Below are 72089 nucleotides of genomic sequence, written 5' to 3' on the forward strand. Positions count from 1 at the left end.
GTCGCCCTCTATGTCTCTCGTTTCCCTTTCCCCTGACTCTCAGTCCGATGAAGGGTCTCGACCCGAAATGACAGCTACTATTTTTCTCCGGAGATCCAGTCTGACCCGCTGAGTTATTCTAGCATGCTGTGTCTCTCTTCGGTTGGCCGAAAGGCCTGTTTCCGTGCTGTATCTCTACATCAACCATGTTCTCTTCATCATGAATATTATTGCATTTGTTCTGTTCGCCACTGGATAGCAGCAAAGCCACGTGGAGCGACCACAGACCAGCTGTAACTTTGAGAACTAACTTTGGCAATTGCAAAAACAAAGGGATTCTGAATTAATGTGCCTTTTGGGACCTGTTCCCGCACCTGCGGCCCAAACTAAATGCATGGCTTAAATTGGTGAGGCTTGAAAATGTGTAATAAAAGCATAAATTGTCCCAAATACTCAGCAGGGCAGGTGAACCAGACCTTGCATTTCAGATCTAATACTAATGATGAATGATGTTCAACTCGACTCATTAACTCTGTATCTCTCTACAGACGATAACTGACCTGCTGGATTTATATCTTTATTGCTAGAAAAGATTCTGAGGGACAGAATGAGTCTTCACTTGGAGGATCGAGGGTTAATTAAGGATAGTCAACATGGCTTTGTTAAGAGAAGGTCGTTTCTGACTAAATTGATTGAATTTTTTGAAAGGGTGACCAAGGAGGTAGATGGGGTAGTGCAGTGGATGTGGTATACATGGATTTCAGTAAGGCTTTTGACAAGGTCCCACACAGGAGACTAGTCAAGAAGGTAAGAGCCCATGGGATCCAGGGCACCTTGGCAAAATGGATTAAAAAACTGGCTTAGTGACAGAGGGTGATGGTAGAAGGGTGCTTCTGTGACTGGAGGCCGGTGTCCAGTGGGGTGCCGCAGGGATCGGTGTTGGGTCCCTTACTGTTTGTAATCTACATAAATGATCTGGATGTCAACGTACAGGGCATGATCAGCAAGTTTGCAGATGACACAAAGGTAGGGGGGATGGTGAATAGCGAGGAAGGGATCTGCAAGCTGCAGGAAGATATAGATGAGATGGTCAGATGGGCGGAGCAGTGGCAGATGGAATTCAATCCTGAAAAGTGCGAGGTGATGCACTTTGGCAGAAATAATTTGGAGAGGGAGTACACCATGAATGGAAGGACCCTAGGGAAGACAGGGGTACAGAGGGACCTTGGAGTACAGGTACACAAGTCCTTGAAGGCAGCAGGACAGGTGGACAGGGTGGTCAAAAAGGCATATGGGTTACTGGCCTTCATTAGCCGGGGCATCGAATATAAAAGTAGGGGGGTAATGATGGAATTGTACAGAACACTGGTGAGGCCACAGCTGGAGTATTGTGTACAGTTCTGGTCACCACATTATAGAAAGGATGTGATAGCTTTGGAGACGGTGCAGAGGAGATTCACCAGGATGCTGCCAGGGATGAAGGGCCTCGGCTATGAGGAGAGACTGAGCAGACTGGGGTTGTTTTCCCTGGAGCAGAGAAGGCTGAGAGGGGACATGATCGAGATGTACAAGATCATGAGGGGCATAGATAAGGTAGATGACGGGGAATTTCTTCCACTGGTGGAAGGTTCAACAACGAGGGGACATAGATACAGGGTAAGGGGAGGGAGGTTTCGGGGGGATGTGAGAAATAACTTTTTCACCCAGAGGGTGGTTGGAGTCTGGAACTCGCTGCCTGGGGTGGTGGTGGAGGCGGGAACACTCACAACGTTTAAGAGGCATTTGGATGGGCACTTGAAATGCTACAACATTCAGGGCTACGGTCCAAATGCGGGAAAATGGGATTAAAATTAGACTGTGTTTGGTAACGGGCGGCACGGACACGATGGGCCGAAGGGCCTCTTTCTGTGCTGTAGGACTCTATGACTCTATTTCGGATTTTCAACATCTGCGTGTTTTTTCCCCCAGTTCAATACGCGATTGGAATGTAAGTCTGACCATAAACTGCCAAGAAATAAATGGAAAACGATAGAGGCATTCAACAGGTCGGGCTGTACACAGTATCTGGAGAGGGAAGGGTTAATATTTCTCAGGTACTGTGGAGCAGCCGCTGCCTCACAGGGCCAGTGAGTCGGGTTTGATCCTGACTTCGGATGCTTTTTCGGAGTTTGCACGTTATTGGGATGGGTCGGGCATTACCTAAAGGTTGCAAAAGGGCCTGGTTAAGATGGAACATCTTGGGCAGCATGGAAGTATTGGGCTGAATGTTCTGTTCCAATGATGTATGGCTCCATGATTCTGTGTCTGTATCACTGTTGCTTCCTGCTCTCGTTCACCAATCGAATGTTTCATCTCCCTCTCTTTGAAAATAGTTCTCCCTTTCCTCTGCTGAGTTTCCAACTGACACTTCGATTTCTCGGCGTTTCTATCTCGATTTCTGTGCAAGGGCTAGTGACCAATTTCCATTCCAAGACCACGGACTACTTTCCTTTAGATTCTTGTGCATGTTACATTTTAGACAATAGACAACAGACAATAGGTGCAGGAGGAGGCCATTCGGCCGTTCGAGCCAGCACCACCATTCAATGTGATCATGGCTGATCATTCTCAATCCGTACCCCGTTCCTGCCTTCTCCCCATACCCCCTGACTCCGCTATTCTTAAGAGCTCTATCTAGCTCTCTCTTGATCGCATTCAGCGAATTAGCCTCCACTACCTTCTGAGGCAGAGAATTCCACAGATTTACAACTCTCTGAGAAGTTTGTCCTCATCTCCGTTCTAAATGGCCTACCCCTTATTCTTAAACTGTGGCCCCTGGACTCAAGGCTGGACTCAGGGCAGAACTGTGGCACCTGGACTCCCCCAACATTGGGAACATATATCATGCCTCTAATGTGTCCAATCCCGTAATAATCCTCAATAAGATCCCCTCTCATCCTTCTAAATTCCAGCGTATGCAAGCTTAGTCGCTCCAGTCTTTCAACATACGACAGTCCCGCCCTTCCGAAAATTAACTTAGTATACCCACGCTGCACGCCCTCAACAGCAAGAATATCCTTCCTCAAATTTGGAGACCAAAACTGCGCACAGTACTCCAGGTGCGCTCTCACTAGGGCCCTGTATGTTCTGCAAATTATAAAAATTCAATGAAGTGATATTAAATATATCTGTTGCGTGGATCTATTAATTGAATGAAATTAATGCTGCTACAAGTTTGTTTCATTTGAAAGGTAAAATACCTTTACATTTTTGCAACTCTGATCATCTGCCCCTGTTGCTTCCGTCCTTTTCACGAATCCTCCGGGTCAAACTTTGATTGACGTCCTCTGTCCTGACATAAGCAAGTAGAACATGCTATACTATGGATAGACACAAAATGCTGTACAGCGGGACAGGCAGTATCTCTGGAGAGAAGGAATGGGTGACATTTGGGGTCGAGACCTTCTATCATGGTCCTGACTATGAGTGGCGGATTTAAACAATTGAGAACGGCTGCACAAATGGTGCTGACAACCCTGGCTAATTGCACATTACAGATATGAAACTCAGATCGTATCATGAACAGGACCGTAAAACGTAGCTAATTTTAAGTTTAGAAATAACGTTAAATAAACGATTGTACTCGTTTTTCCTTCTTCAACCCTTATTGATGATAGGAGTGAGTTACATAGAATTTGCAGCATTGAAATGAAGCATATATTCAGGATCCCTATCTCGCACCGTCAATGATAATTATATGCCATCGTTGTAATATGTAGTTTGCATTTGGGTTGTTTCGTGAGTGAACAGATAACGGTCTCTTAGGGATATTGCAAACCATTGTTTGTAGATGGGAATGCTCTTTACAAGTCTGAAAGGTCATGGGGTGGGTGATGGAATGGCAACAGTGCTTGAGGGGAACAAGGATTATTTGCTAACGTTAGGATCAGGAAGAGAAGTGGCGCGTCCCGTCAGTTTAAGGAGGCAAACTGACGAGGAGTGATCAAGATGCAAGTTTAGCTTTCTGGCAAAAGGCGGCAATGTAGGTTTGACCTGGTGGAAAAGGGGGCAAGCAACAGAGGCACACGATCAGAGTTATAACAATATAAATGTATTGGACGTTGCACTTAGAGTATTATTAACTGTTCAATGCATAGATGAATGTCAGAGATACATTTAAAGTCACTTCAGTGATTTGGAAAATTTGCACAGCTAGTAACATGCACACGAACCTAATAGAAAGATTGCATCTATTTGAATTATATTCCTTTTAATATTATAAATAAAATAAACCCCAAATTGCTTGGACTGTGCAGCTTGGTTTTGAACTCTGTATTTGTATGTTCTACATATTGGCGACTGTAATTCCTAAATTCCCAGTGGTGGCTTCGCTTCAAAATTATCTGTCAGTTACTAGCAGCTCTTCAGCGACCGAGAGGTAGCTGTTGGTGGGGGTCCATGGGTGTCTTGCCCTGTGCCAGACAGTAGTTTGTATCTTCCGCAGTTGGACTTGTTTCCTTTCTTAAAAATGGCCGTGATGATAGTGACCCTCAGGACCTCTAGTCGGCGCTCCTCTTCCCAGGCGAAGGCGAAGGCAGACATTGATGGTGATATTCACCAGCGCCTTCAGTCCATCTGAGGAGAAGAGCGTTTGAAGATCTGGACTTAAAATGTGCACATATTTCGTGGGTTTGCTGGGCAGCGGTGATAGCTGCCCTCTGTATAAAACACATGTTAGGCTCCAACTGTGTAGACTAACGCTACACAGTAGTCAATGTCTTTGTTCACGACGTCGGTGTAGTCAACTACTTTGTTGAGTAGTGTGGGCTGAATCACTTGCAGCTCAACACCGACAAGACTAAGGAGTCGGTGGTGGACTTTAGGAGGAGAGGAACACCTCTGTCCCCTGTCTCCATCAATGGTGTGGATGTACAGTTTGCCAGGGAGTACAAATACCATGGGGGTGTACCTGGACAGTAAACTGAGCTGGTCCAGGAACGCTGAGCCCCTGTACAACAAGGGACAGAGCGGGCTGTATTTTTTTGAGAAGGCTCCGCTCCTTCAACGTCTGCATTAAGATGCTGCAGATGTTCTACCAATCCGGTGGTAGCCAGTGCCATCTTCTTCGCTGCCGTGTGCTCGGGTGGCAGGGCGAAGGCTGCGGACGCCAATTGGATCAACAAACACATCAGGAAGGCTGGTTCCATCCTTGGGGCTGTTATGGATTCATGGAAGGTGGTCTTGTAGGGGAGGATAATCCTCAAACTGCGGACAATCCTGGGACAATACAGCTCACCCCTTCCATGACACACTGGTCCACGTGAGGAGTACCTTCAGTCCTCACAGACTGGTTCCCCCTGATAAACAACCCCTCCAGACCCGATAGAATGGTGTAAATCTTCTTGCAGCCTCTCCAGTTTAATGACACCCTTTTGTCAAACGCTGCATTTAATATCCTGACGTATGAAAGCAAGCGCGATACACACACTTTCTTCACTATCATGCCTATCAACGTGGCAACTGTCACACGCTGTGTATCTGCACTCCGAGAAAGCTCTTCGATAAAGCGTAGAATTTAATGTGTATGCCCTGCCTTGATTTGTGTCAGCAAAGTGCATCACCTCACCTTTGTGTGAATAAATTCCACTTGCCATTCCGAAACCCATGAGCGCAGTTCATTAGGATCCCATTTACTCTCAGATGACGAAGTCACCAATTTTAGTTTCATCTGCAAACTACCTATGCAACCTACATACCCAATCGCTTATATAAATAACAACAGTGGACTCAGCCTCCAGTCTGAAAAATAACCCTCTACCAACATCCTCTGTTTGCGACCTTCAAGCATTTTGTTGTATTCCATCGGCTTGTTCACCTTGGATTCCATGAGATCTAACCTTCCAGAGCGGCCTGCCATGCGGTGTGTAGAAGCTGCATCTCAGAGAGCAGTGAATACTTGGAATGCTCTGCCCTAGGTAGTGGTAAAAGGCTGTGTTATTGGATATATGCAACTTGACTACATATAAATATTTGACAGATCGAAATTAAGATCATGGGGAACTCAGGCAAAAGATGAATTTGTGTCCGTTTATAGCAGTCATGTTCAAATCGAATGCTATAAAGGCTTATTCTTGCTCCAGTTTTCTTGTATACTCATGTTTCTCCGCACCGATAAAAGGATTGACTTGGCACAGAAGGAATGTAGCAAGGATTGACAACGCGTGTTCCTGGGACAATAAATTTGCTGCATGGGGTGAGATTGAGTAGGTTAGGGTTCCGTACTCGAGAGTTCATGTGTATTAGAGATCGCAGTGAAACACAAAGTTCTCAAAGGGCTCAGTGAACTCGATGAACAAGAACTACATGAAAGATATATATTTTCCATCAGACGTTGTGTATCCGGGTGAATCCGCAGGCAAGGTTTCAGTTGTACGCCCCCCCCCCCCCCCCCTGCTCAGAAGCCGAGCGGCCTCTCCCTCTGTCCCGTGACCGCGCTGTCCATTTCTCCCTCCGACCCCGAGAGGCTGTCTGATTCTCTGCTTGTCCCCCGAGTCTCCGTCACCCTGGATGTGGAAACGGCGCATCCGGAGCTCGGGGTGTCTGAGGATCGGAAAGGGGTGAGATGGACCGAGACCCGGAGTAGTCTCCCTGAAAGCGGGAAGAGCTTTACAGAACAGGCATGTGTGCTGGGATCGGAGGGCTTCACATCAGGGAGACACTACAGGGATGTGGAGGTTGCAGATCCTCGGTGCTGGGGACTGGGAGTCGCCGCAGGGTCTGTGGAGGGGAAGAGACTGTTCGACCTGACCCCGAAGACTGGAGTCTGGAGCATCTGGCGGCGGGATGATGAGTTTCATACAGTCACCTCCCCTCCATCCCATCTCCCCGCTCGACCCATCCCCAGGAGGGTGCGAGTGTATCTCTGTTACGAGACTGGGACCGTTTCATTTTACGACGCGGACATCGTCCCATCTCCACGCCTTCACTGGGAATAAATTCACGGAAAAACGGTATCCTTTCTTTGGGCCTCGGCATTTATGCCGGTGGCTGAGAATCTGCTCCAATTCCGGTCCGGGTGTGTAAAAGAGTCGGGTCTCGGAACCGGCGACAGGATGGCTCTGGGGCAGAAACCCTCTGGACAACAGGTCGACGCTGAATCACAAATTCCATGGAGATAGAACCAGGGGAGTGTAAATGTGGAAGAGTGAAATAAACAGTAACTGAAATCACCCCCTGTCGATCCGTTCATTTTAACGCGTTATCTTTGTCGGTCAACGGAACAGAAATACTTTTATGAAAATATAAAGATTGAAACAAACGCCCTTCCCGAAGGCTCCAGGTTCCCCCGGGTCCTTAACTCCCCCCGAGTCACAACGCGGCGTTGTGACACAAACGATATTGGTGCGGACTTCAACAGCACGCAAAGGCTAGTTTGGGGCAGATGTAGATGGGTGGGCGGAATTAAATCGGAAATTGCCAGATGTGAGAGAATGCAAATTAAATAATGGAAATGGTAGATACAAGGAATCTGTGAAAAGGGTTGAATAAATTTTTTTTGAAGTGCCGGAGGAAATCAGTGGGCCAGGCAGCATTTGTGGAAGGAAATGGACAGACCACGCCTCGGGGTCAGGACCCTTCTTTGGCCTGTAGAAGGAATTCCAAGAGAAACAGCTTCGCTATATCGGAGTGAATGAATTGGTATTGATGCCGTTTCGAAAGAGGGCGGTAAAGGTCTGTCTCGGGAGTTGTAAATAGGAGGGAGAAATGAAATCGGAAAGGGAGAAAAATAAAGCTGAATGTTGGTAGTGGGAGGTACACTGGGACTGTCGGTCTTGTTGGTGGCCATGTAGAACTAGAACAGGGCCTTGAATAGGCTATTCGCCCCACATAGAACGTGGAACAGTACAATGCCAAGATAATCTCCTGTTTCCTCCAGTTCCTTCCGTTTCCTCCCACATCACAAAGATGTACGGGTTTGTAGGTTAGTTGGCCTCTGTGAAGTAGGCCCTGGTGCATAGACAGTGGATGGGAAAGTTGGATAACATGGAACTAGTGTGAAATGTTGTTCGGTGGTCGGCGTCGACTCGGTGCGTTGAAAAGCATGTTTCCATGCTGTATCTCCACACTAAACCATGTTCTGTTAATCGGGGATAGACACGTAAAACTGGAGTAACTCAGTGGGACAAGCAGCATCTCTGGAGAGAAAGAATGGGTGACGTTTCAGGTCGAGACCCTTCTTCAGACTGGTTAGGGATATGGAAACGAGAGATATAGATGGTGATATGGAGAGGTAATGAACCATGAATGAAAGATATGCAAAAAAAATAACGATGATAAAGGAACCAGGCCATTATTAGTTGTTTGTAGGGTGAAAACAAGAAGCTAGTGCGACGTGGGTGGTGGAGAGATAGGGAGAGAGGAAATGCCGGGCTGACTTAAAGTGAGGGAAATTAAATTCTTACCACTGCGCTGGAAGCTGCCCGAGCGAAAGATGCGATGCTGTTCCCCCAATTTGCGTTTAGCCTCACTCTGAGAATGGAGGAGACCTGGGACAGAAAGCTGTGTGCAGGAATGGGAAGGAGAATTAAAGTGTTCGGCAACCGGGAGATCAGGTTGGTTCAGGTGGGCTGAGCGAAGGTGTTCCGGGAAACGATCGCCCAGTCTGCGTTTGGTGTCGCCGATGTATAAGTCCACACTCTTGAACAATGGATACAGTAGATGATGTTGGAGGAGGTGCAAGTGAACCTCTGCCTCACCTGAAAAGGCTGTCGAGATCCTTGGACAGAGTCGAGGGAGGAGGTATAGGGACAGGTGTTGCATCTTCTGTGGTTGCAGGGGAAGGTACCAGGGGAGGGGGTGCTTTGGGTGGGTATGGAAGAGTTAACCAGGGAGTTGCAGAAGGGACGGTTTCTGCGGAACAGGACTGTTTGCACGTCTTGGTTTTGCCACTAGATGGCAGCGAAGCCATGTGCTGCGACCACGGACCAGCTGTAACTTTGAGAAATAACTTTGACAATTGCATAAACAGCGGGAATCTGATTTAATAAGTGCCATTTGTAACCTGTTACCACACCTGCGGCCCAAACCAAACGCATGGCTGAAAATGTTGATGCTTTAAAATTTGGAAGAAAAGCAGAAATTGACAAAAGAAAATGCTCAGCAGGTCAGGCAGCATCTGCAAGGTCAACAGACCTTATATTTCAGATCCAACACTAACAGTTAATGTTGTTCAACCAGAATCAATAACTCTGTTTCTATCTCCATAGGCACTAAGCGACTTGCTGAGTATTTATTGGATCTTAGGACTTTATTTCGGATTTTCAGCATCTGCGGGTTTTTTCCCCAGTTCGATGGGCGAATGAAATGTGAGTCTGACCATAAACTGCCAACAAAAAAAACCCAACAGAAAACGTTGGCGGCATTCAGAAGGTCTGAGAGTATAGAATATCTAGACAGGGAAGGGTTAATATTACTGAGGTACTGTCGAGCAGCGGGTTGATCCGCTGCTTCACGGGGCCAGAGGACAATGTTCAATTCTGACGATACATAGGAGTCCATACCGAGAATAACGGATACAGTAGATGAGGTTGGAGAAGGTGGAAATGAACCTCTGCCTCACCTGAAAGGACTGGCGGGGACCCTGGATGTAGTCGGCGGAGGACGTATATGAACATGTTTTACATCTCCTGGACTCCGATATATCGTCGAGACCAGGCGCAGACTGGGCGATCGTTCCACTGGATACCTGCGTTCAGGCCGCCTTGACCAACACAATCTCCAAACATTTTAACTCCCCTTCCCATTCTCATACTGATCTTTCTATCCTGGGATTCCCCAACTGTTAGAGGGAGGCCACACCAGATTTGAGGAACAACACCTCACATTTCGTTTGGGCACCTTACAACCCAGCGATATGAATATTGATAACTCATTTCAAGTAAATCAGGCACCTCCCACCCGAGGCGTCCTGCAAGTTTCACTGTCCGTATCCTTAAGTTATCACCTCTTCCACAGTCAACAACGGACCGTTGTGAGCTCCAATTTTCCTTAGTCATCAGTGCCGGCTCCGACTGTTGTGCACCTTTTCATACCTCGAGGTGACCACTGGACATTGACCACAAATCCACTGAATCCAACAGCTACTCAGCATGTGCCTCCTCAAGCACCGCCTCTTGTGTGGATGCCATCCCCATCACTCGGTTCCCCTATCTTCAATTCAGGGCTCAAGATCAGGGCTTCTACCCCAGGACAACGGAGGCGTTCTCTTTCTTCAGGAAAAAGGTCGTCAACTCCACTGCATTTGGTGGTGCCTCGCCAGCATCTCCACTACTTCCTGCACATTAGATCTCAACGCCCGCACCTCCAGCCAGAAAAAGGGTAGACATCCCTGGTCCTCATGTTCCTCATTTTCACCCTACCAGCCCATCCCCAGGCGCTTTCCCTTACAACCCACCATGGGGGGTGCCACTCCTGTCACTAAACCTCAGCCCTCACCACCATTCGGGAACACAAACAGACCTTTCAGGTGAGCCACAGATTCAACTGCGCTTCCTCTATCCTCGTCAATGGCACTCGGATCTCTCGATGTGGCCCTCTCTACATCTGCAGTTCCTCGTTTCTACATCTTCAGGTTCAACGACGAGGGGACATAGATACAGGGTAAGGGGAGGGGGGTTTCGGGGGGATGTGAGAAAGAACTTTTTCACCCAGAGGGTGGTTGGAGTCTGGAACTCACTGCCTGGGGTGGTGGTGGAGGCGGGAACACTCACAACGTTTAAGAGGCATTTGGATGGGCACTTGAAATGCTACAACATTCAGGGCTACGGTCCAAATGCGGGAAAATGGGACTGTGTTTGGTAACGGGCGGCACGATGGGCCGAAGGGCCTCTTTCTGTGCTGTAGGACTCTATGACTAGCAGCAAATCATTTTCATTCCCCGAGAAGGCAAAGTGCGCAGAGGACACTCGCGGTACTACAGGGGATCAGTAGTTTGCATATTGAACTAGGAAGTGCCTGGAGTTAAACATGGCTACGAAAGACCAGGTCGACAGTTTAACCGAGGAGGTCGTTTGTCCCATCTGCCTGGATTTCTTCACCGATCCGGTGTCACTGGAGTGTGGGCATAACTTCTGCCGCTTCTGTATCACACAGAGTTGGGACACGGAGGGGAGAAACTGCTGCCCGGAATGTGGAGAGGAGTTTGTGAACCGCACCCTCGGGATAAGTCGGGCCTTGGCGAGACTGTCAGAGAAATTTTGGACACTGCGCCAGAATCAGGAGAACAGGGTTACATTCCACTGTGAAGAACATCAGGAAGAACTAAAGCTGTTTTGTGAAGCTGATAAGACGCTGATCTGTGTGATTTGTGCAGCTGGGCGGAAACACAAATCTCACAGCTTCGCGCTGATAGCAGAAGCTGCTGAATTCTACAAGGTAAAAGCAAATCGATTTTGATCACATCTTTGTTTAATTACTTCTTTATTGTCCAACAATTTAATTATCTAATTATCAAACACAATCCTAGGATCAAGTGAAATCTTCCTTCGAATCTCTTGCAAAAAAGAAATCAGAGATCCAGCAAATGGAGCAGCAACAGAAAGAGAAGATTTCTGAAGTTCTGGTGAGGCTTTCCAGTTTCGATTTTCAGTTTCGATTTCCTGATCTTGTGTAGATTTGATCCCTGTGAATGCGTGTAATTAAAGGGCAGCGCAGTGACACAAGTAATGCTGCTGAATCTGGTGAGCGGGTTCGATCCTGACCTCGGGTGCTGTCCGTGTGGTTCGCGCGTGAGAAACATAGAAACACTGGAGTTTAGAAGGATGGGAGGGGATCTAATAGAGACATATAAAACTATAAAAGCACTGGACAAGCTAGATGCAGGAAAAATGTTCCCAGAACCAAGGGCCACAGTCTTAGAATAAAGGGGAGCCAATTTAAAACTGAGGTGAGCAGGCACCACATTCATTGTGATCATGGCTGATCGTCTACAATCAATAACCCGTGCCCACCTTCTCCCCATATCTCATGATTCCACTACCCCCTGAGAGCTCTATCTAACTCTCTCTTAAATCCATCCAGTGATTTAGCCTCCACTGCCCTCTGTGGCAGAGAATTCCACAAATTCACAACTCACTGGGTGATAAAGTTCCTTCTCACCTCAGTTTTAAATGGCCTCCTCTTAATTCTAAGACTGTGGCCCTTGGTTCTGGACGTGCCCAAAATTGGGAACATTTTTCCTGCATCTAGCTTGTCCAGTCCTTTTATAATTTTATATGTCTCTATCAGATCCCCTCTCATCCTTCTAAACTCCAGTGAATACAAGCCTAGCCTTATCAATCTTTTCCCAGTTCTCCCAGTGACCACGTCAGGTTACTTCTACATCCCAAAGACACGCCGGTTCGATGGTCAATCGACGGATGTAAAGTATCCTTGTGAACGTGGGTGGTGGGCGAATGAATGGGAATTAATGGGGAGTAGAAAGCGAATAGCCAATAGGGAATTGGATTTGAGGAGTGGGATTGGTGGGATTATGGGATTACTCTCATGACGTTTCAGAAGCATTTAGACAAGATCATAAGATCATAAGAGTAGAATTAGGCTATTCGGCCCATCAAGTCTACTCCGCCATTCAATCATGGCTGATCTATCTCTCCTATCCCCATTCTCCTGTCTTCTCCCCATAACCTCTGATACCTTTACTAATCAAAAATATATCTATCTCTGTCTTAAAAATATCCACTAACTTGGCTTCTACAGCCTTCTGAGGCAAAGAATTCCACAGATTCACCACCCTCTGACTAAAGAAATTTCTCCTCATCTCATTCCTAATAGAACTATTATAATTCTGAGGCTATGACCTCTAGTCCGAGACTTTCGCAGTAGATCCTCTCCACATCCACTTTATCGAAGACCTTCACTATTCTGTATGTTTCAATGAAGTCCCCCTCATTCTTCTAAAATCCAGCGAGTCTTCTAAACTCCAGTGCAGCCAAACATTCATCATAGGTTAATGGTCAAACTCTTGAATTTCCAACCTAATCAAAGCTATCGATTAAATGTAAGTAACTGGGATTTGTGAGGATACGTACAGTGGCCAGTATGGATATGGTTCACGGAATGGCCAATTCCTGCACTCTGCAGCTGGATATTGATTGGCCAAATGATACTTTCTATACCGCGAGGAAACACAATGCAGAGAAATATTGATCTTCACCTTTCATTTCACAGAAACAGTCACACAATCTTCAGTCACAGATCACATCCCAGTTTGCTGAACTGGACCAGATTCTCACTGAGAAAAAGCAGAGCATACTGGCAGATATCTGGGAGGAAGAGAAGAGGATTCTAAGTACAATGGAGAAAAATCTTGAAGAGCTTCAAGAGAATGTAAATTCCATTCAGAAGGAACTCTTAAAGCTACAGGAGCAGATTGATCAAAAAGACAGTGTGGCAATTCTGAGGGTGAGTTCAGGGGTTACACTACAGATTGGTGAAGTGAAAATGCACAGTTACAAAATGATGGGGATATTTCTGAAGTAAATGCCACGTTTACCAGTAATTCAGAACTCGGTAAATGCCCCATCTGCTTCAGCACTGTGCTGCTGATATTCCCAAACTTAATATCCTCCCCATAATCTGTGCTGGACCTCAGCGCTGCCTGCAGTCTCCTTGAGTAAAATATTGCTGTGATCTTGGCACTGAGTTAGTGATTGCTTAATATTTCCCCTAAAATAAGGAAAATCTCCGCAAATCACAAGTTCATGAGGAAAGTTTGCCGTGTGTTCCACTTTAGTGGGAAAGAATTTTGTGGCATTAAACCGGCCCGTTGAAGACATCGTGATGATCATGCCATCAGAAACACTTAATCATTCCTCATGTTTATCCACATTAACATTCCTTAAAGTCACCAGCACTTAAGGGGACCTATTCCACCCTACGTTATCCCTGTGCTCTTCAAGGGACGTATTCTCTCCCTAGTTATTCTTTTGTAGAATCTCTATGGTAATATCCACTTCTGTCTGTGTCACAACAACAAAAAGAGTTGGGAAATGGAAAGGTTATGGGGCTTGTTGTAATTTGTGTGAAACTCCTATGTCGAATTGTGAATGTCCCATATCAGTCTACTCAGATTTGTGTTTGATTTCTTGCAGGAGCAAGCTGGTGGGAAGAGGAGGTAGGACATTCTCATGAGAGAATCACTGCATGCTTGTGTAGAACAGCTCAAAAAACAGTTGTGGCTCAATTTACAACCAGATGTTAAATCTTTGCAGGGATAGTGAGGAAATGAAAACACTCTCAGTGACAGACGATGCCTTAACGATTGACAAAATCGATCACCACTTTTTGATGAACACGTTGTGGAGAGAAACATCTGCCATTAAACGAGGTAAAACCTGTCCAGATTTTCCTTCTTCTTATTTATAACGCATTTAAGTAACACAGATGCAAACATTGCCGATAGAAATTGTACCCATCTCCAAAATCTCCATTGGCAACTATCACTCTACCACCCGCTGTCTGAAAACTTGGCCGTTCAATGCCCTTGTTGACTTTCCCTTCTCGACTTAAACCGTCACCCTTGAAGTTTAGAAAATTCCATATTCCATTCCACAGCCCTTTGGCCCAGTTCATTAAGATCTGTTTAATCTTAGACAACCTTCTCCACTCTCCACAATGTCACCAATGTTAGTGTCACTCACAAACTTGTTAACCGTACCACCTACAAACACATCCACATCATTTATATAAACAGCTACCAACAGTGCAGCTAGCATTGTGCATTGGTGTGCACCACTTGTCACAGGCCTCCAGTCTGAAAAACAACTCTCTACCTCCGCCCTGTTTTCTACCGTCAGGCCACATATCGGTTTCAGTTTAGTTTATTGTCATGTATACCAAGGTACGGTGAAAAGCTTTTGCTTTGTATCCATTGGCTGACTACCATGGATTTCTAGATCAGCCTACCATAGGAGTTGCTGCTCCCAATCTTACTAATCATACCTCTAATATTCACACCCAAGCCATGAAGATATAACATAAGCAGCAGTGAAAATCTGAAATCTTCTACCCTAGGAGGTCATGCAGGTCAGGTTATTGGCAATAGGCAAAGTGAACGCAGATGGATATTTGAAAGATCTAGAAATTGAGGCTTATGGAGAACTCACATCGAGCAGGAATTGGTGCCAGCTTAGATCAGTCATGATCAAATTGAATGGTGGAGCAGGCCTGGGGAGCAGGGCCTACTCCTCCTGCTATTTTCATGTGTTCTTAAGCTTTTTTCATACCTGCAGAATTATATTTTTTACACACAGGGAATGCAGCAAAGACTGACAATACTTGTCCCTGTGCAGGATGAGATTGAGTAGCCTTGGCCTGTGCACTCGAGAGTTCAGGTGTTTTAAAGGAGACCTTGGTGAAACACAAAGTTCAGTGGGCTGGATGCAAGGAGGATGTTTCCCCTGGTAGGCCAGCGGTCTCCCACTCAAAATCTGGGCTGGACCTTTCAGGATAGCGATAAGGAGACATTACCTCACGCAAAGACTGGGGGACCTTTGCAATTCCCTGTTCCGGTGGCTGTGGACAATCAGTCTGAAGAAGGGTCTCGACTCGAAATGTCACCCATTCCTTCTCTCCAGAGATGCTACCTGTCCCGCTGAGTTACTCCAGAAGTTTGTCTACCAGTCATTTTCTCCAGCTACACTAATCCATTTGCCCACATTACATCAGTATTCTCCTAAACCTCACCTATTTAAAAGCCGCTTAAATATAGTGATTATATCTGACTCCAGCACCACCTCTGCAGCGTGTTCCAGATACCAACCACTCTATGTGTGAAGAAAAAGTACCACTTAGACCAATTTTAAAACTCTTTCCTCTCACCATAAACCCGCGTTCTCTTGTTTTGATATCCTTGCATGAGAATGAGGTTTTGATATACTACCTGATTTAATATCCTGCTGCAGACTTTGATAACATACCTCTCTATCCACAAACTGCTCCACTTGGATCCCACCTACTTTCACTTTCTGGATCAGCCTTACAAGCAGAACATTGTCAACTTCCTCAGTGAAATTCACCTATTCGTTCACAATGAGATCAGTGTGTTCTTGATTGCACACACCCATGAATCCCCTCTCTTTCAGTGACCCTACAACCCCAAGTCTTCACCCATTCTGTCTAACATCCGATCATTCAACCTCTCCTTCCTTCCATGGTCCAAACCACCCTTCCCTCTCTCTCGCCCTCCAATCAAGAAAAGAGGGGCAGGTCATCTGGCCCCTAACGTCTGCAACTATTCACTATGATCATGATAACTGTGTAAAAGGATCGGGTCCCGGGACCTGCGTCAGCAGGAAACATGTTCCCAATGTTGGGGGAGTCCAGAACAAGGGGCCACTGTTTAGGAATAAGGGGTAGGCCATTTAGAACTGAGATGAGGAAAAACTTTTTCAGTCAGAGAGTTGTGAATCTGTGGAATTCTCTGCCTCAGAAGGCAGTGGAGGCCAATTCTCTGGATGCATTCAAGAGAGCTAGATAGAGCTCTTACGGATAGCGGAGTCAGGGGGTACGGGGAGAAGGCAGGAACGGGGTACTGATTGAGAATGATCAGCCATGATCACATTGAATGGCGGTTCTGGCTTGAAGGGCCGCATGGCCTACTCCTGCACCTATTGTCTATTGTCTATTGACTCCATCCCACATCTCTACCTTCCCTTTAACAATTTCAAATTACACCTCAATTTCTTCTTCCTCCGACCTGCCTTCATATATGAACAGCACGTTTCATTTATCTATTCCCGCCGCAATCTTGCAATCTTCCTCAGCGTCCGCAATTCCCCCCCCCCCCCCCCCACAACCCCCTCCCTCCTGATTCCGCACAAATCCCTGTCCCCAGACCGCATTATAAACTCAGGTAATGATGTCTGGTGTCCATCCGATATTTGTTGGGGGATGAAACCCCGGGCAATGTTTCAGCTGGTCGTCCGCCCGTGACTGAGGTCGAATGGCTTCTCCCGCGGGAACTCTCTGATTCTCTGCTTCTCTCTCTCTCTCCCCCCCCCCTTCCCTCCTCCCCCACAGTCTCCATCACCCTGGATGTGGAAACGGCGCATCCTCATCTCGAGGTGTCTGAGGATCGGAAGAGGGTGAGATGGACCGGGACCCTGATGAATCTCCCTGACACCGGGAAGAGGTTTACAGTTAGTCGGTGTGTGCTGGGATCGGAGGGATTCACATCAGGGAGACATTACTGGGAGGTGGAGGTGGCGGAGATTCGGTGCTGGAGTCTGGGAGTCGCCGCGGAGTCTGTGGAGAGGAAGAGAGTGGTGGCACTGACCCCAGAGGCTGGAGTCTGGATCATCAGGCGACGGGGTGACAAATTTGATCCATTCGCCTCCTATCGATCCCGTATCCCCGCCCGTCCCATCCCCGGGAGGGTGGGAGTTTATCTCAGTTACGAGTCCGGGACAGTTTCATTTTATGACGCGGACACCAAATCCCATCTCCACACCTTCACTGGGAATAAATTCACGGAGAAACTTTATCCTTTCTTCTGGACTTCGGCTGAGAACCAGTGGCTGAGAACCTGATGCGGTTCGGCTCCGGGTGTGTAAAAGGATCGGGTCCTGGGACCGGACTCAGGATCGGGGATCAGGGGCTGTGGGGCAGACAACAGGTAGACAACAGGTCGGCGCTGAACAGGTCCCATTTAATCCCCAAATTCCGCGTCGTAAAATCTCAGTGAGCGCGCAAATAAAACCAGGAGGAATGTAAATGTGCAAAGAGTGAAATAAACAGTGAAATTGGAGCTGTCGATCCGTTCATTTTAGCACCTCAGTTTTAAATGGCCTCCCCTTTATTCTAAGACTGTGGCACATGGTTCTGGACTCGCCCAACATTGGTAACATTTTTTCTGCATTCTGGCAGACAGTAGGGTGGGAAGGGAAAAGTATGAATGAGATGTGCCTTCCACGTGCTTATAATGATAACCTCAATGTTATGACCATCTGGAGTCCGATTGAGTTATACAGCCCCTCGGCCCAGCATGTCCATTCCGACCAAGATACCCCATTTACATTACGTCTAGTTGCCCGCTTTTGATCTGTACGTCTCTAAACTTCTTCCTATCGAAGAACCCGATTAAATGTATTTTAAGTGGTGTTATAACGTCTGCCTCAACTATATCATCTGGCAGCTCGTTCCCTGTATCCACTGTGTGAAGAGGTTGCCCCCAAAGAGTCATAATAAGTCAGTCTGAACAAGGGTCTCGACCCAAAACATCACCCATTCCTTCTCTCCAGAGATGGTGCCTGACCCGCTGAGTTACTCCAGCATTTTGTGTCTACCTGTTAAATCATTCCTTTCTCACCTAAAACCTCTGGTTGAATTTGGACTTGAAGTCAGCACTCTCCTCTGTAACTGGACCCTCGACTTCCTGATCGACAGACCACAATCAGTGAGAATAGGTGACACATCATCCTCTGCTTCAGTACTCTACACCGATGCCCCGCATGGATGCGTCCTCAGCCCCCCTCCCCCCCCCCACAATACTCATTATACACTCGCGACTCTGCAGCCAAACACCAATCCAACTCAATCTATAAGTTTGCAGAGGGCACCACCTAATGGGAAAGACATCGAACAATGACGAGATGGAGTACAGAAAGGAGACTGAGAACCTTGTAACTTGGTGCCAAGACAACAAGCTCTCCCTCAATGTCAGTGAGATAAAAAAGATTGTGATCGACGTCAGGTACCGAAACAGTACACACACCATGGTATACATTGATGACGAGGAAGTACAGATTCCTAAGAATAAATATCGCCGGCATTTTGTCCTGGGCAGCCACGTGGAAGCTATGGCCAAGTGTCCCGGCCAGCAGCGAGCTGGGAGAGTCCCGACAAGGTAGCGGGAGAAGGCTTTGATCGGCGTGCACCATAGACTCTTTTTGGCACAGCACCATCCAAAACCGCAAGACATTGCCGGAGCCGATTACCGATGGACATTCGACCATCACACAAACCAACCTCCCTTCCATCGATTCCTTCTACGCCAAGCTGCCTCGGCAAGGCCGCCAGCACAATGAAGGACGAGTCACACTCCGGTCACTCCCTCTTCTCCCCTCGCAAAATAAGTGACATATATAATAAAATCACCGACGGTTGGATTCGTTGCAACTGGAGAAAAAACCCAAATTCAGTTACTCAACGGGCCAGGCGGCATTTCTGTAGAACATGGATGGGTGTGGTTTCAGGTCGGGCCCTTCTCCAGACATTGTAAAGTGGGAGAAGGGTAGAGAAAGCTGGAAGAGAGGCGCGAGTAGACAAAGCCTGGCAGATAACAGGTTGATGCAGTGGAGTTTGGTAGGAAGATGGTTCAACATAACCATCACACAGAGATGAAAAGCCATGAGATGTGATGGAAAGGGATTGATGAGTTGCGAATTGTGAAGTTAGTGGAAGGATGCACCTGTGAGGGGAATGAAACAGGTGCGCGTCCAGGTGGGACATACGGGAGGGGGGCGGTACAGGTAGGACACACGGGAGGGGGCGGAAAAGAGGGGTGGGGAAGCGAAAAAGTCAGAGGGAGGGTTGTAGCTGCCTAAATCTGAAGAATTCAATGTTCATCCAATTGGGTTGTACGCTACCCAAGCCGTATATGAGTTGATATTTCTCCAGTTTGCGCGTGGCTTGTCTCTGACAATGGATGGGATCCGGGACTGCAAGATCAACATGGGAATGGGAAGATGAGGTACCCGGTGTCCGAGTGTGCCTCGGCGAAACGGGCGCCGAGTCTACGCTTGGCTAGTCTATGTTCTAACTTAAGCTGAGAGATGACACCAAATTCTGTCTGTCTGTCTACCTAAATATTACCAAAACTCTCATCTTGTTTGTCTGTATATATATTTGTTACTTTGTCACATTTATGTGGAATTCTCTGCCTCAGAAGGCAGTGGAGGTCGATTCACTGGATGCATTCAAAAGGGAGTCAGATAGGGCTCTGAGGGCTAGCGGAACAAGGGATATGGGGAGAAGGCAGGAACGGGGTAGATTGTGGATGATCTACCATGATCACATTGAATGGCGGTGCTGGCTCGAAGGGCCGAATGGTCTGCTCTTGCACTAATTTTCTATGTTTCTCTGTTATGGGGAGAAGGCAGGAGAATGGGGTGAGGGAGAGATGAATCAGCCATGATTGAATGGCGGAGAGTAGACTTGATGGGCCAAATGGCCGAATCCTACTCCTGTCACATGATCTTATGAACCATATGTGGCTGTAGAGGTAGATGTGATAATGGAGTTTACGAGGCAGTAGATGGGCACATGGATATGCAAGGAATGGTGAGATATGGATGATATGCAGGTAGATAAGCGATGGTCTTGTCATCATGTTCATTGTGTGCTGAAGGGCCTGTCCTTGTGCTGTGCTGCTCCATGTTTTGTGTGTCGTTGCTTCACTCTCTCTGAGACTGCGTCGCTACAAACCATTGGTTTCGGTGACTTGCACCTGGCCACCTCTGGCCCAGATGTCGGTGACGGCCGTCATGACCGCCAGGCACCTGCCAAAGTCTTCGGCCGGACACCGGGCGGCGAGGGAGGAGAGTTTGCGAGCTACCTTGAGGGCCTGGCGGTATCGCTCCTGCTGCACCTTGGCCCGCTCCCTCGGCGACGCGGGCGGGAGCTGACCGTCGAGGAAGTGCTCCTGCGTCCAGCGAGCGGCGCAGAGCGAGGGCTCAAAGAGGTCGGAGCCCAGCAGCCGCCGGAGAGCCAGGACGTGCCGGCAGGGGAGCCTCATGGAGGTGCGGAAGGCACACTGGCAGCTGGCCTGGTCCGTCACCAGGGCCCGGCGCCGGCACACGGGCCAGGCCCTCTCGGCCTCCACGCTGAGAAAGGAGACCGACTCCGCTTCCTGCAGCTCCGTCCGCACCCGGCGGAAGGCGAAGTCGGTGAGCAGCGCCCGGTAGGAAGACTCCGCGGAGTTGTCCTCTGGCCCTGCGGGGGACTCACTCTGCAACACCCGCTGGTCGCACTCGGCCCGCACCGTGTCCACGGCCTTCAGGAGGTCCCGGGTGAAGGAGGTCACGTTGGAGAAGTCCTCGACCGCGGCCGCCAGCCTCTGGCTCATCACCTGCACCCGCTGGAGGGTGCTGGTGAGGTAACTCTCGTTCTCGTGCTTGAAGCCCTCCACCCACTGGCGGCGGGACCCGTGCCACGTCTTGTGGAAGTAGTCGACGGCGCTCTCCACGTTGGAGTCCAGCAGCTGGCGGTACAGCAGGTCATAGTCCTCAGTGGACGTCGCGTAACACATACTGTGCAGGATCTGCAGCAGCTGGCTCCTGGCGGGAAGAGGAGACAAGGTGAGGAACCTCCCGGTGCAGCACGGTGGCGTAGCGGTAGAGTTGCTGCCTTACAGTGCCAGTCCCAGGATCCATCCTGTCTACAGGCATTGTCTGTGTGGAGTTTGTACGCTCTCCCTGTGACCATGTGGGTTTCCTCCGGGTTCTCCGGGTTCCCCCCAAGTTCCAAAGACGTGCAGGTTTGTACGTTAATTGGCCTCTGTAAATTGTCCCGTGTGTCGCCCAGAACTAGTATGAACCAAAGATACTAGAGGAACAAGATGGACCACTCCATTGAATTCGCCTATACTGAAGTGTAGTGTGTAAAGGAGCGGGACGTCCGCCATTTTAGTAAGCAAACCCCGCCGTTCGTTCTGCCTCTCGCAGTGTAATCAGTGTTTTGGGGGAACAGTATGTGTGATGATACCATTAAAATGCAGAAAATAACTCATCTATCAATTCATACATTTTTGTTATTTTTTCTTTTTAAATGTTTCTGCAATTTTCTTCCCACTAAAATGGTGCCATGATCTTCTACGCTTTTTAACGTCGAGTGGTCTATCTTGTTCCTCTAGTATCTTTGGTGTGAACGGGTGATTAATGGTCAGCGTGGACTCAGTGGGGCAAAGGGCCCGTTTCCAATCTGTATTTCCGAAACTAAACCAAACTCTCACCTCAACAGTCCCCACCGGCTACAAGAAAAACTCCACCGTTTCTTTCCCTACGAAAAATAAAGTGACCTCCTCAATGACTACTGAACAGTGGAGTCAAACAGCACGGAAATAGGCCTCTCGGCCCAACTCGTCCTTGCTGACCAACATGCCCCATCTAATGCTGACCAAGATGCCCCATTTAATGCTGACCAGATGCCCCATCTAATGCTGACCAACATGCCCCATCTAATGCTGACCAGATGCCCCATCTAATGCTGACCAAGATGCCCCATCTAACGCTGACCAAGATGCCCCATTTAATGCTGACCAGATGCCCCATCTAATGCTGACCAAGATGCCCCATCTAATGCTGACCAAGATGCCCCATCTAATGCTGACCAGATACCCCATCTACAGAAAGGGGAGAGGAGGGGGCAAAAGGGGAAGGAGCAGGCAAAGGGGGAGAAGAGGGTGGAAAGGAGGGAGAGTGGGGCAGGGGTAGACTGGATTGTGCAGACCATGTTGAGGAATGAGTCGCACCCTTATCTGACCCACGCCGTGACAGGAGGAGGAATATTTGGGATAACCCAACCGCCCCCTCCCCCGCCCGCTCCGGTCCCACGACGGAATCACGATGCCAGAGCTTATTGTTGCCCGATGGTGGAGGAGAGGAGGGGGAGGAGAGCAGAGGGAAGGAGAGGAGGGGAGGAGGGGAGGAGGAGAGGAGGGGGAAGATGAGAGGGGGAAGGAGGCGAGGAGGGGGAAGGAGGCGAGGAGGGGGAAGAGGGGAGGAGTGGGTGAAGGAGGGGTGGAGTGGGTGAGGAGGAAACAGGAGTAGGGGAAAGGAGAGAAGGGGCGGAGGTGAAGGAGAGAAGAGGGAGAAAGAAAGAAGGGAAGGAGGAGCGGGTAAGAAAGAAGGAAAGAAGAAAGAGAGAGAGGGCAGAGTGGAGGAGATGGGACATGGGTAGACTGGATTGTGCAGAGGGATGAGAGTCACAACTTTACCAAACCAACACAATCTGACAGGAGGAGGAATATTTGGGCCCCCCACCCACCCGCCCGCTCCGCTCCGGCCCCACGAGGGAATGGCGGTGCCAGTGCTTACTGTTGCCCGGCGGTCACGTGCAGCTTCTCGGCGGTCACGTGGTCCTGGAAGACGCTCAGGGTGTGGGCGAGGCAGGCCAGCGGCTTGCAGTGGGGCAGCACGTCGGTCACCAGCTCCCCGTCACCAGCATGCCTTGCCGCCGACCACCACCGCCCGCGTTCCCTCCGCCGCCGGGTTCTTCTGCCTGAAGATGCGCAGAAGCTGCCGGACGGTCTCGAGCTCCTCGCTCTGCAGGAACCACAGGCACGCCAGCTCGCTCTCCCCGTTGCCGTCGATGGCCAGCAGCAGGTAGGTGGGCAGCCACAGGCCCGCCCAGCTGTAGGTGGCACCCACCAGCAGCACCTCGGGGAACCTCTCGAAGGTCTGCTTCATGCGGCCGTCCTGGTAGTAGATGGCCTGCAACACGTTGGCCTTGTTCACCACCACCACCACCGTGCCGTCTGCAAGCAAACGCAGACAAGAGTTATAGAAACACAGAAAATAGGTGCAGGAGGAGGCCATTTGGCCCTTCGAGCCAGCACCACCATTCACTGTGATCATGGCTGATCATCCACAATCAGTAACCGGTGCCTGCCTTCTCCCCATATCCCTTGATACCACGAGCGCCTAGAGCTCTATCTAACTCTCTTTTAAATTCATCCAGTGAATTGGCCTCCACTGCCTTCTGTGGCGGAGAATTCCACAAATTCACAACTCTCTGGGTGAAAAAGTGTCTTTTCACCTCAGTTTTAAATGGGCTCCCCTTTATTCTTACACTGTGTCCCCTGGTGCTGGACTCCCCCAACATTGGGAACATTTTTCCTGCATCTAGCTTGTCCAGTCCTTTTATAATCTTATACGTCTCTTTAAGATCCCCTCTCATCCTTCTAAACTCCAGTGAATACATGCCCAGTCTTTCCAATCTTTCCTCATATGACAAGAACAGGCAGAACAAGGGACTGACCCGCTCTCACCCTGGCCACAAACTCTTTGAAGTAGAATCATAGAAAATAGGCGCAGGAGTAGGCCATTCGGCTCTTCGAGCCAGTTCCACCATTCAATATGATCATGGCTGATCATCTAGAATCAGTACCCTGTTCTGACTTTCTCCCCATATCCCTTGATTCCATCAGCCCTAAGACCTACAGCGCATTCAAAAGTATTCAGACCCCTTCACTTTTTCCACATTTTGTTAAATTACAGCCTTATTTTGAAATGGATTAAATTCTTTTTTTTAATCATCAATCTACATGCAATACCCCAGAATGAAGAAGCGAAAACAGGTGTTTAGAATTTTTTGCAAAGTAATTAAAAAGAAATAGCTGAAATATCACATTTACACAAGTATTCAGACCTTTGCTATGACGCTCAAAATTGAGCTTAGGTTCATTTTGTTTCCATTGATTATCCATGAGATGTTTCTACAACTTGATTGGAGTCCACCAGTGGTAAATTATCCCAATCCTCATCCATTTATTTGGAGTATTGTGAGCAGTTTTGGCCCCATGTCTAAGGAAGGATGTGCTGGTGGTGGAGACGGTCGAGAGGAGGTTTACGAGAATGAAACCAGGAATGTCTGGGTTAACATCTGATGAGTGTTTGACGGCACTGGGCCTGTACTCGCTGGAGTTTAGAAGGATCAGGAGGGGCCTCGTTGAAACTTACCAGATAGTGAAATGCCAGGGTAGAGTGCATCTGGAGAGGATCTTTCCACTCGTGGGAGAGTCTAGGAATCATGGCTGATCTATCTTTCCCTCTCAATCCCATTCTCCTGCCCTCCCCATACCCTATGCTGCCTTACTAGATAAGACTTTTCTTTGCCTTCCATCACAGTGAGGGTGTGCCTGGAGCAATCACTGTGATGGCTGTTTGTGTTAAAATTGTAATTGTGTGTCTTGTGTTCTTTATTGTCTACTGCCGGACCCTGATGTGAGAGGACGCTGGCGCTATTTGTTCGCCGCTTCTCCGTCAGGACAGTTCGTCTGTTTGTTTTTATGTCATGACTGTTTTTGTAAAGCGTCTTTGAGCACTTGGAAAAGCGCTATATAAAATAAATGTTTATTATTATTATTATTACTAATCAAGAACCTGTCAATCTCTGCTTTATAAATAGCCACAGACTTGGCCTCCACAGCCATCTGTGGCAATGATTTCCACAGATTCATCACCCTCTGACTAAAGAAATTCCTTCTCATCTCCTTTCTAAATGAACATCCTTTTATTGTGAGGCTGTGCCCTCTGGTCCATCACTCTCCCACTAGTGGAAACATCCTCGCCACATCCACTTTATCCAGGCCTTTCACTATTCGGTAAGTTTCAGTGAGGTCCCCCCTCATCCTTCTAAACTCCAGCGAGTACAGGCCCAGAGCCATCAAACGCTCATCATACGTTAACCCAATAAAGGGGTGATCCGCATTATTCCGGAATGAAGGAAGGATGCAGGATACCCCAGGACAAGAGAGGGAGAGGTGCAAACCTGGAGCAGCCGGTTAGGCCTGGGACAAGTGAGGAGACCTTCACCCACCTTGATTCTTGATCAGTCCGGGTGTCAGAGGTTATGGGGAGAAGGCAGGAGAATGGGGTTAGGGGAGAGAGAGATAGATCAGCCATGATTGAATGATGGAGTAGTCTTGATGGGCCGAATGTCCTAATTCTACTCTATTCCTTATGACCTTACCCTTGATGGCTGCCAGCGTGGGCACCATCATCTCCAAGTCGGTTTTGTTGGCCTTGAACTCGTCCCATTTCTCCTTGCGTGCGGGGCTATGGGCATCCTCATCAGCGAGCACCTTGCTGGCAACCTCCCCCAGCTGCACCTGGACACCCGCTCCATTACTCCGCAGCGAGACGATGGAAGTGGGGTCCACGCGCAGCTCTTTAACAAAGTGCCTTTGGTGCCGGAGCCTCTCCTCCTCTTCCTGTGGGGTACAAGCAAGGTCCTAGGGTCAGTTCATCCGGTTTAGAGGTCAATTGTCCTCTGTAAATTGCCCCGAGCGTGTCGGGATTGGATGAGAAAGTAGGACAACATAGAACCAGTGAACACAGGTGGTTGATGATCAGCGTGGACTAGGTAGGCCTATGTTTCCATGCTGTATCTGTAAACTAAGCTCAGATCCCATATTAGAACACAGAACAGCACAGGAATGGGCCCTCCAGCCTACATTATCTGTGCCAAACATGATGCCAAGTTGAACTGATCTCATCTCCCTGTACATGATCCATATCGCTCAATTCCCTGAACTTCCATGTGCCTTTCCCAAAGCCTCTTAAACACCCCTATCGTATCTGCATCCACCACCATCTCTAGCAGTGCATTCCCAGCCCCCACCCCTCTCTGAGTAAAAATCTTGCCTCGCACATTAAACCTCCCCCCTCTCACCATATCACTCTGTCGTCTAGTGTTGGACATTTCCACCCTGGGCACAAGCCTCTGATTGCCGACCTTAACTTTATATACTTCCGTCGAGTCTTCCCTCAACCTCTGACGCTCCAGAGAAAATAACCCAAGTTTATTCAACCTCCCCCTGTAGCTGAAACCCTCTAATCCAGGCAGCATTCTGGTCAACCTCCTCTGCACCCTCTCCAAAGCCTCCACACCTTTCCTGTAATGGAGCGACTAGAACTGCAAATAATACTCCAAATGCAGTCTAACTAAAGCCCTATAGAGCTGCATCATGACTTGCTGACTCTTATATTTAATGCCCCTAGCACAGAAGACAAGCATACCACACGTTTCACCCATACTGGTTAACATATGATGATCGTTTGTCAGCACTGGGCCTGTACTCGATAGAGTTTAGAAGAATGAGAGGGGACCTCATTGAAACGTACCGAATAGTGAAACGTTTGGATAAATGTGGAGAGGATGCTTCCTCCAGTGGAAGAGTGTCGGACAAGAGGCCATAGCCTCAGAATTAAAGGACATTCCTTTAGGAAGGAGAGGAGGAATTTCTTGAGTCAGAGGGTGGTGAATTGGTGGAATTCTTTGCCACAGAAGGCTGTGGAGGCCAAGTCAGTGGATATATTTATGGCAGAGATAGATGGATTCTTAATTATTGCTGGTGTCAGGGGTTATGGGGAGCAGGCAGATGAATGGGGTTAGGAGGGAGAGATAGATCAGCCATGACTGAATGGCGGAATAGACGATGGGCTGAATGGCCTAATTCTGCTCCTGTCACTTATGACGCCTTCTTCCCCACCCTATCTACTTGTGCTGCCTCCTTCAGTGAGCTATGAACTTGAACTCCAAGATCCCTCTGCACATCAATGCTGTTAATGGTCATGTCATTAACTGTATACTCTCCTTGCATTTAACCTGTCAAAGTGCATCACCTTACACTTGCTCGGGTTAAACTCCATCTGCCATTTCTCCGCCCCTTTCTGCAGCTGGTCTACGTTCTGATATCTACAGACAGCATTTCCCGTTGTCTGCAACTCCTAATTTTGGTGTCATTAGCAAACTTACTCATCAACCCATCTACATTTACGTCTCGGTCACATATATATATATAATTCAAAATTCTCTAACTCTGGCCCCAGCCCATTCCTGAATTTTTATCCCTGTCCAATTGACTTTGCCTTCAGCAGCTATTTGGAACTTTCTCCCTCTATGTGTCTCTGCACCTCCACAACTACCATGGGGAAAAACAATCGGACCATATTCCCCATCTAGTTTAGTCTAGTTTCTTGTCACGTGTACCAAAAAGCTTTTTTGTTGCATGCTTCCAGTCCATAGAACGACTATCCATGATTACAATCAAGCCGTCCACAGTCGAAATGTGTTGGAAGGAACTGCAGATGCTGGTTTAAACCGAAGATAGATACAAAAAGCTGCTGTAACTCAGCGGGTCAGGAAGCATCAATCTGAAGATGGGTCTCGACCTGAAATTTCACCTATTCCTTTTCTGGTCTGAAGAAGGGTCTTGCCCCGAAACGTCATGTATTCCTTTTCTCCAGAGATGCTGTCTGACCTGCTGAGTTCCTCCGGATTTTTGTGTCTAAGCCGTCCACAGACACAGGATAAAGGGAATAATGATTAGCATCAGATAAAGTCCAGTAAAGTCCAATTAAAGATAGTCTGAGGGTCTCCATTCTATGCCTCTCATGAACAGATATACTTCTCTCAGATCACCCTCAGACACTCTTGCCTCCTTAAACCCCATTATAAGACATTCCTTGAAACCCAGCATCTCCACCCAAGTTATAGGTCATCTCCAGAATCACTGCTAAGGCAGTTCACATCAATTACTTTGATAATGTCCCTGAAAGCTGGAGATATTTTTAGTGTGTTAGAACTACGTGAATAAAACTTGTTACTGTGAGGGAAATGACTAGTGATATTGAGTGTATCAGTCTGACTCTGTTAAACAATGGCAAAGTTGTCAGAGTTCAGAGGCTGGATTGATATCCCAGTGGGGGAGTGTGATATCATCCCATAGAATCACACCGGCTCTTCCACCTACATTGTTGGCAATGACCATCAAGCACCCATCTTGTTCTGTTCTATGTGTCGGGGCAGCACGGTGGTGCAGCGGAAGAGTTGCTGTGTTACAGCGCCAGAGACTCGGGTTTGATCCTGACTACGGGTGCTGTCTGTACGGAGATTGTACGTTCTCTCCGTGGGTTTTCTTCGGGAGCTGCGGTTTCCTCCCACACTCTAAAGATGCACAGGTTTATAGACTAATTGGCTTGCTAAAATTGAAAGTTGTCCCTGATGTGTGTAGGATAGCGTTAATGTGCATGGATTGCTGGTCAGCCTGGACTCGGTGGGCTGAAGGGCCTGTTTACACGCTATATGTCTAAACTAAACAGCAGATTCTAGTTTACGCCAATTCTAGACACAAAAAGCTGGAGTAACTCAGCGGTTCAGACAACATCTCTGGAGAAAAGAAAAAGGTGACATTTTGGGTCGAGACCCTTCTTCAGACCAGCCAGGAAGGATCCGAAACGTCACCTATTCCTTTTCTCCAGAGATGATGCTTGACCCGCTGAGTTACTCCAGCTTGTTGTGTCTATCTTTGTTGCTATGTAGTATGTTTTCTTGAACCAATGCTGCACAAATCCCATTTTATTGCAGCCTACAGCTTTAAGTCCCAACGATATGTGTTGGTGCCACAGGTAACATTCTCTCACGGGCAAAGACACGGGTAGAGAGACAGAGTTCTGATAAACTCTTTATAAATAATTACATGGACATATTCTGGATGGCATGGTGGTGCAGCTGTAGAGTTGCTGCCTTACAGCGCTTGCAGCGCCGGAGACCCGGGTTCAATCCTGACTACGAGTGCTGTCTGTATGGAGTTTTTACGTTCTCCCCGTGACCTGCGTGGGTTTTCTCCAAGCTCTTCAGTTTCCTCCCACACTCTAAATATGTACGGGTATGGAGGTTCATTGGGTTGGTGTATGTGTAAATTGTCCCTAGTGTGTGTAGGATAGTGTTAATGTGGGGGATCGCTGGTGGGCGCAGACTCGGTGGGCCGAAGGGCCTGTTTCTGTGCTGTATTGTTGAACTAAGATATTCAACAGCCCAGGATCCAAGGCTGGAACCGAGCGTCCAGAACTAGTCTAATGCTCTCTGAAAATGTGAAGAGGTGGGACAACACACAGACACCCCCCCCCCACACACGCACACACACTGACCCGACAATCTGAAGCAGTGGCAGATCCAACAACTCTACCTGGCTGGTGTGTGTGTTCTGCTTTTACCTGCGGCACTGTGTGGTTATGCGATTCATTCATCTCTTTCACCACAAACTTGTTTCCATCCGCAGAAAGACGGACTTTAATGATACAGGGACATTTCATCTTGTTGGTTCTGAAAAAGACAGTGGGAGGCAGTGTGTAAGCCAACTGGGTCAATCGATAAGACACAAAATGCTGGAGTAACTCAGCGGGTCGTGCATCATCTCTGGAGAAAAGGAATAGGTGACGCTTTGGACTGAGACCCTTCAGTTTTGTTTAGTTCAGTTTATTGTCACGTGTTCCGAGGTACAGTGAAAAGCTTTGTTGCATGCTAACCAGACAGTGGGAAGGCAATCGAGCCATTTACAGTGTATAGATACACGATAAGGGAATAACATTTAGTGCAAGGTAAAGTCCAAACAAAGATAGTCCGAGGGTCACCAATGAGGAAGATCGCAGTTCAGGACTGCTCTCTCGTTGTGGTAGGATGATTCAGACCAGCAATGTATGGCTATCTTTTACAATCATCACAGAATCCAACAGAAATATTCCATTGACATTGGCCATGAAGCAGTGCGAGTGGGAAGACAAGATGGTGTGATGAATGACTGCCCTTTGACTGATAATAAACTCTTTCACAAACTGGGGGACTTGAAGCAACAGCTGTAACAAAATGTGATTCATGCAGGATTGGTGTAAGATAACATAGTGCATAACAAAGGAGATGGACACAAAATGCTGGAGTAACTCAGTGGGTCAGGCAGCATCTCTGGAGAAAAGGAGTAGGTGACAATAGGTGCAGGAGGAGGCCATTCGGCCCCTCGAGCCAGCACCGCCATTCAATGTGATCATGGCTGATCATTCTCAATCAGTACCCCGTTCCTGCTTTCTCCCCATACCCCCTGACTCCGCTATCCTTAAGAGCTCTATCTAGCTCTCTCTTGAATGTATTCAGAGAATTGGCCTCCACTGCCCTCTGAGGCAGAGAATTCCACAGATTCACAACTCTCTGACTGAAAAAGTTTTTCCTCATCTCTGTTCTAAATGGCCTACCCCTTATTCTTCTGGTTGGGACCCTTTATCAGACTGAGAGCCAGAGGAGAGGGAACTAGGGGGATGAAGGGTTACAAAGAACAAATGAATGAAAGAACAAATCAAAGCCAGCAACAATGATAAAGGAAAGGTGGAGCCCACAATGGTCTATTGTTGGCTGTGGAGAAGGTGATAACAAGTTGATACAAACAGTGAAACTAAGCAAGGCAACAGTGAAATTAATAGAACGACGAGAATGGGAGAAACTTCTAGTTTACCTCCCCCCTGACTCTCAGCCTTAAGACGGGTGTCAAACCGAAACGTCACCTATTATTTTTCTCCAGAGAAGCTGCCCTCCCCGCTGAGTTACTTCACCATTTTGTGTCTATCTTCAGTGTAAACCAGCATCTGTAGTTCCTTCCTACACATAGTACATAACAAGCTGGGTGCTTGATGGTCATTGCAGGCGGAAGACCCTTTGTGATTTAATGGGATAATATCACACTCCCCCACTGGGATATCAATCCAGTCTCTGAACCATAAAACACAAACTATCAAATTGTCAATTGTCCCAAGTGTGCAGGCAGTGGATGGCAAAGTGGGATAACATGGATAATACCGTGTCCTTTGTGTTAACACACCAAATTGTATGTGACAAGTGGAATAGATAGGGTGAATGCATAAATCTTTTATCCAGGATAGGGGAATCAAGATCCAGAGGACAGTTTAACATGAGAGGGGAAAGATTTAAAAAGAATGTAATTCTGCACAGTGTGGTGGTAAATGGAACTAGCTTTTAGATGAGGTAGTTGAGGCAGGTACTCTATCATTTAAAAGACATTTGGAAAGGTACATGGATAGGAAAGGTTCTGAGGGCAGGTGGGACTGGTGTCCATGGGCCATCTCGATGAGCATGGGCAAGTTGGACCGAAGGGCCTATTTCTGTGTGGGATGACTCTACCACTCTAGACAATCCCAGCGGGTAGGAATGGGAAAATGTGTGGTGGGGGAGAGAGAAGGAGAGAGAGGTAGAGAGAGAAGTAGAAAGGTACAGGAGGAGAGAGGTAGAGAGGTGGAGACGGAGAGAGAGAGAGGGAGAAATGGAGAGAGGTGGAGAGAGGGAGAGGTAGAGGTGAGACGGGGAGAGAGGTGGGGAGATGCACACACACACACACACACACAATCAAAGATGAACAAAGAGTGCAAAAGAGAGAAAAAAATGAACAGAGGGGAGAGAGAGACAGAGAAAAAAAAGAGAAAGAGACAGACGGGGCATTAGAGGAGCTGCTGCCTCACAGCGCCGGAGACTCAGGTTCGATCCTGACTACGGGTGCTGTCTGTGTGGAGATTGTACGTCCTCACTGTGACCACGTGGGTTTTTTCCAAGTGGTTTCCTTCCACATTCTAAAGACGTGCAGGTTTGTGGGTTAATTTGCTTTTGTAAATTGCCCCTCGTGTGTAGAGAGTGGATGAGAAAGTGGGATAACATAGAACTAGTGTGAATGGATGATTGGTGGGCGGTGTGGACTCGATGGGCCGAAAGGCCTGTTTCCATGATGTAACTCTAAACAAAACTAACTACCCGGCTAAACATATTATTAAATTTAAAAGGATAAAAACATCTTTAAATAAGAAGGTAGGAAACAGGACCAGGTATCGACCATGTTCCATGTTCTCCCACTTTGTCATCCACTCCCGACACACTCGGGATGATTTACAGAGGGCCAATTAACCAAGAAACCTGCACGTGTTTTGGATATGGGAGGAAACTGAAGCACACAGAAGAAACACAGCTGGTCACAGAGAGGACGTGCAAACTCCACACACGGAGAGCACCCGTGGTCAGGATGGAACCGGGATCCCCGGCGTTGTGAGGCAGTGGCTCTACCAACTGTGCCGCTGTGTCGCCCCTGCAAGTATTTCCTCACCTCTGGATTGTCCGTTTGCCGGATCCTTTGGTCTTGAATAACTTGCCGCCGTGAATGCACGCGTAGTCGATCTCGGCAAAGTTCAGCGCGTCGTTCATCGGGCGCTTGGGTGCCCGACGCCGCTGCGCCTTGATGGTCTGCGAGTGCCTGGTCCACATCTGTACGGAGCTGTCCCTCTGGTAGCACCGGTACTCCCGGTGCAGCTCGCTGTAGCTCGAGAACTCGGCTCCCACTCGGAAACCCACCACCTGGGACATGGCTGCACGTGCGTCAGATGGAGTTGGCAGACTGATCCCACCTGGAGAGCGGGCACTGAGAATAGACCACAGGCAGCAGCTGCAGGTCAGCCAAGGTAGAACACATCACAACAGCTCATATATAGAGTTCAAGAACAGCACGGTGGTCCAACTGTAGAGTCACCGCCTCACAGCGCCAGAGACCCAGGATCCATCCTTTGCTCAGATGCTGTCTTTACAGTTTTCTTTAGACTTCAGAGAAGAAACAGGCCCTTCAGCCCACTGAGTCCGCGCCAACCAGCGATCACCCCGTATACTAGCACTATACTACATGATAGGACAATTTACAATTTTACAGAAGCTAATTAACCTGCACATCTTTGAAGTGTGGGAGAAACACAAGATCTCAGCAATGCAATTCTCAGCATTGGGAGGAAAATCACGGGATTGTGGATCGGGGTTGGGGGCAATCCTTGATTCAGGTAGGCTGCAAGTTTCTGGGATTGGGATAATCGCCCGTGTGTGGGTGGGGGGTAATTCTCTGGGCATCTTGCAATGCTCAGCATTGGGATTGGGATAGCATTGGGATAAATCAATCCCTGATTTACATAGGATGCTCATTACTGGGATTTAGATCAAAATTGCCCGTGTGTGGGTGGGGGATAATTCCCTGGGTTTAGGGGAGGTGCATCTTGCGATATGCCACATTGGGATAGGGAACAATCCCTATGGATATTTCTGGCATTGCAATAATAATTGCCCGTGTGCAGGTGGGGATAATTCCCTGGGTTGGGGGAGGGGCATCCTGCAATGCTCAGCATTGGGAGGGATATCTGCGGGCTGGAAGATCGTAATAAATCCCTGATTTCAGCCGATGAAAATTCCTGGGATTGGGATAATCGCCCTTGTGCAGGTATGGTGGTAATATGCGAGTTCGATATCTCAACTGCGCATGCCCAGGTCATAGGTCACTCGCGCTAAACATTCTCGCCGGCTGAGCTGCTGCGCGTATACAGACCTGCTTTTCATCCGTATTTTCCAGTTTTGCTTCTTCGAGGTAAGAAAATACTGGTTTCAAAACTATTAACTAGGCGTATTTACGGTTAATTTGTACAAAACTACGTTGATTTTGTTGGTTTTATTGCTTTGTGCTTCGGTGAGTAAGCAAAGCCATGCCAATTTTTGTTTGTATTGTAACTTGTACCTGTATGTAAAGGACATGCTTACAGGACCCTATTTGACTTAACATATGATTGACTTTATTATATATTTTGTTTTATATGTTACTGGGCAAAGCTATGCACATTTGTGCAACTTTGGGCTGTGGGACTACCACGTATCACCTGAATAAGTGGATGCAGAATGTGTGTGACAGCCACAACTGTCAATTTGCAACAGGAAACTGTTTCTGCCCACCTCCCTTCAAACACTAGGAAAAAAAACTACAGTTGCTAGTTTAAATCGAAGGAAGACACAAAATGCTGGAGTAACTCAGCGGGTCAAGTAGCACCTCAGGAGAGAAGGAATGGGTAATGTTTCGGGTAAAGACCCTTTTTCAGAAGTCTGAAGCGAGATACCTAACTCGCTTATTCTCCAGACTTCTGAAGAAGGGTCTCGACACAAAACGTCACCCATTCTTTCTCTCCCGAGATGATGCCTGACCCGCTGAGTTACACCAGCATTTTGTGTCGACCTTCGATTTAAACCAGCATCTGCAGTTTATTTTCCTCGAGTTTGAAGGCAGGTGGGCAGAAACAGTTTCCTGTTGCAAATTGACAGTTGTGGCTGTCACACACATTCTGCATCCACTTATTCAGGTGATACGTGCTACTCCCAGTCCAAAGTTGCACAAATGCGTATGTCTTTGCCAGTAACATATAAAACAAAATAAATAACAAGGTCAATCATATGTTAATTCGAATAGGGTCCTGTAAGCATGTCCATTACAATACTGGTACAAGTTACAATGTAAAATAAATTGTCATGATCTCGCTCACTCACCGAAGCATAAAGCAATGAAACCAACAAAATCATCAGTTTTGTACAAATTAACCATATATACACCTAGTTAAGTTTTGAAAGTAGTATTTTCTTACCTGGAAGAAGCAAACCTGGAAAATACCGATGAAACGCAGGTCTGTATACACACAGCAGCTCGGCCAGCGAGAATGTTTAGCACGAATGACCTATGACCTGGGCATGTGCAGTCGATTATTCTCCAGGTTTGCACTGGGAGCATCCTGCAAGGACTCGCATTCAGAGGGAAATCCCCGGGATGGGAGATCTGGGGGGGGGGAGGGTGGGACAATCCCTGATTTAGATAGGATGGAAATTCGTGGCTTTAGAACAATAACCACCCATGTGCGATAATGTGGGATAATTCCCCAGGTTTGGGGAAGGGGGCATCTTGCAATGTTCAACATCGGGATAGGGGGTCGGGATCAATCCCTGATTTAAATAGGATACAAATTCATGGGATTGGGATGTAAATGCCCGTGTATGTGTGGGGGATAATTCCCTGGGTTTGGGGTCGGGGCGTCGTGCAATGTTCAGTATTGGGATGGAAATCCGCGGGATAGTAGATTGGGATCAATCCCTGAATGAGGTTGATGCAAATCCCTGTGATTGGGATGAAACTGCCCGTGTGGGGGTTAATGAATGGGGACGGGGGGGACGGGGGGGCCGGCTGCAGCTGCAGCTCCAGCCCGGTGGTCGCGGTGCAGGATTTGGACGATCCCGGATCCCTGGGCCCAGGGATGGGGTTTCCCGCGTATTTGGCGGCGTCTGACGCGCAGCCGCGGCCCCGGCGCTTTGTGGCGGCTCCGCTCCGCTCCGTGCCCGGCCCGAGGTTGGCGCATGCGCTGCCGGCACACGGGCACCGCTCTCAGAGCCCCCGGGTCACCTACCGGTCAACAATGAGCGGCCCCGCCCCCCCCGCTCTCTCTCTGGGTCACTCTCCGCCCCCACCCCTCGACATCCGTGTCCGGGCCGCCCGGTCTCCGCTCTCCGGCCGCTCCTCATCCGCCGGCACCGCCGGCCGCCCTGCACATGCGCACTGCCGCCTCCCGCACATCCCCGACCGCCTGCACGTCCCCGGCCGCTCTGCACATGCGCACTTCCGCGGCAACCGGTCGGCGCCGGGCACTTGCTCCCTCCCTTTGCATTGTGGGAGATCTAGCCGCCATTGCTGTCCTGTCGCCGCCCCGCCGTGACCGCTGAAACCCGACGCCGAATCACTCCCAAGATAGACACGAAACCCTGGAGGAACTCAGCGGGACCGGCAGCATCTCTGGATAGAAGGAATTGGGTGACGTTCCGGGTCGAGGCCCTTTTTCAAACCCCCTCTCGTTTTAGTGTTTTTAGTTTCGTTTAAAGATACAGGGCGGAAACAGGCCCTTCGGCCCATCGAATCCATGCCGACCACCCGTACACCAGTTCTGTTCTGCACACTCGGGACGTGAGTCAAGAGTGTTTTATTCTCTAATGAACCAATTAGAACAATGAAATTCTTACTTGCAGCAGCACAACACAATATGTAAACATAGTACTCTGTAAACAATGTTATTAACAAAAGGAAAAGATTACGTTTTGGGTTGGGTCTGAGAAAGGGTCCTGAACGTCTATGGAATGTGAAAGGAAACAAGAGCATCCGGAGAAAACCCATGCGATCAAAGGGAGAACGAGCAAACTCCATACAGAGAGCACCCATATTCAGGATCGATTCCATGTCCCCGGCACTTTTAGGCAGCAACTTTACGGCCACTGTGCTGCCCCATAGTCTTGAACTGAATTAAACATAGCTGTAAAGGGGGACATAACGTGACTTAGATATTTAAGACTGAAAATGAAGTTTTTTATTTTTAGTAACCAATGTTACCAACATTTAATTTTTTGAAATCAAGATATAGTGGCACTGCTGGTAGAATTGCTGCCTCACACCCAGAGATCTGTGGGCGATCCTGAAGCACTTTGTGTTTCACTCAGGGTTCCAGATATGCAGTTCTCTGTGTCTCCTTAGATACCAGCCCTTCCCTACAAAGCCTTTGCATTGACTGCATGAACCAGGCCACTTAAACAAACTGGAGGAACAGCAGCTCATATTCCCCTTGGACAACTTTCAAACCAACAGTATGAACATTGAATTGTCCATTTTCAGTCAATGTCCAACTAACCCCCCCTTCCACACACCCTCTGTCTCTCCCATACCCTCTGTCTCTCCCATACCCTCTGTCTCTCCCATACCCCCTGTCTCTCCCATACCCTCTGTCTCTCCCATACCCCCTGTCTCTCCCATACCCTCTGTCTCTCCCATACCCTCTGTCTCTCCCATACCCCCTGTCTCTCCCATACCCCCTGTCTCTCCCATACCCCCTGTCTCTCCCATACCCCCTGTCTCTCCCCTACCCCCTGTCTCTCCCATACCCCCTGTCTCTCCCATACCCTCTGTCTCTCCCATACCCCCTGTCTCTCCCATACCCTCTGTCTCTCCCATACCCCCTCCTCTCCCATGTGCCCCATTGGACTCCCATCTATTTTTCCGCACCCCTCTCCCCATCTGCTACATTCCTCCCTCCAGCTTCAGGGTCATATCAGGAGAAGTGGGCCAAGGTCCTGTGCTGGACTGTTGTCTGTTTCCTCTGCTTGCCGGCCTGGTCTGAAGCAGGGTCTCAGCCCAACCCGCCAACCCGCCACCCCTTCCTCCTCTCCAGAGGAGATGCTGCCTGTCCCGTTGAGTTACTCCAGCCTTTTGTGTCCACCTTCTGCCCCATCAATGTCCGGCACGTGAAACCCGGCCCCGCCCCGAATCATCGTTGAATGGGCACCACGTGACGCCCACCCGTCATGAATGGAAATCACGTGACCCTCCCGCCCCAACCAATGAGTGAGTGACTGGCACCTGCCGGCCCCGCCCACGCAAATTAAACGATGGGTGAATGTCCCCACCCATTCACTGGACGGAGGGTCACGTGACGTCCCCGACCCGTCACTGGACGGAGGGCCACGTGATGTCCCTTTCCCGTCACTGGGTGGAGGGTCACGTGACGTCCCCGACCGGTCATCAGCGCGCCCGCCACGTGACGCGACGCGACGCGCCGCCATCTTGCCGCCGCGGGCACGAGGCCGGGAAGCTGCAGGTTTCAGCGCCGCTCCTATCCGTCCGTCCGTGGGTCCGGGCCCGGCCGCGGGTCCAAGCGGCGACACCCAGCGGGTCCACAGCTCACAATGGCGGCGTAAAGCGTCGTCCCTGTCTGAGGCCCCGCCCCCCCCGGGCGCTCCCTCCCTCCTCCTCCCCCCCGGGCGCTCCCTCCTCCCCCCCCGGGCGCTCCCTCCTCCCCCCCCGGGCGCTCCCTCCTCCCCCCCCCCCGGGTGCTCCCTCCTCCCCCCCCCGGGCGCTCCCTCCTCCCCCCCGGGCGCTCCCTCCTCCCCCCCCCCGGGTGCTCCCTCCTCCCCCCCCCGGGCGCTCCCTCCTCCCCCCCCGGGCGCTCCCTCCTCCCCCCCCCCCGGGTGCTCCCTCCTCCCCCCCCCCGGGCGCTCCCTCCTCCTCCCCGGGCGCTCCCTCCTCCCCCCCCGCCCCCGGGTGCTCCCTCCTCCCCCCCCGGGCGCTCCCTCCTCCTCCCCGGGCGCTCCCTCCTCCCCCCCCGGGCGCTCCCTCCTCCCCCCCCGGGCGCTCCCTCCTCCCCCCCCGCGCGCTCCCTCCTTCCCCCCCCCCCGGGCGCTCCCTCCCTCCTCCCTCCCCGGGCGCTCCCTCCTCCCCCCCCCGGGCGCTCCCTCCTCCCCCCCCCCCCGGGCGCTCCCTCCTGTCCCCGGGCGCTCCCTCCCTCCTCCCCCCCCCGGGCGCTCCCTCCCCCCCCACCCCTGGGCCCTTGTCCCTTCCCCACCCCTGGGCACTTGTCCCTCCCCCCCCCCCCCCCCGGGCGCTTGTCCCTTCCCAGGGCCCTGGGCGCTTGTCCCTTGGGCCGTGTTATGTGAAACACTACTTGACGCGTTCAAACAGGTGGGAATCTGGAAATCGTCCCGCATTTTGCGTTGAGACCAAGAGGGGGGTCGAGGTGTCCAGCGGTAGAGTTGCTGCCTGACAGCGCCAGTGTCCCGGGTTCGACCCTGACTACAGGTGCAGGCTGTACGGCGTTTGTACCTTCTCCCCAGAGCTTCAGACAGTGGGTTTTCTCCGGTTTCCACCCCCACTCCGAAGACGTCAGGAGGAGAATTCTTTAGTGTGTGGAAAAGGTGGTGGTAATAGTGAGGCGAGACTCCCACTGTTGAATCACTATCGCTGAATTAAAATATGTACTTATTCCAGATTATTTCTTCCTCCTGCAGTATGGACAATAATATCAATTGGCTAATGGAGAAGTGCTACGGATTCCTGCCCTTCCTGTGGTTGTACAACTCCTGATTGAAGAGGATGATTTACCAGGAGCCCTGCTGCGGTTATGTGGCAATAGGTAGGTTCAGAGGTGCCATATAATTATGCACCCTATATAAATTGCACAATTTAAAAATCTGGTCATATACAGAATAAAAGTAATTTGCACGAGTTGTCTTTGGAAGTGAATCAGAGGGTCGACACACTTTTGCCAACGTTACTGATTTGAATGTTGCCAAATCATCCTCAAAGTTACTGTTAAGCTAAAGTTGACGGACTGAAAGAAAGGAATAGAATAAAGAACATTATGGCTCTTTGGCCCACAATGTCTGTGTTGCCAAGATGTCTGTGTTGAAATTATGCCACTATAAATCCTCTACCTGCAACTGATCCATACCCCTCCATTCCCTGCATACCCAGGTGCCAATCAAAGGATATAGAACAATACCATAGAACAGGCAAGAAAAACCTCATAAATAACTAATTGTCGAGTTCAGCATCTTACATTGTTTTAGTCACTCCCCTGAGCAGCAGGGAGAGAATCAAAGTATTGCATTCCAGTTACTTAGTCTTGGCCCTTGATGCTTGCTGCAGCACCTACACTTATATAATAGCTGATGGACTCTCAATTTCGCTGCCTACTAAGTTGGACAGCAGTTTTGAGCAAAGATACAAGATAGACCACTCGACCCTAAAAACCATAATATGTCACGGTGCTGTTTTAGTAGGCAGAAACTTGCAGAAACATTAAAAAAGAAAAATTAACAAAAATCTGTGAATTGATAGATGAGATATATTCTGCATTTTAATGGGAACATACTGTTCCCCCAAAACACTGATTACACTACAAGAGGCATAGCGAACGGTGGGTTTTGCCTACTAAAATGGCGGGGCGTTACGCTCCATTGCACACTACAGTTCAGTATGGCGATTTCAAGGAAGTAGTCCATCTTGTTCCTCTAAAATCTTTTGTTTTGAGTGGTGCTAAATATCTAGGCTTTGGATTCATTCCATAGGGTCCTCGAATGAAATTCAACTGCTGCAGCTCGACTTTCAAGCATATTGTTTGTAAAATCTTCACCCTCTCCTCTGGGTATCTCCTCTTTAAACTCTCAGTCCTGGTGCAGGGTCTCGACCTGAGATGTAGATTATTCCGTTGCTTCCACAGTACTTGGAAGCACCTGCTGATTTCCTCCAGTAATAATAATAATAATAATATAATAATAATAATATTCATTTATTGTCATTGCAACGAGTACAACGAAATTAAAAAATAGCCAATCCTGACGGTGCGTACAAACATATATGCAATAAATGCAAAAACAAATAAATACATAAATACAATTAAATACAATTATATTAAGTACAAGATTTTTTAACGGTGTTGCCTAGTGCAAAGGTAGTGTTCAGTTCTCGTATGGCCCTGGGGTAAAAACTGTTCTTAAGTCTGTTTGTTCGGGATTTGATCGACCTGAAACGTCGACCAGAGGGCAGATGAACAAACAGACGGTGGCCGGGGTGGGATGGATCTTTTATTATTTTGCCTGCTCTACTGAGGCAGCGTAGTCTGAACAGGTGCTCCAGGGAGGGCAGTGAGCAGCCGATGATCTTCTGGGCCGTCGTGATGACCCTCTGAAGGGCCTTCCTGTCCTTTTCTGAGCAGCTGGCATACCATGTGGTTATACAGTATGCCAGCACACTCTCGATGGAGCAGCGATAGAAGGACAACATGAGCTTCTCCTGCAGGTTGGTTTTCCTGAGGATCCTCAGGAAGTGGAGTCTCTGCTGTGCCTTCTTTACTGTGGTGATGGTGTTGGTAGACCAAGTAAGATCCTCTGCGATGTGCGTACCCAGGAACCTGAAAGCTGGTACCCTTTCCACACAGACCCCATTGATGTAGAGTGGGTCGTAATCTCCACTGGTTTTTCTAAAGTCAATTATAAGTTCCTTTGTTTTGGAGGAGTTCAGGACCAGATTGTTCACTGAACACCATGCTGCCAGCCTTTGGATTTCATCCCTATAGGCTGTCTCATCTCCTTCTGAGATGAGTCCAACCACAGTCGTGTCATCCGCGAACTTGATGATGGTGTTGGTGGGATGGGTGGGGGCGCAGTCGTGAGTGTAGAGGGAGTAAAGGATGGGGCTCAACACACAGCCCTGTGGTGAGCCGGTGCTCAGTGTAATGGTGGAGGAGAGGTGAGGGCCTATTTTGACGGTCTGGGGGCGGTTGGTCAGGAAGTCCTTGATCCATTGGCAGATGGTTTGGGAAAATCCAAGGTCGGAAAGTTTGGTGACCAGTCTGCTCGGGATGACCGTGTTAAAGGCAGAGCTGAAGTCGAGGAAGAGCATCCTCACATAGCTCCCCTGGTGTTCAAGGTGGGTCAGTGCAGTGTGAAGAGCAGTGTCGATGGCATCCCCTGTAGACCTATTTGCTCTGTAGGCAAACTGGTGTGGGTCGAAGGTGGGTGGGAGGCTGGCTTTGATGTGCTGCAGGACCAGTCTCTCGAAGCACTTTGTGATGACCGGTGTGAGTGCTACCGGACGGTAGTCGTTAAGACCGCTGATGACAGACTTTTTCGGCAGTGGGATGATTGTGGCGGACTTCAGGCAGGGAGGGATGGTGGATTTTAAAAGGGACAGGTTGAAGATTTTTGTGAAGACCTCAGATAATTGGTCTGCACATTCCCTCAGCACTCTGCCCGTCACACCATCGGGGCCTGCAGCTTTCCTGGGATTCACTGCTCTGAGCACGCGTTTAACATCATACTCCTGCACAGTGAAGGTGTTGCTGTCAGGTGCTGGAGAGGGTGTTATGTCTGCCACTGTAGCTTTCACCTCGAAACGAGCAAAGAAACAGTTAAGTTCCTCTGCCAGCGAGGCGTCGCCGTCGGCAGTCGTGCGGTTGCTGGTCTTGTAGTTGGTGATGTGCTGGATGCCTTGCCATACCCGCCGTGGGTCATTGTTGGAAAAGTGGTCCTCAATCTTCCTCTTGTAGGACGCTTTGGCATCCTTGATGCCTCTCTTCAGGTTGGTTCTAGCAGCACTGTATAGAGCTCTATCACTAGACCTGAAGGCGGTGTTACGGTCCTTGAGGAGAGACCTGACATCCTTTGTCATCCAGGGTTTTTGATTGGGATACAACCGGATGCGTTTGTCGACGGTGACATTGTCAACACAGTTTTTGATGTAGCAAAGTACAGTTGATGTGTACTCCTCCAAGTCATGATCCTCAAAAATATCCCAGTTGGTCCTTTCGAAGCAATCCTGCAGCTGCGAGGAAGCTCCTTCAGGCCATGTCTTAACAGTCTTTATGGTGACTGGAGCTTTCCTCCTGAGTGGGGTGTATGCTGGGGTTAGGAATATGGACAGGTGATCTGACTGCCCCAGGTGTGGTAGTGGTGCTGACCTGAAACCCTTCTTAATATTTGAGTAAACCTTGTCTAGTGTGTTTTTCCCCCTGGTAGCACATCTTATGTGTTGTTCAAGTTTCGGGAGAACTGACTTTAGGTCTGCATGGTTGAAGTCCCCGGCTATGATGTGGGCTGCTTCTGGATATGTGCTCTGTTGTGAGTTTATTGCACCGAGCAGGTAGCCTAAAGCTGTGCTAGCGTTAGCATTCGGTGGGATGTAGACTGCTGTTACTATAACCCCTGTAAATTCGCGAGGAAGGTAAAAAAGCCTGCATTTAACTGTTAGGGACTCCAGATCAGGAGAACAGTGGCTATCTATGATTTGGATGTTAGTGCACCAGCTGTTGTGCACGTAAATGCATAACCCCCCCCCCCCCCCCCTTGCTCTTACCGGAGTCGATGTTTCTGTCCCAACGAAACGCTGTACGCCCGGCTAGCTCAATGGCTCCGTCTGGGATAAGTGGATGAAGCCATGTCTCTGTTACTAAGAGAATGCAACAGTCCTCCACGAGTTTGTTTGCTGATATCTGTAGTTTTAGTTCGTCCATTTTGTTGATGATGGATCTGGCGTTGGTGAGAAACATGCTGGGTAGCGGTGGTTTGTGTGGCTGTCTCTTTAGCTTGGCAAGTATACCGGACCGGCATCCTCGCTTTTGCTTCCTGTTTCTCCTCCGCCTGCGACGCCTGTTCGTGCCGACAACTATCCACGGAGCGCCCGGTGTCCTGGCTATCTCTTCCGGTATATTTCGCGGGTGTGGAAATTCGCGCACAAGGTCCCGATTGCACTGGAATCCTATGAACAGAAGATCCTTTCGGTTGTAGGTAGGATTTGCCTGATTTTCCTGATTTTCCTGACTAAATTTGACTAACAGACATAACACAGATAACACACATAAAACGCACCGAAAGGGAGAGCTGTGAGCCGCTGCGTCCGTGCGTTGCAGTACAATTATGCTATTTTTTTAAGCTAACTGAAATTATTTTCCCCCCACACAGTCAAGTATGGACAGATTGCCTCTTTCAAGAACGTTGACAAGAAATTCGACACTCGTGCCCTGATTTCCGAGGTAAAATAGGGGAAGGCTTATTATTGGAATTAGTTTTTATTTCAATGTATTACAGGAGTACAATTTATTGTGCCATTGTGTTGCATACTGCACTTCACACTCACTTTGCCCCTCATCATTTAACCTCCCCACCATCTTTCAAATGAAAGAAAAACATTGTGGACATTCCCAAAACAATAGGAGAGATTAGACAGCAGGTGGTGTAATGTCAATGATGATGAAGCAATGTTGCTCATTTAGTGGAAATTACAGACTTTGTAAGTCTGAAAATCTTTGCTTGTTTTGGTCATTGTTCAATTTCTTGTTAATTACTTTGAACAGAAATTTTCAACAACTAGCTTTTAATTTTCATAGATCTGACACAAATGGATTAAATTGGCAATAATTTGTCAATCTTGTCCTCTCCATAATAAACATTGCACAGCACTGGGGTGCAAGGAAATTGCCTATTTGTTGTCTCATTGATAGCTTTGTAAAAGTTGTTTTACTCTTCACTAAGTGGAAAAGTATATTATGTCTATTCTGTTGACCAAAAACCTTTCCTCAATGTTTTATTCTTTTCCTGATAAGTATAATTTCACATTTTTCTACCAATGCTTTATCATTTTTACAGCTCTTCTAGTGTATCCATATTTTTTTTAAATTGCATGGCAACTGAAACACAACACTAAGTTTTTCAAATTTTCGTTTTGTCCCTCTATAAATATGTTTGGTTTGCTTTTGCTTGAATCTTTTAAACCACTTCATGATTTTTTGTATATTTGTAAGTCCAAATTTATTTTTCCCTTTAGATTCTCAGACAGCTAGCCTCGAATTTTGACACATCAGAAAAACAGGAGTTACAATGTTGAAAATTGTATTAATGTGACATCATGTAATTTTGCCTACATTTTTGGCGCATCAACATCTATCATTATTCGCGTATGATTATTTTAATGGGTAATTTGATAACCTCACATATAGCTCAGCAAAATAATGGCAATGCCCAAATTCATTTCCAGGGAGATTTTCAAAGATGTTGGTCTATATAACGAAGGTATCACAAAATGCTGGAGTAACTCAGTGGGTGAGGCAGCATCTCTGGAGGGAAGGAATGGGTGACGTTTCGGGTTGAGACCCTTCTTCGCTGAGTTACTCCAGCATTTTGTGATACCTTCGATTTGTACCAGCATCTGTAGTTATTTTTCTAAACAACTTGGTCTAAATAACGAATGCCATTGATCATGGAGAAGAACCAGCTTTTATTAATCATGAGCTGAAACTGAATGTCTTTAAACAGCAAGTCTGTGTGCTTGCCTGTGTATAATCCATATCCCTTCATTCCTTGCACATTCATGTGCCTATCAAAAAGCCTCTCAAGTGCCATTATCGTATCTGTCTCAACCACAACCTTGGCAGTGCATTCCAGGCACTCAACACCCACTGTGTAAAAAAAATTCTTTAAAAAAACCCTCAATAATTTGCAATAAAAATTATCTCATAGTGCCTCTCTGGCTAATCGTGGTTGTCAATAAGGTAGTCCTCAAGCCAACATAGTTTAGTATTTATTTCTGGAGAGGCTGAATTAAAATTTCAAAGTTACTGAGTTCCGATTGAATTCTGCCTCATATGTGGAAAGACATATGACTCTTCATGGAGGCATTGGAGGGGATACAAACATGATCAACAGGTGGGGGACCAAAATTGGGAATTGCTACTCATCTTTTGAACAATGAGTTAATTTGACTGGGAAAAAGAGGAACTTAACAAGATACTAGGGTTTTCCATTTCACCCACTACCAACCCTTGCAGTTAACCATGACTTATTCCAGACCGAACCATATGTCACTTTGCTGTGGAGAGCCAGTAGAGGGCTGAGGCCCTCTTTCAGGTTCCGAGTGTAGTAGGAACCGAGTGTAATACATCCAGTGAATTGGCTTCCACTGCCACCTGTGGCAGAGAATTCCACAGATTCACAACTCTCTGGGTGAAAAAGGTTTTCCTCATCTCAGTCCTAAATGGCCAACCCCTTATTCTTAAACTGACTCCTGGTTCTGGACCCTCCCAACATGAGGAACATTTTTCCTGCATCTAGCCTGTCCTATCCCTTAATGTTATGTTTCTATAAGATCCCCTCTTATCCTTCTAAATTCCAGTGAATATAAACCCAGTCTAAATTCCAGTGAATATAAGCCCAGTATCTCCCTCCTTCTGCTTTGCATTTCACTTATTTTCTCTAATTATCTGACAGTCTTGTGTCTCTTTTTATCTTCACCGTTTGTCCCCCCATCTGCTTATAAAACCCCCTCGCCTGTATCCACTTGCTCGGCTTTGACCCCTCCCACCTTTTTTTCAGCTTTCTCGCCTTCCATATTACAACTAAAACATCACCTATTCATTCCCTCCAGTGATGTTGCCTGACCTGCTGAGTTATACCAGCACTCTATGTTTTATTTTTGGTGTGCTAGTTGTAAATGTGCGCTGGATCTACTAAGTGACTTGGTTTTATATACCCTGTTGCCATATCTTTAATTTAATTTCCCTAATGCTGATGCCAGCCTAACTGATCTGAAGTTCCTCATTTTCTATCTCTCTCTCTCCTGAAATAGTGAAGCGTCATTTGCTCTCTTCCAACTTGTGTGAACCATTCTGCAACCTACGGAATTCTGGAAGACGATGAACAGTGCGCCTGCCTGAAAGGCTGCGGATCAAGTTCTGGAATTTGGGCAGCTATTTTCCAGCCGGCACGGACACCATCTTCTATGTCACCAACTCTACGACTACTTGAAACTGGCAAGACCTCTGATACACACAACACCGTGAAAACTTGGAGCGCTCTCCCCAAAAGGCTTTTTGGATGCTGTGGGTCAGTTGGTATTTTCAATACCATGATAAATAAGATTTTTGGTGGGAGGGTTAATGAGGGATTCGGAGCAAATGTGCATGAATTAATCTGAGCACAGGCCTTCCCTGACTAACAAGTGGATTCCATTTGTGCAGATGTTGATTTTTGTATTTGTCGGAAAATAGGCAAAAGTTACTCTATGGTAACCTTTCTACTGCATTTTGTAATGAATGCCATTAAAAAAACAAATAATGCTGACAAGAAGGAACAATTAAAAGAGTCAAAACTAGTTCTGACGTTCCTAGAAATTAACCTATGTATATACATTGGACTTTTGAATTTAATATTGGAGTTTTTCTGCATGTATGAGTTTCTCGTAAGTGGGGCATTTGTTACTCTGGGACGGCCTGTGTACTGCTCTGTCATGATTGAATGGCAAGAAAACTGAATTGATTGTGATTTTAGCTTTGAAGAGGAATGTTGTGCAGACCATCTAATTGAGGTATAGAAAAGTATTTATGGCACTTGGAATATAATTTTATATTCAGGAAGGAGGGACGGAATGCTGAGGCACAGCAAATTTGCCATATGCTTGTTTAGTTTCTGTAATGAAAAATGATTTGTAATCTGGCAAGCAAAGTCATTAATGGATTTTCTTGTGATTCCCAGGCATACTTTACACATGGCTGGCAATTTCACATAATAGATCAAAAGTATTGTCTTTGATTCTTTTTTACTAAATCAGTATCCCTTGGTTGGAAACCTTTATGCCTTTGGCAAGAACCGTATGTACCTGACTGATCTATGAACTCTCCTTTTAACCTTCTCTAAGCACTACAATCCCACTTTCTTTGGATTTTTCATGTAAGTGAAGCCTTTCATCTTGATACCATTCTTGCTGTTTTGTGCAGTTGAGCAGACTGATGTAGAAGAGATTTGTAAAAACTTAGCACACCTTACTTGCTTTTATACTTTGCTTCTCTGTTCCAAAGGTTCTGTGTTCCTTTTTTAAATTGTCTAAACCAACTTGTTCTGCAATTGTTAAAAATTGCCTTTGCCTCTGCAGCAGTCTCTGTCCCAACATCCCCATAAAATTGTGCCTTTTAGTTCACATGGAACTCTAGACGCGAGAGCTGGGTTACTGTTCCTTCTACGTTGTTTAGGTAGCACTCTATGCAGTGTAGCATTGATTGCAGGCATGAGATGATGTGGAATGCTTGGTTTTAGGTACTGCTGAGTCCAACCAGTGACAGGACTCGGGCTCGAGCAATAGACAACTCTCGACCGTCATTAGAGGCAAAAATTGGATATTAAAAACTACTGTAGAATTGCATGCAAACATGGGTGACAAACTGCATTAATATTTCCCATGATTACAAGCATCTGATAATACCACAAAATGGTCATGCCAGAAGTATGCAAAACACTTTCGCTTTAAACTAATAATCCCATTACAGATTGCCTTGCTTGCAAAGCCTGGATGTTTTGGGGTCACCACCAGAGTGGTAAATGTGACTTGTATCCTTCCTGAGTAATCGATTTAAAATGCATTTACAAGTTCATGAGTCATTCGAGTTTAGTTAGCCATTCGCCCCGCCATTCAATCATGGCTCATCTATCTTTCCTCCTCAACCCCATTCACCTGCTTTCTCCCACAACCTTTGACATCCTTACTATTCAAGAACATGTCAATTTCTGCTTTAAGTATACCCAATGACATTGCCTCCACAGCCATCTGTGGCAATGAATTCCACAGATTCACCACCCGATGACTAAAGAAATTCATCCTTGTATTTATATGGATATGCCCTTTTATTCCGAGGCTGTGCCCTGTGGTCCAGGACTCTCACACTAGTGGAAACATCCCCTCCACATCCACCCTATCCAAGCCTATCATTATTTTGTAAGCTTCAATGAGGTCCTCTCATCCTTCCAAACGCCAGTGAGTACAGGTCCTGAGCGGTCAAACGCTCATACGTTAACCCAATCGCCCTCTGGATCATTCTCGTAAACCACCTCTGGATGTCGGCACAGCCAGCCCCCACCTCCGATGTGGGTCCAAAACTGCTCTCAATACTCCAAATGCAGTCTGACCAGTGTCCTCTAAAGCCTCAGCATTACATCCCTGTTTTGATATTCTAATCCTCTCGAAATAAATGCTTTTAGATCACTTGCCAGGCTTTGTACCCCCACCCCTCTTTTTCAAGTTTGCTACGTCACTAGGCCACACCCAACAGGCTGCTCCACTCAAGCTTGCTTCCCTTTTATTTGCTACTCTCTCTCTCTGACCAAGCCTCTCGGATGCCTGCTTCATACTAATGTCCCGCCCCCACAATCAGCAATTCTGAAAAAATTCTGCTACTCTTCCCGCTGGTTTTTAAAACCTTTTTCTTGTAAACAAAAAGCAGATTCTTACTTCTAGCAAGATGGCTCTTCTCCCTCTGGCTTCAGTTTTTGCAGTGGGAGCAATCCCAATGATCCTCTGCTTCCATTGTATTTGATACTATGGGAGAATATTATTTTATGCATGATATTATTTGCTATTATTTTATACATTAGACATTGTTACGGCATTATTTTATACATTGTTGTTTAAGGTTTGTAACTGCTTAGGCGTTAGGCGCCTCTCTGTAACTAATTAAGGCGCTCTAGACATTCCGTACCCTTGACACGTCTCTGTAACATAACACTCCTTTGTATAACACTCCTTTGCTTTAGCTTGTACCCTTGCTTTAGCCTTGATGATAAGGGTAGCAGAATCAGAAGGGATGCGGACATTCATCAATGAGTAGGATTTAATGGTGGCAAGAGAAGAGATAAGGAAAAACATAGGCCTTGGGGTGATGGATGGATGTGAGGGATGGACTAGCAGGAAATAAGGGAGGCGAAATATGAAGGGATGTGAGCATTGAGATAAGGATATATCACTAAATGGGATTTAATGGTGGCGGGACAAACAGGTGCTACAAAGCAATGAAGGACTAAAGAAAGGGAGTGTGGGAGAAAGGGAGTGTGGGTATGAGGTAATGCAAAGGAGATAAGGTTTAGAATAATCCTATAAAAATAGGCTGCCCGGTGTACTAAGTGGGCAGTCAGATGGTTGACATCCTGATTGTTCCAGCCGTTGTTTGCAAATAAAGGCTTTTAACTTCTTGAAGAATTCTCCGTGTCATCTGCTTCATTTTGAACACCGGTAACCACGACAAAATTGGCGTAGTCGGCAGGATCGGAAAGAGGCCCGTTCGATAACGGACGACAAGCTAAAGGCGCTTCCAAGCCCGTCAGGGGCTCCCCGGTTCAACAGGTAAAGGGTGGCCACCCGCAAAAAAGGTAGGCGGTTTTCCGCTTTATTTGGACTAATGGCCTGTTGAAAACGGGGGACCACTGGTGGCACAGGAGCGCCCAGGCGGTCCAAGGGCCTCTCCGATCCAAAGAATCTGTCTAAACTATTCTAAAAAGAGACCCGGAGGATTGCTCAAGAAGGCTGCGCAGTGGGGTAAGTAGAAAATAGATAAGTTGAGAAAGTGGATTTGTGACGTCACGAAGACCTCGTGGATAACCGCCCTAAGAGGATAGGGGACTGAATAGACGAGGCGTCCTGTGGATACCGCTCTAGTTAACTAGGGATCACTCTGGTTAGCTAGGGGTGTGGACGGGCAGGATAAAAAGACCTCGTGGATACCGCCCTAAGAGGATAGGGGACTGAATAGACGAGACTCTCGTGGATACCGCCCTAAGAGGATAGGGGACTGAATAGACGAGGCGTCCTGTGGATACCGCTCTAGTTAACTAGGGAGCCGCAGGCCCAAAGGCAGCAGCAGGCCCAACGGCAGCAGCAGGCCCAACGGCAGCAGCAGGCCCAACGGCAGCAGCAGGTCCAGGCCCAACGGCAGCAGCAGGCCCAACGGCAGCAGCAGGCCCAACGGCAGCAGCAGGCCCAACGGCAGCAGCAGGCCCAACGGCAGCAGCAGGTCCAGGTCCAACGGCAGCAGCAGGTCCAGGTCCAACGGCAGCAGCAGGTCCAGGTCCAACGGCAGCAGCAGGTCCAGGTCCAACGGCAGCAGCAGGTCCAGGTCCAACGGCAGCAGCAGGTCCAGGTCCAACAGCAGCAGCAGGTCCAGGTCCAACAGCAGCAGGCCCAACGGCAGCAGCAGGTCCAGGTCCAACAGCAGCAGGCCCAACGGCAGCAGCAGCAGGTTCAGGTCCAAGGGCAGCAGCAGCAGGTCCAGGTCCAAGGGCAGCAGCAGCAGGTCCAGGTCCAACGGCAGCAGCAGCAGGTCCAGGTCCAAAGGCAGCAGCAGCAGGTCCCCCAAGGCACCGCAGCTCCCGGAAGGCGGATCGCACATGGAGCCGCATGGAGCTGCTCAACATCGGACACGATTGCGAGAGACTGGCTGGTGAGTACCACAAAACCCTCACCAAAGTCCCAACGGAGCTCGGTAGAACAGGCCCCTGGACCACCACACCGGGGAGTTGGAGACGGAGCCAGCGCAGGGAGAGGAAACAAAAACGTGGTCGGAGAGCGGGGGTGCAGGCCAGGCTAAGGAGGGCCCCACAAAGACCATCCTTACCAAGCATCTTTCTCGCCAATGTCCGGTCACTCTCCAACAAGCTGGATGAGGTAAGGCTGTGGATCAACACCCAGCGATCCCTGAAAAACTGCTGCGCGCTGATCTTCACGGAGACGTGGCTCAACGCACTGGTCCCCGACGGGGCTGTGGAGCTAACAAACCGCTCACTACATCGTGCTGATAGAACAAAGGACTCCGGTAAGAGCAAGGGCGGTGGGCTCTGCATCTACATTAACAATGACTGGTGCACCAACCACACTGCAATAGAGAGCTACTGCTCCCCAGACCTGGAGTACTTACTGCTCAAATGTAGGCCGTTCTATCTGCCGCGGGAGTTTACGGTGGTCATCATCATGGCCGTATACATTCCCCCACAGGCTAATGCTAACCTAGCATTAGCACAGCTGCACTCGGCCATCAGTAAGCAGCAGGATGCCCACCCCAACGGTGCCTTCATTGTTGCAGGGGACTTCAATCAGGTCGACCTACGAGCCTCGCTCCACAAATTCCATCAGCATGTGCAGTGCCCTACCAGGGGCTCAAACACACTGGACAAGGTGTACACCAATGTAAAGGACGCCTACAGAGCTCTCCCCTGCCCACCCCTGGGACAATCCGATCACCTCTCACTGTTTCTACTGCCCGCATACAAACCCCTCATCCGCAAGACCAAACCCACAATAAAGACGGTCAAAATATGGCCCGAGAATGCCACCCTACAACTCCAGGACTGCTTTGATCGCACCGACTGGGACCTGTTTGCACAACAGGCCACCTACGGTTCAGAGATAGAGGTAGACTTGGAGGAATACGCATCCACTGTGCTCTCCTACATCAACTGCTGTGTGGAGAATGTCACGGAGGACAAGGTGATAAAGATGTTCCCAAACCGGAAACCCTGGATGAACAAGGAGGTACAGAACCTGCTGAGGGCACGCAACAATGCCTTTAAATCTGGTGACACTTCAGCATACAGTGTTGCCAGATCACACCTAAGCAAAGGTATTAAAAGGGCCAAAGACACCCATAGGCAATGGGTGGAAGACCACTTCAACACCACGGACACCAGAAGCATGTGGCAGGGTGTCAGGGACATCACTGGCTACAAGAGCAGCCCTGCCTGCCCCCACAGCGATATGGCATTGACCAACGAGCTTAACACCTTCTTTGCCCGCTTTGAAACTGGCAAAACCACCTTGAGTGAAAGAACCCCAGCCGAGGCGGTGGGACAGGTCTTGCAACTGAGCACACAGGAGGTACAACGCGCTCTGCAAAGGGTCAACCCACGCAAGGCTGCAGGACCGGATGGTGTTCAAGGAAGGGTACTGAAGGACTGTGCTGAACAGCTGGCTGAGGTATTCACCAGGATCTTTAACCTGTCATTATCTCTGGCTACGGTCCCCAAGTGCCTGAAGTCGGCTATCATAGTTCCGGTGCCGAAAAAAGCAAAGATCTCCAACCTGAACGACTACCGCCCGGTTGCCCTAACGCCGATTGTCATGAAGTGCTTTGAGAGGCTAGTCCTCTCACACATCAAATCCAGCATCCCTGACTCACTGGACCCACATCAATTTGCATACAGGGCAAATAGATCTACAGAGGACGCCATCTCTCTGGCTCTTCACACTGTCCTGACTCACCTAGAGAGACAGGGCACGTACGTGAGGATGCTATTCATAGACTATAGCTCCGCCTTCAACACGGTCATCCCCACCAAGCTCATCACCAAACTCCACCAGCTAGGCCTTAGCTCGTCATTATGTGACTGGATCCTGGACTTCCTGCTGGAACGACCGCAGGCAGTGAGAATGGGCCCGCACCTGTCCTCCACTATCACCCTGAGTACCGGCACACCACAGGGCTGTGTTCTGAGCCCCATGCTCTACTCCCTCTTCACACACGACTGTGTTCCTGCATTCGACACCAACACCATTGTCAAGTTTGCAGATGACACAACGGTGATCGGGCTGATCACCAACGGGGATGAAACAAACTATAGAGCGGAGGTGCAGAACCTGGCGGACTGGTGCTCGGATAACAACCTGTCCCTAAATACCACCAAGACCAAGGAGCTGATCATCAACTTCCGTAGGTCACATAACGGGGAATATGCCCCGATCTCTATCAATGGGGTCAGTGTGGAGAGAGTGTCCAGCTTCAAGTTTCTGGGCACTCACATTTCGGAGGACCTAACATGGTCCAATAACACTGCTGCGCTGGTCAAGAAGGCACAACAAAGACTGTTCTACTTAAGAACACTGAAAAAGTCTGGTCTACCCCAACAGCTGCTGACGACCTTCTACCGCTGCACCATAGAGAGCATCCTAACGCATGGAATCCCTGTGTGGTACCTCAGCTGCACGGAGGCAGAAAGGAAAGCTCTACAGCGGGTAGTCCATAGAGCTCAGAGGGCCATCGGAACACAGCTACCAGACTTGGAGGGCATCTACAACACACGATGCCTCAGAAAAGCCACCAGCATCCACAAAGACTCTTCACACCCCTGCAACAGTCTGTTCGAACTCCTTCCATCGGGCAGACGATACAAGGCCTTCTATGCCCGCACCTCCAGACTCAGGAACAGCTTCATCCCCAGGGCCATAGCTGCTATGAACCGGTCCTGCTGAGCCGGATGGCCACAACGCATAGATCAACTTGCACTTTACCCTGTCCAAAACTGTTACAACTGTTCGTTTCGTTGGGTTGCTGCTGTCTAAATTACCTAAATTAGTGCATCGTATGGGAGGCGCATTCCCAATCTCGTTGTACCCCTGGGTACAATGACAATAAAGATATATTGTATTGTATTGTATTGTATTGTTAGCTAGGGGTCTGGACGGGCAGGATAAGAAGACCTCGTGGATACCGCCCTAAGAGGATAGGGGACTGAATAGACGAGGCGTCCTGTGGATACCGCTCTAGTTAACCGGGGTTACTCTGGTCGGCTACGGGTCTGTACGGGCAGGATCAAAAATTGGAATAATTGGATAACATAAAAAATAGAAATTGCAAAATATTAAAGGAATATAGTAGAACTGTAAATAGCGTAGTAGGTAGCATAGTGACTATAGAGACGGAACGGAGTGAGAACAAGGACTGCATTTAAACTGACTGACCAAGTGCACTAAAATAAGACAAGTACAATGAATAAAATAACTACAGTTGAACTACTAAGTAGGAAGTTCCCCGTATCCAAAGAGGATATTAAAAAACACTCTGAGAAATGGGGAAAAAAAGGACGAAAAAATTGGTTACGAAATGGCCCACGGAATGATGTAAATATGATATAAATTTTGATATAAATTTTGATATATTTATATTTTGATATAAATATGTGTGATGAAATGGGAGTGTTAATTAAGAACTATAAGCCTAAGGATAAATCAAAAACCCGAGTAACGAAAAAGGAAAAAGAACTAGACGTACTTAAATTGTTTAGAATAGAAGGAGAAAGGCTGAGGAAAGCATAGCAGGAAAAGAATACCACCCCAAACAAGGGTGAAAGACCCCCAAAACAGCATGAAAGTCAGGAGCTTCAGGAGAAAAAATCAACTCTGTACCCCAGCCTATGGGACCCTGGGTATCCCCCTTCCTATTCCGGCTAGAACGGAACAAAGCAGTGCCCTTTGGTAAAAGGGAATAGTGGAGATAGAGGGAGAAGTCACAACTAGGAACGATGAGCAAGACATAAAGGAATATAGACAGAGAAGGGGGCAGCGAGAAAAGGAAAGGTTGAAGCAAGAAGCACGGGAAGTAGAAGCAGACATCAAAAGGCTGCAGGATCTCAGGGACAGAAAGATTTATGGGACCCGTCAGGCAGCAAATGAGGAGTATGAGGGAGACAACAACGCAGAATCACAGGCGAGTAATCAGCAGGCATCAGAGAGAAGGCAAAACTGTGAGAATAAAGCAGAATTAGAAAGTGATGGGGAAAGAACAAGGGAGTGTAGAAGGGAAATAGAGGCATCCATAAAGCGCTTAGAGATAGAGATAAGGGAGATGGAAAAAGATATGGAAAGAAAAAGAAAGGAAAGCCAGGGGTACGCCCAGAGAAGAATGAGGTGGGAAAGAATACAGGTAGAGCCACAACAAGAGATGGTGAACGGGAGACAGGAGCTGAGGGGGAGAATGATGCCGTTACTTTTGAAAAAGGCAGGACAAACCCAGTATATTCCTTGGGCAACCCGAGACCTAGAAGGGCTGAGAAAAGCCTTGCCCAACATATATGACGGGGCAGGAAAATGGATTAGGGCCTTTGAGGAGGACACTATGGGACGATTATTGGCTATGGGAGATTTGAAGGCACTACTGGTGAAGGTAATGGGAACCACGAAATTTGCAGAGCTGTTTGAAATGGCTGGGATAAAAAACACAAATAACCCGATGATTGATGGCCAGTCATTTGATCAAGTCAGACCGAGGGTATGGCAGGCCCTCAGAGACTGTTACCCGCTCAAGGTGGACCCAAAGACATTGAGGGGAGACCAGCTGGGGGACACGGATGCCCCCTTCGGTTAAGTCCAGACTGGAGGAAGTGGTGGGGTTCAGGGACCACCTGGTTCATGCAGTCGACAAATATCATAAGGAGAGACAAAAAATGGTGAACTAACAAGAAGAGGTGCAGAGAAAGGTGATGCAAATGCAACTAGAAGAACTAAAAAAAGAAAGAGCGTGAAAAAGGAAAGGAAATGCTGGCAGTAACAGCAGACCTGGCTGAAACAGCAGAAGTGAACGATACACTGATGCACAGTGAGTCCTATGGCTGGATAAATCTACGGGGGCTGGATAATCCCATGCCAATAATAAATGTCTTTGGGGGAGCTTCTCCTCAAATGTCCTATCAGGGGCAAATCAGATCAGGGAATCAGCCCCGACAGGATTGGGGCCCTCAAGGGAGAGCACAAGGAAGGGGAAGAGGAAGGCCAGTAGGCAGACAGGTAGTTGATAGAATATGTTGGGGATGCACCGGAGGCAGGGTACTTTTCAGTGATTGATCTCTGCTCAGCATTCTTTAGCGTGCCATTAGCGGAAAGATGCCAGTTTTTGTTTGCATTTACTTACAGGGGCATTCAATATACTTATATTAGGATGCCGCAGGGATTTAAACACTCGTCTCATGTTTTCAATCAGGTACTGAAGGCAGATTTGGAAGGTGTATCCCTACATAGTACGTTAACACAGTATGTGGATGATTTGTTGTTCTGCTCTGAAAGTGAGGAGCAATGTGAGCAAGACACCCTGACTCTTTTAGAAAGGCTGGCATACGGAGGCCATAAAGTGTCCAGGAAGAAGTTGCAGTTTTGTAAGCAACAGGTGGAATATTTAGGACGGTTGATGTCCAAAGGAGTAAAGGCTATAGCACCAGATCAAATTGAGGCAATAATTAAAGCTCCCAAGCCTCAGACTGTAAAGCAGATGATGACATTTTTGGGATGGCAGGATACAGCTCAGACTGGATTGGAGAATATGCTGAAATTGTGATGCCATTAAGAAAAATACTGAACGAAGCAGGACACGCAAGTTTGAAAAATGTCTTACAATGGAATGATGAGGCAGAGACAGCTTTTAACACCATTAAGCAGGAGCTACAGTCAGCCCCAGCACTTGCCCTGCCAAATTATGAGAGAGTCATTCATCTGTATGCTTCCAACAGACAGGAGGGCTATGCTGCAGCAGTACTGACGCAAGAAACAGGCATAGGTAAAGCTAAGCAGCCTGTAGGATGAGGTGGTGCAGGGTTACCCAACCTGCTATCAGGGACTGGCTGCGTTGCACTATGCATATGACAAAACCTCGTCTGTAATCATGGGCTATCCTGTGATTATATATACACACCATAAGGTAGTAGAACTGTTGGAAAAGGGAAAGTTTGTGTTGACACCAGCTGGAATAGTAGCGTTTCAAATACTGTTGACATTTCCAGACATTACTATACAGAGATGCACCACAAGTAACATAGCTGATTATGTTCCACTTGATCACGAGGGAGAACCCCACGATTGCGTAGGCAAAACGATGGTCTTTTCTAAGTCGAGGGCGGACTTACAATCAGAACCACTGAATGATGAGGACAAGAAAGTTTTCTTTGTAGATGGTTCATGTTATAGGCATCATGATGGCAATCATGCAGGGTTTGCAGTGGTACAGCAGGACCAATCAGGTTTTCAAACAACCAAATTGTAAGCTTGCCCACAACCTTGTTCAGCCCAGTTGGCAGAGATTAAGGCTCTAACAGCAGCATGTGAAATGATGGAAGATGAGAAAGTTGATATTTACACAGATTCAGCATATGCACATGGGGTCTGTCATCTGTTTGGAGCAGTATGGAAGCAGCGAGGCTTCAAGAAAAGCAATGGGGATCATATACAGCATTTTCAGCAAATTGCAGACCTAATAAAGGCACTGACTAAACCTAGGGCACTAGCCAGTCACATAAGAAGGGAACGACATGAGAACGACATGTGTTCTTTATTGTCTACTGCCGGACCCTGACGTGAGAGGACGCTGGCGCTTTTTGTTCGCCGCTTCTCCGTCAGGACAGTTCGTCTGTTTGTTTTTATGTCTTGACCGTTTTGTAAAGCGTCTTTGAGCACTTGGAAAAGCGCTATATAAAATAAATGCTTATTATTATTATTATTATTATTATTATTATTATTATTATTATTATTATTATTATTATTATTATTATTAACAAAAGGCAATCATGCCGCAGACGAAGCAGCTAGAAAAGCGTCTGGATGCCAATCAGCCATTATCGCCCCTCAGGTAAATTTAGACCTGGAACACACAGTTCAACATATAGTTGAAATGCAAGGCAGGGCTACACTAGCTGAACAAACAAGCAGAACGCAGAGGGCCTGTGGACTACTGAAGAAGGTTTGCTGGTAGCACCTACACCTCTGCTGACCATTCTCATCTCAGAAGCGCATGGGTTAGACCATTGTGCAAGTGGGGAGGTGATAAGGAAAATAAAGAAGGATGGGTTTTGGTCACCCTAACTACAGGCTTCAGTAGATCACATTCGGTCACAGTGTGAGATATGTGCTCAAAACAATGTTAGAAAGGAAATAATAACACCTATAGGTCATATACATGTGCCTGAAGGATCATTTAGACACGGTGATCGACTATGTGGACATGCTGAAAACGGTAAGAGGGAAAAGATACATGCTGGTAGTAATTGATAGATTTAGCAGATGGGTGGAGGCGGTACCGTCTAAAGACTTGGGTGCAGGAACCGTAGTCAAGTTTCTGACAGATTAGGTCATCCCACGATTCGGCATACAAACCGAAATCAGCTCCGACAATGGAGCGGCTTTTATCCAAAAAAGCTGGTGTTGCAAGCCCTATGAGTGAAACAAAGATTTGGGTGTGTATACCACCCTCAATCTCAGGGCATGGTAGAAAGGGTTAATGGAACGTTGAAAGCTAAGCTGAATAAGATTTTTGCAACCACAAAGTTAAATTGGATCGATGCCCTGCCACTGGCATTAATGAGCTGTCGCATGCAAACTAATCGAATAACTCATTTAACACCACATGAGTTGCTCACTGGCAGACCCATGTCGATGCCCAAATGGAAAGGTCCTCACAAGGGACCAAGCTTGGAACAATTAGAGCTGGAACTTAAACAGTACATGCAACAGTTAACTATAATAGACAAGTCTATATATACACAGGAAAAGCAAAAAGAACCAGAGGCGGACCAGGAAGAAGGATTTATTAATCCCGGAGATCAGGTCTATGTGCGAGCCTTTCGACAAAGGTGGAATGAGCCAAGAAGAAAAGGCCCATTCATGGTAACTAAAGCCTGCTGTCCAGGTAGAGGGCCGGTCTCTACATGGTACCATCTCAATCATTGTACAATGACTGTCCCACAGGCACAACCTGTGGATAACCTCGAGGTAAGCGGACGAGAGAACGAAAACGCAGGAGAAGATGTAAGCGGACAAGAGATCGAAAATGCAGGAGAAGAGGTAAGTGAACGTCAGAACGAAAACGCAGGGGAAGGACCAAGCGTTGCCCAGCTCATAAAGGAAGTCTTGGGAGACATCAGTGATTCTGAGGTTGTTGAAGATGAGGCCGTGGGCGCCTGTCCTCCTCATGACAATGTGGGCGGAGGCGACATGGGGGAGGCTACTATTGGTTCTTCCAACTCAAACCTGGAAGTCCTCGACTTTGCAGTCTTGGACTTGGCAGAACCAGGCTGGTCCTAACGTTGCCCTGCTAGGGTCAGGGGAGCAGGTGCGAAATCGAAGGGACATTAGGAATAGGTATGGCTATGACTCAGTTACGTGGCTCACGGCGGCCACAAATGATTGGTATAAGTGGGCGCAATACACGGCACAAACTATGAAGCTGTCACAATGCATCATATGCGCCAAAGCCAGGGAACCATTACTGGCTATAGCAGATCTTCATAACTATACGCACTGTACAGATTTTTTGCAAGACATAAAACAATGGTCAGTTATGTCTTACTGCCCAATACAGTGTCTAAATGCAGCAGGATCAACACAAGTGACGCTCCCAGCGTTATGGAATTTCACACAGGTAAGAAAGCCTTAGCCCAAGCCACCACAAGGGATTAAGATCAAAAGCACGGAGCAATATGAGTGCTATAATGCAACAAATGGCATGCATCCAGTAGGGATATTCCCAGGTAAATGTATCAGGATCTGGAGATGCAATCAGCAAGATCCTCGTCAGTCAGCCCGAGACTGGCCACTGAAGGTTGGTGTTACTTTACTGCCAAATTGTAGGGCTATCTTGATGGCAGATGTAGCTATAGCGGACAGATTTTGGATGTGCGGAGGCAGCCCCAGAAATACACTTCCGATTAACTGGACTGGGCTATGTGCTAGGGTAATGTTAGCCCAATCAGTCCTCGTGATCAGCCCACAGGAGGCGTTCGTGAGTATTCGAACGAAGAGATCGTTTGACCAAATGCCTGAGCGAGTCTACCTGGATGTGATATGGCAACCCAGAGGAATCCCAAATCAGTTTAAAGCTAGAAATGAGATTACTGCTGGGTTGGAATCGATATTGTTTTGGATCATTCCTGCAAAAAACACAGAATGGTTCAACTACATTTATTACAACCAGCAAAGATTTATTAATTATACTGAGGATGCGCTATCGGCCTTAGGGGAACAGCTTGACGCCACCAGCAAAATGGCATGGCAGAACAGGCAGGCCCTGGACTAGTTATTGGCTGAGAAAGGGGGTGTCTGTGTCCTTTTTGGGGAACACTGTTTATATCCAACAATACCAGCCCGGACGCGCTTTTTACTCAGGCAATGGAAAAATTGAAAAATCTAAGGAAGAAGGTTAAACGAAATGCAGGTTATGGGCATCAACTCTTTAGATGGCTGGAAAACCTGCTAGGCAGCTGGGGAGCGTGTTTGGCGAAAATCGGGATAACCATCGGAATCGCCCTGTTTGTAATTGCTGTTGTACTGTGTTGTGTTTTTCCATGCATCAAATCTCTCCTCGTAAAAGCCACTGCGAAGCCGTTGCTCCAGGACAAGAGCGAGTCTAACCTCCAAGAGAAGCAGATCCCGCCGATAGAATACTATAATGACGAGCAAATTGCTTTGGAGGATTACTAAGGATGTAGTTTGTAAGGGTGGCTGGGTCTTTTTCCCTACCCCAGGCAAATGGGGGTGGGTTTTTGGCCTAGTAACCCAAGATGTCAGTATGTTAGAAAGAGAACACTGACAAGCTGCACACTATATATATGTAAATTCCCTGATTTGGGGGCTAATGATTGTGATTGGATTTATGATTTAAGTTCACGACATGTGCGGCTTTTAGTTTTCTTTTTCTATGAGACCACGTAGGTCTCAAAGGGGGGAAATGTATTTTGTATATTAGTTTGTTACATTGTAACTGCTGTAATCATTATTAGCCATTTAAAGTTAACAGCATAGGCATTCCTTATACTTCAGTGCATTGCAACTGTTTTGCTTTATCTTACACTTTCTTATTCCTTGTTACATTGTTGTGCATCATTTGCTTAGGCATTCCTTACACTTTGTTGTCATTGGAAAACTGTTTCGACATTCTTTGAACTTTTTGTTGGTGGATGAAAGGCAATGGTGGCGAGATAAGGAAAGACATAGGCCTTGGGTCGATGAATGGATGTGAGGGATGGACTACCAGGGAAATAAGGCTGGCGAAGTATGAAGGGATGTGAGCATTGAGATAAGGATAAATTACTGAATGGGATTTAATGGTGGCGGGACAGACGGGTGACTGCAAATAAATGAATGACTAAAGAAAGGGGTGTGGGTATGAAGTAATGTAAAGAAGATAAGGTTTGGAATAATCCTATAAACATATACTGCCCGGTGTACTAAGTGGGCCGTCAGGTGGTTGGCTTCCTGATTGTTCCAGCCGTTGTTTGTAAATAAAGGCTTTTAACTTCTCGAAGAATTCTCTGTGTCGCCTGTCTTAATTTCGAGGATCAGGAAACCACAACATCTCCCCCGTCAGCCTCCTCGCCAAAGACTCTCGAGCCAAAGACTCGCACTTTTCTCACAAGGCACTTCCCTCGACAAGGCCCCTTCCCAGCATGTTGCTCCCCCTCTCAGCCAATCCCCGCACTCACTCCTTCATCTGTCGCTCCTCTGCCCACCTTAGGGGGCGAGCAGAACCGCATGCAGCCAAATTAAATTTCCTCCGAATTGCATCAATACTTCCTGACTCTTATATTCAATGGGCACAGCAATGAAGCCAGGCATAGCATATGCCATCTTTACCACGCTATATGCCTGTGTTGCCATATTTAATGAGTTATAAACTTGGACACATAGTCCCTCTGCACATCAATACTGTTAAGGGTCTTGCCATGAATTGTGTACTTTCCCCTTACATTAAACCTTCTGAACTGCAATAACTCACACCTGCTTGGGTTTCCTTTTATCTGCTATCTCCCCACCCAATTCTGCAGCTGTGCGGTGAGCGCCTGATCTTCCAGTAGATAATGCACCTGCAGACTCTTCCTTCCGATTCTGTTCTCTAACGCTGTCTGTGTGGAGTGTGCGCGTTCTCTCTGCCACTGCGCGGATTTCTCTTCTACTGTATCCTCACATGTCTCACAGACGCAATTGGTTGTCCCAGTGAATGGCCTGTGTGATATGGCCCTGATGCAGGTGAGCTGTTGGGGCATTAGCCGGCACTTAAGCGGCATGTCATGGGATAAATTGTATGGACAAGCGGACAGGAAAGAAACTGCTTGGATTACCCTGACAGGCACCATGTTGGTCCGAATGATGTCCCGAAAGGAAAGAGGCAATAATAGAATATGGGAGGCAAAACGCCGACGCCATTCATTCATTCAAAATTAATTTTCAATTTCACCTACACATTAAAAGCTCTTTATTAAATTAGAAAGGAAAATGTATTACATTTTAAAATCCGGCCCTGTTTTTTTTTCTGGGACGCCCCAAAAATTAACGTGCAAGAATGGAGACACCTCAGCAGATGGCCGGGCTGTTCGGCTTTGTTAAATGTGCCGTTATAATCTGTTGCTAAAAGCTGTACGTCAATGAAATTCATAAAACACACGACATTTACCATCCATATTAATACGAATCCGGCAGATATGGCCAGCAATAGAATGATGGTCTTCCTTGCGTTCTTTAACTCTTGATCCGTTTGTCCTTCCTGTTCCCTCGGGGCTTCTCATTCTGCTGGCATGTATAATATGCCTGACAGTCGGCACGTTGAGAACCATGAATAGTAAAATTCGAGTTGCAAGTACTCACTGTGACCACCATGTTGTATTTCGTGTGCTCTGTCTTTCACCCGCATTCCAAGGACGTGCGAGTCCATCGGTTAATTGGCCTGTATAAATTGCCCCTCATGTGCAGGGAGCTCCTGCAAAAGTGTACTACCATAAAAGTAATTTGAATGGGTGATCGATTGTCGGCGTAGACGCGGTGGGCATGTTTTGGTGGTGCATATTTCAATCAATGTAATCAACATCCCTCTCCCTCAGAACTTTCCAACAACTTCCAGTAGAATTACCGAGTAGCACACTGACAGAAGAATTATCCCTGCTGTCCCCCTTGCATAACGAGACTACATTTGCTGTACTCCGGACATAGTGAACATTTTCTGTTGTCAGCGAACAAAAAAGTCACATCTGCTATGTCCCCAACGATCTTCTCCCCTGTCTTCCACGGCTGCCCGTGATACGCCTCCCAAGGCCACTGGAATATATCCATGTTTAAACCTGCAATTATATCTCTTACCTGGTGCATAAATGATCATGTTCTTGAGTTTCGCTGCCACTCCATGAGTTCTGCAAATACATACCCCTCCCCATGATCAGTTCAGATGCAATATACGTATTTAAGCGCACATCCTCATAATCTGGTCCGCAAATGGTCCCCAATTGTCCCCAGGGTATCATCTTGCTCCGAAAGTATTATGATGACTTGTTCTATGCCTTTGTCATATCCGCATAGATACATTTGTGACCCCTCGTTTCCCTTCTAATGTATTTTAGCAGTTATCTTGTACACTTTTGGAAGTCTTGTACTTGACATCAGGACCAGTGTAGATGGGGATAAAAACGTTTAGAACGGATGCAGCTGACGGGCTCGCCTCTGCGCTGTACGACCCTGTGGCTCAGTGAGTCTCTAACTGTACATCCTCCGCTTTTCAAACATTGGCTGACACTGCACTTATTCACGGCATCCACTTTGGATTCTATATTTTGTTATTGCACCTGTCTCCATCACCAAGGTTAGGAATTTCAGGTAACGCAGAGTAATCTCACCTGACGATGTTACAACATTGATCACATTACTGAGGAAAACAGTGCAACTGGATCTAATGTCGAGACAATCGCCCAGTCATGAAGACAAAGACATACTGCACGGGGAAGACAAAGAGATACTGCACTGTTCTACCCATAGGGTCCTTGATGAACTTCCGTCAATTTCACAAATGTAATGTTAATCCCATTATTTGTTCACCCCACAATCCAATCAACGCCTTCCAGATTCCCCCACTCACTTGCACACACTGTAATGCCAATTTACAAGGGCGAAAAATCAACTTGTACATCATGTTGAAGTGGGGAGCGGGGGGGATCTTGTGCACTTGGAGATACCCCGCGGCCACAGGGAAAATATAATAGCAACTCCACATTGACCACGTCCGTGGTCAGGATGCATCCCGATTATCTGGCATTATGTGTTAGCGGTTCTCGTAGATGAGCCGACGCGCTGTTCTAAATAGCCCGCAAATTTTGCCAGCTCACGCAACTATGTACATTATGACAAGTGATAAACAGGCAGAATGAAGTGGTGAGCTCGACATATAGCCGTTAAATGCACAGGGCAGCATTGTGCCTCGCAATCTGGATAAACTCTCGCCTGTCACGAAATGCTATAGATATTTAGAATTCGACGTGGATCAGCCTGTGAGTCTTTGAGGTTGCATCATGCATTCTGCTGGCAGAGAGCTATTGCAGTGTTAATGGACATAAATACTTGCCATGTCCTTGAACTTGCAACACCGTAAAGGAACAGGAATGTCCGAAAAAGCAAACATAGAACAGGTTTTTTTTAAAGGTGCAAATGCTAAATTCGGCTTAGGCACTTGGGATAATGGGAATCGTAACCGATTTAATACAAGGCATTGACAATGGAATATGCCTGTGTATTAACTACTATACATTGTTATCGCTCACTTTAGGATCATGTATTGGCAGCCCTCCGCCTAGCAATCTCACGTGCCAAGAATGATCAATATCCAGGCAGTTCGTGGTGTACGCAGGCAAAGTTCCCAACTGAACTTTACTGTAACCTCACTGATGGCAGATAATGAATAAACGAGATGTTGGAAATGCAGTGGTTGGAAACATTTTGCTTAACAAGGTGCTGTCCCGCTTGTCAGATGTTTCCAATCGTTTATGTTATTGTGCGTGTTTGCAGACAATTGCAACACTGGAGATTGTTCAACCCATCCATACACGCCAGTGAAGGAAAGACCAACGCGTTCCTATGCCATCTGCCATTACTCATTCCGCGGGTAACCGTGGATTCCTCTTGACAACCTCTCAAACACCATATTTTCGACATTGATTTCTACCTTTTCGCTTGGGTAAACTGTTGTTGAAATTTGGATGCAATTTTAATGTTTTGATGAATTGGATTATAGATATTAATACAAGGAGAAAGTACCGGAAGCACTTACAAGTCACACAGATTCAGCAGCAAGACTGTGTATGCCCGATCACAGACCATTTATCAGATCTACTCTCAGTGTTAGCCGTTTGGTCTGTTGTCCATTCGCGTTGGGTGTGTCTGAACTTATTACAAATGTCATTTACATTAACTCGGTAGCGTATTGTTATTGTTTGAAAGATGAGCGTGGGAATCGTCACTTCGGCCCACCGAGTACATGCTGACCATCCGTCCCCGTTCGCAGTAGTTTTATGTCATCCCACATCCTCGTCCACTCGCTATACTTCCCTACATAAGGACTATTTACTGAGGATAATTAACTTACAAACCCGCAAATCTTTTGGAATGTGGGATGGAAACCGCAACACCCGGAGCAACCCCACGCGGTCGCAAGAAAAGAGGGTAAATTTCACGTAGACAGCACTCGAGGTCAGAATCGATCCAGGGTCTCTGGAGCCTTCCGATATAGAAGCCGCTCCAATATACGCTCTCAGGTCGCCTTGCCCTTATTAAGGGGAAATGTGGTTCTAATCGTTCACCCTATCCAGATTTTATTTTATTATTTGCAGATTGCTTTCAAACAAATATTGGAAAACGCAGTGATATAATTGTGCAAAGACGACCTTATTTGGCAGTGGATAACGCACCCGCAGACTCCTCCCCATGTTGATCTCCGTGAAGATTTCACACGTTCTCCCTGCGACCACGGTCAGTTAAGTTTTAGATTAGTTTTGAGACACAACGCGGAAAAATGCCATTCGGCCCGTCGAGACCTCGCCGACCAGTGATCCCTACATCATAACTGTACCCTACACAAATGAGGGTCAATTTACAATTTTAGAAGCCAATTAGCGTCAAACCGGTATGTCTTTGCAGTGTGGGAGGAATCCGGAGCACCGGGAAAAGTACCGCACAGGTCACGGGAGAACGTAGAAACTCCATACAAACAACACCCGCAGTCAGTTTCGAACCCGGGTCTCTGGCCATGTAAGGCAGCAATTTTACAGCTGCGCAACCGTGCCACCGGTCTTGGGAGCACCGGTTTCATCCCACGTACCAAAGACCTAATTGGGTGGCAGAGTAAATGGATTTTGTGTTTTGACGCTGATGCAGTTGCCGTTAAACACAAGTGGGCACTTGTGTGCCATATAAAGTGATAAATTGCATCGACGTACGGAAAGGAATGGAACTGAAGGGATTACCCCGAAAACCTCTGTGGTTCGAATGCTATCTCAGAAAGAAGGATGCAACAATTAACATGGAAAACAAAGACATTGTAAAATCAATGGTCAGTTTCACCCAAACATCAAAAACACTTTATTAATTTCGAAAAGAAAACTAATGGGCTTTTAATCACATTTTTTAATTCCTCCCTGAATTTGTTCTGCGACACCCCATAAATAAACGTGTTGGTGCAGGCACTCATACACCTCAGCATGTAGCCGGACTGTTCTGCAACGGTGAATGGGTCGTTGTAATCTGTTGCTAAAAGCTGAACGTCCATGAAGTACACACTGATGAAGCACACGAATGTAACCATCCACAGTAGTACGAAGCTACCGGATATGGCCAGCAATAGAATGATGGACTTCCTTCTGTTCTCAACCTCCTGATCTGCGCCGCTCTCGTCCTTCGTGATCCCTCGGAGACCGCTCCTCACTCTGTTGGCGTGTATAATGTGTCTGATTGTCAGGGCGTTGAGCAGTATGATCAGTAAAATTGGTGCCAATGGAGTTAGGATGGGTTCGACGGACCAATATGCTACCCATAAAGGTGAGGTGTAGAAATCTGAGGTTACACCACAGGACCAAGCTACGTTGTTTACGATTTCCCGAGGTACGTACACAAAATATATTGGGACATTTTGAATAATACTTAAGATACACGTCACTGCTATTACCAAAGACGCTGTTTTCTCAGTGCAATATTTTGCTCGTAACTTCGGATTACAGATGGTGACAAATCGATCGATAGTGAAAGTCACCGTTAGCCAGACCGAGCAATCAACAAAAACCAACATAATGGTAATGTACACGCTACAAATAGAGGTTAGGTTTAGGAATGAATACGGAAAATAACCAACAATGATCTCGTAGAAAATTACCTCGAAGATCAGAACCATTAAGTCAGCTACGGCCATGAATACAAGGTAGCGGGTGATACATTTGGAGAGTCCACACTTTCCCCGGGAGAGAATGGCGATTGCCAACAGGTTTGCTGTAGAAAAGAGGAGATTAATATAACCAAAATTCATTGTTCCAGGAGAACGTTAGTTTGACATTTCTTTCATTTCACTCGTGTCACCCACACGTCCCTTTTCGTAGTGTTGACAACACAACTGAATCACATCAGATTCTGAAAATGTGATCTTGAAGAGTAAGAGTAAAAGTAACTCAAGCAATAAGTCATAGCAAACGTATTGGAACGGTAAAGCCTAGATGTCGGAACCTTGGCGGAAAGCAATAAAGGGCTTACCTGGAATACCGATGATGGCAAGGATAGGGTAGAAAATGTTCTCTACCTGGTTGAGGACAGGCAGTTCCATGCCAGAGAACATCGACGTTTACTGCCGCTGGTTTGACAGGTCGCGTACTTTTAAAGTTAGTGGCATATTCTCCAGGGAAACCACATGACGCCAAATCAAGGTCAATTAATTGGGATGCATGCCAGTCATTTAAACAAACAATGTAAGCCAGATTACGTTTGCTACAACTAATTATGGAATTGCGTAATAACTGCCAGCAGAGTCGGGTTTTCTATAAAATAGATATTACATCATTAAGATTTAGATTTTTTAGATTTAGAGATACAGCGCGGAAACAGGCCCTTCGGCCCACCGGGTCCGCGCCGCCCAGCGATCCCCGCACACTAACACTATCCTACACACACTAGGGACAATTTTTACATTTGCCCAGCCAATTAACCTACATACCTGTACGTCTTTGGAGTGTGGGAGGAAACCGACGCAGGTCACGGGGAGAACGTACAAACTCCGTACAGACGGCGCCCGTAGTCAGGATCGAACCTGAGTCTCCGGCGCAGCATTCGCTGTAAGACCGCAACTCTACCGCTGCGCCACTTTGATGATATAGAAAATAGAATTACAAGTAGGAATATACAGTGCATTCGGAAAGTATTCAGACCCCTTCATTTTTTCCAAATGTTGCTACGTTACAGCCTTGTTTTAAAATGGATTAAATTCATTTTTTTAATCATCAATCTGCACACAACACCCCATAATATAAAAAGTGAAATACCAGCAAGGCGCAGGAGCTGGATATTGACTTCAGGGAGAAAATGCCCATTTAGTTTCAATTATGCGGACGTGGAAATAATTGTGAACTTCAATTTCCAACTCGTTGATATAATCAAGGATCTGCATCGACCAAACATATTGATGCGACAGCCAAGAAGACTCACCGAAACCTCTACTTCCCTCGGAGACTAAGAACATTCGTTATGTCTTCAACGTCACTTCTAATCCACTGCACCTGCATCAAACGAAGCACGTTGTCTGGTTGCTTCACAGCATGGTTTGGGAACATCTCTGCCCAAGACCGCGTAATTGTAGCAAGTTCTTCCAAATGTGAGTAAATCCTACGCCGAATAATTCTCTCCAATATTTTCCGCACCACTGACGTGGGGCTCATCGGCTTCTCGTTCTCTGATTCTATCTCATTCCCTTCTTAGAAAAGGAACACAGTTGGCCACTCCGCAATCCTCCTGGAACTAGCATGTAGCTACAGAAGAAATAAAGATCCGCGACGTCGACGTCGCCGCCATCTTTTCTCTTGCTTCCTTCATTAACCTTATAAAGATCCAATTGCGTCCTAACAAATACTTATACAAATTTAAATCTATATACAAATATACAATATGTGCACGAGTAGGCCATTCAGCTCTCCGAGCCAGCACTGCCATTCAATGTGATCAGTTCCTGCCTTCTCCCCATATCCTGGATTTCGCTAGCCCTAAGAGCTCTATCTAACTATCTTTTAAATGTATTCAGTGGATCGGCCTCCACTGCCTTCTGAGGCAGAGAATTCCTCAAATTCTCAACTTTCAGTGATTTTATTTTTCTCATCTCAGTTCCAAATGGCCGACCCTTATTGTGTGGCCCCTGGTACACTGTGGCCCCTGGTTCTGGACTCCCCCAACATCGCGAACATATTTCCTGCATCTAGCGTGTTCAATCCTTTAAGAATTTGTCTATGTTTCTATAAGATCACCTCTCATCCTTCTAAATTCCAGTAAATACAAACCCAGTCGCTTTATTCTTTCATCCATTATATGACAGTCCCGTCATCCGGGAATTAACCTCGTGAACCTTCGCTGCACTCCCTCAATAGCAAGTTCTCCTGAAATTAGGAGACCAAAACTGCACACAACACTCCAGGTGTGTTCTCACCAGGGCCCTGTACAACTGCAGAAGAACCTCCTTGCTCCCATACTTAACTCCTCCCCTTATGAAGGCCACCATGCCATTAGCTTTCTTCACTGCCTGCTGTACCTGCACGCTTACTTCCAGTGACTGGCGTACAAGGACACCCAAGTCTTGTTGTACTTCCCCTTTCCCTAACCTGACACCATTCTTGCCACCAAAGTGGATAACCTCACATTTATCCACATTATACTGACAAACGCTTATTTTCCTGCCTGACCAGTTTTATAACCTTGTCATCCTTATCCCCTCTCCTTACTAGAACATGCTGCTCCTGGCCTTGAAACGACCTCCACATGTCAGCTGTGGACTGACGAAATAACCATTGCTCCAAATCTACCCATCCTTGCTCGAACCTAATGACATGGCAGTGTGCTTTCCCCGACTCAGTTCTCTCCACAACATCCAGACACCCCCCCATACAGAACAATCTTAAAACATATAATGATCGTCTCCAAAATGCTATTCTACTGCTATACCAATCATCTGGTCAGAGTCATTTTCCAATGCATGGTCCCTCCTGGAATCTGGCAATTCGCCTACCGTGTAAGGAATCCTTCTTGGAGACATCTAATAAATACTGCGCCGCCTAGTCCTTTTGTACTGAGTAAGTCCCAGTCAATATGAGGGACATTTAATTCATCCACCACTACAACCCTACGGTTCTTGTATCCTTCCGCACTCTGTCGCCATAGGTGATCCGCTACCTCTTGTTGTCCATTGGGTGGCCTTTAATTTAATCCCACTAGAATGTTTGGTCCTTTAGAAATATGTTATGGCGGTATTCGGCGATGACATATTGGAAGGTTCGATATGTCATCTCTGAATACCGCCGTGGCATTGTTCCAGATTAATAAAACAATCAGCAATCAATCAATATTCTATGTCCCATCTATTGACGCTAAGCATCACACCAGCCTTCTCCAGGAACTTATGCTTGCCAATTTCAGAGATCCATAAACCTGCCCATTAATGACCCCCCGTCGCTCAATACTCTCCGGGGCCCGCCATTCATTATAATACAGGCAGGCAAAAAAGGGAGAGCACAAAGATAGGCCCTTCGGCCATAACTGCACGTGTTGAACACGATAGCATCCTAAACAAATCTCATGTTCCTTCACATGATCCATACCTCTCTATTCCTTGCATGTGCATCTGCCAATCCAAAAGTCTCCTCAATGCTACTGCAGAAACTGTCTCCACCACCAACTCTGGAAGCGCGTTCCGGGCACCCACCACTTTCAGGGTTATTTGGACGTCTCTTTTTGTTTGGAGGAAGATGTTCAGTTGTCTATGTAAAGGATTGTACTGGCGCCCTTATTGCTTTTATGATCTGCATATGAGCACAGTGGGACATGATCAGTAAGTCTGCATATATCTCGAAAAATAATGGTTTTGTTCGCAGTGAGGAAGATAATTATAGGTTGCAGGATGATATTGATCAGTTCGTTAAATTGGCTGAGCAATGCTAGGTGGAATTCAATCCTGATAAGTGTGAGGTGCTGTACTTTGGAAAAACTAATAAACATAGGCGTATTCAGTTCGATTTTTTTCCACACAATCGTAAGGAAAGCCAGCTCCCACAGTTACAGTTCAAAAGTTGTAGTTATAATTATAGTTATAGTAGCTCCATTACAGGAACTATGGACAGGGAAAGAGGACGCTGCAGGAGAGTTTTGCCAGAACGATGCCCCGATTAGTGGTTGTCAACTACAAGGAGATGTTTGAGCGAATTTTTCCTTTAACCTTCTCCCTGAATCTCGCTTTCACCTGCGGCCCTCTTGCCCTGTTAATGACAGCTCAGAACGGCAGAGACACGACGACATCTCAACGAGCAGTGGCGGGTTTCTCACACAAGTCAGTTTATTCAAGATCTTAATAATGAAAACTGCGAAAATCTCTGAAACAGCCCAGAGTATTTCAATCACTCGCAGCACCGACAGATTTTTTTGATAACTGATGATACAATGATTACATGCAGTTTTTATTTTTTTTACATAATGCTTGAGTGATCAAAGTATCCATGTATTCTTCCTTCCTTGTACCCTTCCCCGAATTATTTTTAACCTTCGTCGGTTATGTTTAATGTCGGACATAACTGAAAAAAAGACAGGCATAGCTGGTGCCCATTCGAATGAACCAGGCCTCCATTCACGCATTGAATACACGCTTGACGTGGCCCGTGTCCAGGGCGCGGAGAAATCCCGCCAGCGGAGGGGATTGTTAGTAGAGGGACATTGAATTTGTCTCTGCTCGACGGAGAAGTGGAGGGCCTTGAGACAAAGTGGAGGATGGAGG

General features: G+C 47.4%; 2 pseudogenes; one reads left to right on the forward strand and one right to left on the reverse strand.

The window, feature by feature from the left end:
• Positions 1-10983: 10983 nt before the first annotated feature.
• On the forward strand, positions 10984-17730 carry LOC144590094 (zinc-binding protein A33-like; annotated as a pseudogene).
• A 2633-nt stretch (positions 17731-20363) lies between these two features.
• On the reverse strand, positions 20364-32928 carry LOC144590096 (zinc finger SWIM domain-containing protein 1-like; annotated as a pseudogene).
• Positions 32929-72089: the final 39161 nt, after the last annotated feature.

Source organism: Rhinoraja longicauda, unplaced genomic scaffold, assembly GCF_053455715.1.
Source record: "Rhinoraja longicauda isolate Sanriku21f unplaced genomic scaffold, sRhiLon1.1 Scf000128, whole genome shotgun sequence".
Lineage (NCBI taxonomy): Eukaryota > Metazoa > Chordata > Chondrichthyes > Rajiformes > Arhynchobatidae > Rhinoraja > Rhinoraja longicauda.